This window comes from Miscanthus floridulus, chromosome 8, assembly GCF_019320115.1.
Source record: "Miscanthus floridulus cultivar M001 chromosome 8, ASM1932011v1, whole genome shotgun sequence".
NCBI lineage: Eukaryota > Viridiplantae > Streptophyta > Magnoliopsida > Poales > Poaceae > Miscanthus > Miscanthus floridulus.
The window spans coordinates 21,443,634-21,515,722 of record NC_089587.1 but is presented as its reverse complement, the minus strand read 5'-3'; the positions used below and the strand labels follow the sequence as shown (position 1 = coordinate 21,515,722).

At 44.6% G+C, this 72,089-nt stretch overlaps 2 protein-coding genes across 2 annotated transcripts; one reads left to right on the top strand and one right to left on the bottom strand.

The window, feature by feature from the left end:
• Positions 1-45,120: 45,120 nt before the first annotated feature.
• LOC136471313 (putative multidrug resistance protein) lies at positions 45,121-54,338 on the top strand. The gene is made up of 6 exons (XM_066469041.1): positions 45,121-45,436; positions 45,522-45,576; positions 45,701-46,337; positions 46,436-46,976; positions 51,666-52,553; positions 52,632-54,338. The coding sequence occupies exons 1-6, from the start codon at positions 45,188-45,190 to the stop codon at positions 54,000-54,002; spliced, it is 3,741 nt and encodes a 1,246-aa protein (XP_066325138.1). The 5' UTR covers positions 45,121-45,187; the 3' UTR covers positions 54,003-54,338.
• An 838-nt stretch (positions 54,339-55,176) lies between these two features.
• On the bottom strand, positions 55,177-55,653 carry LOC136468678 (secreted RxLR effector protein 161-like). Its single transcript, XM_066467166.1, has one exon. It carries the CDS (start codon positions 55,651-55,653, stop codon positions 55,177-55,179), a length of 477 nt encoding a protein of 158 aa, XP_066323263.1.
• Positions 55,654-72,089: the final 16,436 nt, after the last annotated feature.

The window sequence follows — 72,089 nt, the reverse complement described above, 5'->3', positions numbered from 1 at the left end:
AGATAGGGAGGAGATGGAACCGGAGAGGATAAGTCTAGCAACCTATCGAGAGTAGATATTTGTGTGGTGGAAGAATACATGGACCATGCGAGGCCAGGTAGCGTCCGTCATCCGGGTGCGGGACGGTCGTCCGCGGTGGAGCATTTCCGTAGCAAATATGGGCTATACCAAATTAATAGGGCCATAAAACCAGTGTTAATTTGCTAGTTACTCCCCCACCCCATACCCAGAAAGAGTCAATTCAATATTTGAACCAAGTCAAATTTTCTTAATAAGTTTGATCAATGTTTATGTCTCCAAATAGATTTACTTATAAAAATATATTCTCTAACTCATCTAATTATACTTATTTAGTATTATAAATGTTACTACTCTCTTTTTTATAGACTTGGTCAAATTTAAAATGGTTTGACTTATCAAAAAGTGAGAAAATTTGCATTTTTTGGGACGGAGTAGATGACAAGTATAGGGGCATTAGCGTGCCATTACTAATTATTGCAGGGTTAGTTCCAGATCAAGCAAATAAATGACATGAAACTTGAAATCAAAACGATATGGAAAAGGAGCTGAAGCTAAAGCTCATGTGCAGTCGTCTCTAGAGGGAAAGTGAATGACTCCCTAGCAGCTAAGTAATTAAGCTACCAGTAGCTTTGGTGCATATCCATTGCCTTTTGCAGCATGCATGCAAAGCCAAGTGTGTGTGAAGAACGAACGGCCAAGAGCGTTGCTAGATTGCAAAGTAAATATGAAATGGGATGGGTATGGTCCGAGGGGAACAATGATCCGACCCTTTTGCTTTTGCCACTTCAAAGGTCTTGATTTACACATAGATAGAGACACAGATATGATCAAAGTAGAGGGGAAGGAAAAGATACGAAAAAGTCGGTTAATTATATCTTCATGTTTGGCTTTTGCCCATCGTCTAGCCAAAAGCGATGATGATCATCATACAACTATATAGAAGGGGTCTTTTGTACAATATCCATGAACCTTGATGCCATATATTCTGCAATTTGTTTCTAGACCCCCTTAAAAAACAAAATGGATTTAAGCTAAATTCCTGGGGAGTGTTGTGTAATAATTGGCTTTAGGCTTTATTATAACCTCCGAGAGATGTTCACGACCTTTCCAAATGTGGTAGAAATAAGGGAGTTCAAATAAAGCTTTGTTTGTTGATAGGAGGTGCATCAATTTGTTGGAATGTTATTGTTTTTGATAAATGCTGACCCAAAACTCTTTTGCAGGTACTATTCTGAGAATTCCAATGTGCGCATTTACAACATGGTAAAGCCAACAAGAAGTGCATCATCCAGACTTGTCGATTGCTCGAGGCGACTGCACTTTCTTTTGGACGGTCAAATAATGCTAGGATTGAGTTTTGGGTTGATTTTTTCTTCTTACTATTTAGATACTGTAATAAATGGTTGATTCTCTTGGTTATAAGAGATGAAGCCAGATTTATTTTCTTTATCTAAAAATATATCTTCATATGCGTCACTTAAATTGCTGAAAGCGCTCAAAAGCTCCCAAGTGTAGTTATTTATTTGCTTGCTTACAAGCAAATGCAATGCATCTTTTTGTTGTTTAACTAAATTAAATCTTGGGCCAAAGCTTACCCCACGCAGGCGCAGGTGTCGTACGTGTTACATCGTCTCTTGATGAGCCGTCTCTCCATTTCATGGCTAGTGTTTTTTTCTTTTTGCTTGGAACCATTGATGCTTGACACAGGTCCTTTGTTCTCCCAAGCCACGTAAGGTAGTCGTCCACATGAATTGTTGAAATTAAATTAACTGGTTAATGGCGATGATCTTATATTTTTTAATGACTGAGACAGAAGAGAGACCGATCTATACGATAACATCGGTTCAGTACGTGCAGGTCTTCAGTGTCTAGTATTTTCTAGGCTATGGTGCTGCAATATATATTTATAAATTCACTATATTATATTACCCAATGACATATATATTTTGTGGATAAGAGATTATTGGTGAACAATTATTACTGTTTGAAAAAGAAGTTTACAGTGGACTTTAAACTATAAAAATTACTATAGCTGCAATAATATGCTACATCGAACTAAATGACCATCCAGACCGGACAGTTTGGAGATGGACCCGCCGACGGCAAGAACTCGGCGTCGGCGAAGTCAGCATACGCCAATCTTCACTCGCATGCATCCAATTCTCCGGCCACTCCGCGAGTCAAGATTTTCCTGTGGCTTGCTTAATTTGGGTAGACGGCACTGGACGGGCGATCGGAGAGCACGCCACGGCCTCGACGCAAGGGAGCTATGTTACCTTTGTGACTAGGCGCCCGAAACCATTGACCACATCATTGCAAGTGCCCATTCACAAGGGAAGTCTGGGGCTGCATCCTTCAGGCTCTTGGGAGACAGATGCCACCGGCGTCGGCCGCGATCATCGCTGCTTGGCGCCGAGCCGCAGACTAAGAATGGCATGGAATGGACAGCAGAAGACCGGCATCGACTCACTGTTCACATTGGTTTCCTAGCATATCTGGAAAGAAAGGAACGCACGCTGCCTTAGGGGGCTCCCTCAATGGTGTCCAAACTGCTGGCGGTGATCAAGGCCGAGGCCGAGCGATAGATTTGGCCGGCGCATGTGGCCTGGGATGTTTGGCAACCGGGTAGTGTCAAGCCCAGCCGCGCGCCGCGCTCGTAGTTTTTCTTCAAGATGTAGCTCCTAGCGAACCTTCACTACAGCAGACGCATGCTTTGCCGAGTGCAAAAAAGGCTTTGCACTTGGCAAAGCTTTTATCGAGTGCTGCACTCGGCAAAGAGCTATCGGCATATCCTTTCACGGCAAATGTTTCTTTGCCGAGTGCTTTTTGTCGGACACTCGGCAAATCCTTTGCCGAGTACCGGAAAAGCACTCAGCAAAGATTTACACTCGACAAAATAAAAATACGAAAAAACCCAAAAATAATAGTAAATTTTTTAAAAAAAAATTCGGGGAGGCCGCCACCAGCCAGCGCCCGCCCGTCTTCATCAAAGTCGGTGCATTTTTTGTGCTAAATTCACGGCTAACGCGGTCGGTGGGATTCGAACTCACGACCTCTAACGCGGCCGGTGGGATTCGAACTCACGACCTCTCCCTCTTGTGTCTAGATTCCGTTATCTATCATCATATATTATACTAAACCGAGAGTAAATTGCTTGTTTGAGGCTCTAAACGAATTCAAATCAAAAAGTGGTCAACTACAAAGTTTCATAACTTTTCGAGATCTACAATTTTTATTTAGTAAGTTTTTCCATCCGAGGTCGTTTGAAAAATTCGAATTTCAAATTTGAGAGATTCAAACGTAGTTTTGCATGATAAGATGATTTCAAATAAAAAGTTGTCAACTACATAGTTTCATAACTTTTGGAGATCTACAATTTTCATTTAGGAAGTTTTTCCATCCCAGGTGTTTTGAAAAATTCAAATTTTAAAATTTTTAAATTCAAACGTCGTTTTTGCATGACAAGATGATTTCAAATCAAAATGTTGCCAACTACAAAATTTCATAACTTCTCAAGATCTACAAAGTTTTTTTGGTCATTTGTTCATCCGACATAGTGGTAGTAATATTGTTCACAAATCTTATATATCTCTCTTCTACTTTCATGAAACTAATACGAGAGATATGAGAGATGTAGATTTTATGAACATCGTTATTGTCGCTTTGTCAAATGAAGAAATGACCAAAATAAACTTTGTACATCTTGAGAAGTTATACAACTTTGTAGTTGAAAAGTTTTTCATTTGAATTCATTTAGGGCCTTAAAAATTGCTTTGAAAAACTGATTTGCCGAGGGAAAAAAAATGCACACGGCAAAATGTGTCTTCGCCGAGTGCCTTTTTCCGGCACTCGGCAAAATACATATTTGCCGAGTGCCGGAAAAAAGGCACTCGGCAAAGACGCATTTTTCCATGTGCCGAAAAATAGCACTCGGCAAAATACATATTTGCCGAGTGCCAGAAAAGGCACTCGGCAAAGACGCATTTTGTCGAGTGTTTTTTTTTTTGCCGAGTGTATTTTATTTGGCACTCGGCAAAGACCGTCTTTGCCGAGTGCCCGATAAAATACACTCGGCAAAGCCTCCGGCACTCGTGCCGGTTTCCGGTAGTGCTTAGCCACAACTGCCGGCCTCTCGTACAAACTTTGAAACTCTATTCTTCTTAATACAATGATACGAATGACTCATGTGTATTCGAGAAAAAAATATAAAGTTTGTTACATCCAAACAACTTGTCTTTCCAAAAAATATTTTAATTTGCAACATCATTGTAGTTTTCTAAAACTTTAAAAGTACTTTGGTCGAAACATAGCCAACTTTAAAATAGGGGGAGACTATATATCAACTTTAAATTATTATATGTAGGTACTCTTCTGCAAAGCATAACATGGATCCCCAATCTATCTAGGTGGGATCTATTCTTTCATCGCCTTTCTCTATCACGTCTTTCACGTAGATTTATCAACGCTCTGTGTGCCTCTCTTTTGGCAAGGTGAATAATTAGCTCCTACTCGTAGCATCTGACCTATCATGGGTTCTTTAACCACATGTGCCCCCCAAAAGTGTAGCCAGCGCCAATTGCTTCCTTCCAAGTTTAATTAGCTGGTGTTGTTAGTCTTCTAGCACTTGATTTTTTACCCTAACCACAAAGACTTTGCGTACGAGATAAAATTCAGCATTGTTAACTTATAATACTTGTCTTGCCTGGATTACCTACCACTATTATCTCTAGGGCAAAGTATAAAGTTGTCATCTTGATTTAGTTTATCCAACACGACAACAAGCTACTAAGTAATCAGCACAGCAAGGCAACCACATTTTCCAGGGCTTATTTCCAAATATTGATCGGGCTTGCTAGTGCCCGGACGTCCGGATGCCCACGCCTGTAGTCCATTTACTGCACCGTTTCGCACGCCCACGCGGGGCTCACGCCGCCCCGAACATCACCAGCATCTAGAAGTGGGGGAGGGGGTGACGGATGCCTAGCCGGCGCTAGGAGGAGGAGAAGGCGAGGCAGCAGAAAAGCGAGGAGGGAGATGCAACACCCGATCTACTTTTAAAACATCCAGATGTAACACTTGGAACATACGTCTGAAGGCAGATGAAACACTTGAAACATGAATCTGAAACGCTTGCAAAAACACCTAAAAACACTTGAAAACCATTGTAAAACATACGCAACATCCAGATAAAACACTTGCAACATATATATGAAACATATGCAACATCCAAATAAACACATTTGCAACATATGTCTAGAAAAACAGATGAAACATTGAGAACATAAGCTTGCAACATACGTGTACAACCATTGCAACATATGCAACAACCTGATCTACTTTTACAACATCTGCGTGAAACACTTATAACATACATCTGAAACACTTGAAACATACACTTGCAGCATGCGTCCCTTCTTCCGTACGACGTAGCGCAGAGGGGGGATGGGCAGGCAGAGGGTAGCGCTGTCGTAGGCCCCTTCTGGAGGCGAGTGGAGGGGGCGGCGAGGACAGTCCGTCGGCTAGCTTTGACCATGCTGCGGGCTACCGCCATCAGCAGGCAGGCGGAGAGGGAGGCGGGGACAGGCCAGCAATGGGCGTAGACTAGCGGGCTCTGGCCGGGCGGGGGCCGAGAGGAAGGAGCTGGCCGTAGGCACAAGCGTCTACCAACGAGTTCTGTCCAGGCGGGGGCGAGAAGAAGGGGCCGACGGGGAGCTCTAGCCGGGTGGGGGACGGGAAAAAGGGGCCAGCGGCAGGTGCTGGCCGGTGGAGGCGCCGCAGGGGATGGCGTGGGGTGGAGGTGCCACGGGGAGTGGGACGAGCGGAGGGCCACATATGGGGAGTTTTTTTTAGTGCACGAATGGATGGGGCGGACACCATGGTGTATCATTTATCGAATTTCGATATATACCTATATCATTTCCACCGGTGGTTGTCTGTTGTGTGTCATCTGTGTAAACCCATTTATTAACGGACACGTCACCTACTATCTAAAAGAATGTATTCAAATTTGAAATAAATATAGAAAAGCACGATCAATGTATAAGTTGAGGACGTAAATTCAGATGGGCAGATTTCACGCCACAAGGAACCTAAACAGCTGAGCTACTTTCAGTTCATGACATTTGAATTATATGCTCTAGTTCCATCCAAACCTTGTTGATAGATATGCATTGAGCTTTGAATACTTAAAGATGACACTAAAGGATTTGTGCATCTCATATAAAAGTAGTTTCATAAATTATTATTTTATCTTTATACATTTTATAAATACATTTAAAAATATGTATGGGCCAAACTTATTTAATAAGATGATCATTTATTCGTAACTGGGACAGGATATTTAAGGAATAAATATGTTGAAATATATTACAGCATTGAAGGCCCCAAAAGACATATTCCCATTAGTCACAGATAAGGATGCTTTTGACGAGTCATTTTTTACACAACATTTATAAAACAAAGCAAAAGTATATCTCCATGAAACTATATTTAAAGATAAATCAATATATGTACCATCTTTAAATATTGAAACTTAATTTATAAAAGAATAATTTGCAAAACAACCCAAAACCAACACGCCACTATATACATAATGTCCTTGTTAATTGCCACATGTGTAACAGAACCGACCAAATCATAAGAACGTAAGTACAAAAACAATCACCGAAGTGATCAAATTCATGTACTTAAGCTCCCATAATCCCGGTAGTCCGGAAATCACGAAGGATTTCAACCAACTCTCGACACACAAACCAAGACCGTAGTGATTCAACACAACACATCATTCGTTACAACATTTCACAAGTAGCATTCGGATTACATCCATCAGAGTTCAAATAAAATATTACAAACCAAGTTCAAGTTCGCGGAAGCATTATAGTTTAGTACATAACTTCATAGTTTCAAATACATTGCCAGATCTACGTCATGTCCCACAAAAGCATCATCAGGTACGAGAACTACGAGAGACCGCGCCCAACGGTCTAGTCTTCATCCCCAGCTGGGAGAAGGCAGTACTTGCAGTAACCAAAGTAGAACTGGTCATCTACAACAGGTGGGAGATAAACCCTGAGTACGAGAAGGTACTCAGCTAAACTTACCCGTCAAAACCAGAAATAAAAGACACCAAGGGTCATGCAAGGCTTATGAGGTGGGCTAGCTGGACACAGTTGCATAAAAGAGCTTATGAATATAGTAACCAATTTAAACTTAGCATCAAGTTATCATCATTTACCTGTCCACTAGATTAGCACCTGTACTAGAGCACTCACTTATTAGGAGCAAACAATATTAACCATAGCAGGTATAATAAGGCTATCATCATCACATCATCATTTCCAAACCATTAGGTTATTTAGTGTATCTACTTTGGAGATAAGCCCGTCAAGTTCTCACTAACTGGGAGAGACGGTGACCCGAATCGAATTGCAACTCAGCTGAGAGGGTATTCCTAACTCTTACCCTGGCATACTTTGCAAGGGTAGCCGTGGGTCACCTTTGGGACAACTCAGGAACCAAATTCGCGGGTTCGATCAGCGCCAGCACTCTTAGGGATTACCCTTCTGCCAGGACGATTAGGACTTTTAAATCACCTGCCCTTGGACTCACGCCTACGGCTCCCTTCCAAGGCGCACTTTATACTTATCGACTCCCAGCCTGAGGTGAGCTACTCGGCTTCACGGTCGTTCTTCGAACACGGCCAACTAAGAGAGAGGCATGCGTTCAACATGAACAGGAAAGGCTTCAAGATTCAGTCCTTAATCGACACAGACGGAGTCACTGCAAACCGGCATGCCTCCGTTCGGTCTTCATTTCAAATTAAGACTGGTTCTTTTCCACGATAGCAAATATAGCCAACCGTGCCATATGTATCTTCCTATATCTCGCAGGTGACAGGAAATCACCTGACTTCTACCATGTTAAAGTAGGGCTAAGCACTACACGAGCCTGAGCTACATAGGATTCAGGGTATCAATATCTGGACAAGGATTGGATAACCAATGCAGCAAGTGTTTGCATCCAACACCTAAACTTAATGCAACAATATATATGTAACAATAATACTTTAACTGCATTTCGGAAATTAGGAGGCTTAATATGCTTCGGGGCTTGCCTTTCACAAAGTTGCACGGACGGTGATCAGGCACTCAACGGCGACCTCATCTGGCACCTCTCCTGAAGTCTGCACCTCCTGAACTTCCGGTGTCGGCTGCTGCTGCTCGCTCGGTTCCTCGAATTCCAGCAGGGTCACACCTTCCGGTACACCTATTTGCATGCCGATGCACAAGATAAATATCATGGATGCATAAGAAATGACATGATGCTCAAGATGAATGAATCACAGTAAATGTTTAACGAAAACATCACTGGACACTCGTTTACCGATTTAGAATAGCTCTATTCAAATCACTTTAAAACATGTATCTAACTTAATTTGAAGAACGAGATCAACTTACCTAACTCGTATAACCTAAGATAAAGATGCTCATCTTCAGTTAAAGGCCTAACACCTAGGAACATTACCACAAACTTAGAAACAGTAAAGGCATACTTAAATTAACATTTAAAGTTTCATATGCACACAAGTAGTCCCTTAATTCAATCACAATAAGAGTTCTACAATTCTAAATGACTTGCATGAGGACATTATGGAAAGCTTATGAAATTCCCTACAAATCCTTTGTAAACATCAAAGCATGATTCTTACGTTAACCAAATCGAATTCCAGTAAACCTAGAATCTGTCCAGAAATGACAGGGTTACTAAATTAAATATTTAGTGATGATGCAAAAGCATAATTGGACCAAACCCAGTTTACCAACTTGTTGTGCCTACCAGAGGAACATTAGAAAGTATAGTGTCAACTTCTAAATAAATTATTTAATATCCTTTTCTAATTTATTTAGTTAATTAGGTGATTAAAGCAATATATAGTAAAATTGTTCAGAAAAATCTACAAAAATTACAGTAGCTATCTCATGCTTCACATAGACTACCATAAAAATTTCAAAGCCATTGGGCAAGCAAAACTTGCTGTACCCAAAATAACAGGTGGCATTTCTATTTCTAGCATAATTAGGAAACCCTAATGAAAAGTGTCAAGCAATAGATTTCACATTTTTCCTAGCATCATTCTAGCATAAGAATAGCACTCCCCAAAGTTTACCCTTACTGGATCTATAGGAAAATTATGAAAATTCACACAAGATCCATCTATGCAAACAAGATAATTTTCTATCTCCTACATACAGTGTCCAAAATATATGAAAATTTAACTACAAGCTATTCATGATATGAGCAGTACACCATAAAAAGTTCATGCCATTTGGAGCTACATAGAAAAAGATATAATTATCCCTATTTCCTCTATGATTAAAAGAGATAAATAGAAACTCCCATTTTCATAACAGAACATGGCATAAATCATATTTTTAATATAAACTAGACATTATCATGAACTTAGCAAAATTAGAACCACATCATTTGAATCTACCAACTAGGAGATACATATTTTTGAATATATACATAAATCTGTGAAAAGAATAAAACAAAAACAAATTTGAAACCCTACTCTACTGCTGGGCCGGCCCGGTCAGACTCAGCGGCCCACACAACACGCGCTGGCGCGGCCCAAACACGACGTGGCCCACGCTAGCTCCCGCTTGAGAACAACGGCTGACGCGTGGGTCCCACGCGACAGAGAGATAGGCAGGGGAGGTGGAACGGACAGCGGCGTAGCTCGTCGCCGGTGGCCTCTCCGGCGAGTCCAGCGGTACTACGATGTTCTCCTTGCCCGAGCGCATTTAGCGGTGCCCTCAATCGAAGCTATTGCTGTGGCTACTGGCAATGGCGACGGCCATGGCGGCGCATGGCCACGGCATGGCCAGCTCCGGCGAGACGATGGCGTCGCGGCCCTAATGGGTGACCCTACGAGCATCAGTGGCATTCACAGGACCTAGCACAAGGGAGAGAAGGGATGGGAATGTTGCGGTGACCGTTGGCCGCGTGGAGCGCCAACTCCTACGAGGTCCCGCCATGGCAGCGGTGGAAGAAATGGCGATTACGCCCTTACCAAGCCTCAAATGACCCGATTGAAAGGTGGAGGTGGTAGAGGGGATCACGGCGAAGTTGTTTATGAACTGGGCAACACGTTTTTGTAGTGGCGAGCGCACAAGGCGATGGCGAAGCGCGGTCAGAAATGGAGGAGCTGCTGTGGCTTGTCGCTGCGCGCGGTGGAGGCGAAGGAGATGCAAATGGAGCTGACGACCCGGTCGGGCAGGCGCTGGCCTTCTTCTGGAGCTCGGTCATGCGACGTGGAGACTTCGGCCGAGCATGCGCACCACGCGGCGAGCAGCTCCTATGCCAGTCGGCCACGGCGAGCTCTGACCGTTTTTCTAAAAATTGCGATTCAGTGTTCACGATGATGACTGACAGCGCGACTTCAACGTCTGAGTATGGCTAAACCGTTGATCCATTGCAAAAATAGTGTACATGAAAATTGTAGGTCTACCATCCATCTACAATTTCTTTTCAAGGACCATCATCTAATTCGCCATGGATCCAAAGTTACATCAAGCCAAAGTGGGCTTGATCCAACTGATAATGCAGTTATGACTTAGAATATTTTTCAGTGTTGAATCCACCATCAAGAATGACTTATGGGCCATGTTTGAGGCTGTTCCACACATTTTCATGAGTTGATCATAAAACAACTTTTGTTCCTTGATAAATTAGCTACAACTTTGGTAAAGAGTGCATAGCCATGCAAAGTCTCTAAGTTGGTCTTTTGAATCAGTCAAACAGTGGCACTCTAAGGGTCAATTCAAGTCAAACCTCCACTTGAGGGCATTTTTGTCATTTTGATCTACATGAACAATGTTCCAACAATTACCCTAAGTGTAGTTAAGGTGTATTAGACCATAATCAACCACTTTACACAAATGCTATACCCATTTCAAATGATCACATGTGATGAAGCAACAAAACAAGCAATTCACCCCAATGTTGCAATTCAATGTTTCACATGTTTCATGACTTTGTTGTTATTTTATACTTGTCATATTACTACCATGTTGCCATGTTTCAAGGCATGAGAAACTCATGTTGCATTCACATGTTGCACTACTACCATTCATAAGCAAGTATGAAACAAACATAATTTGTGAATGTTGCATATGTATGTTTCAGTGACAATGGCATGGTGACATGGATGATGCATATGTTTATGAAATGAAATGCACTTTTGTCGAAGCCAAACACCTAGGGTGTTACAGCCCTCCCCCCTTAGAAAAATCTCGTCCCGAGATTTGGAAAGCGTACCAATCAGTATAGAAAGCCGAATAATTTTCCTTTAAATAATCTTCCCGCTCCCATGTTGCATCCTGATCACTATGATTACTCCAAACTACCTTGTATAACTTAACTACTCGCCTATGAGTCACTCTTTCTTAAGTATCCATAACCTGCACGGGCTTCTCCTCATTAGAAAGATTAGATTTCAAGTTGATTCTCCTCGTAGCTATTCTTTCCTCGGGAATACGAAGACACTTCTTCAACTGGGACACATGGAATATCAGGAATATAGCTCCCATTTCACATGGTAGATCGAGTTTATAGGCTACTCTTCCACTTTTCTCGATAATGCGGTAAGGTCCAACATATCGAGGCTCAAGTTTCCTTTTAATTCCAAAACGTTTTACTCCTTTCATAGGGGATACCTTCAGATAAACATGGTCACCTACTTCAAACTCAATATGTTTTCTTCTCTTATCAGCGTAACTCTTTTGTCTAGCCTGAGCGGCAGTCATATTCTTCTGTATAGTTCGGACTTGCTCTTCGGCTTCTTTTACAAAATCAATACCATAGAATCTTCTTTCTTCGAGTTCTACCCAGTTCAAAGGAGTTCTACACTTGCGGCCATAAAGAGCTTCAAAAGGAGCCATTTTGATACTCTCTTGATAACTGTTGTTATAAGAGAATTCAGCGAGAGGCAACCAGTCCTCCCAAGAGCCTTTGTAAGAGATAAGATAAGCTCTAAGCATGTCTTCAAGAATTTGATTAACACGCTCAGTTTGTCCTGATGTTTGCGGATGATAGGCAGAACTGTGGATTAGATGAGTGCCAAGATTCTGATGTAAGCACTCCCAAAAGCGAGCCGTGAATTGCGATCCTCTATCTAAAACAATAGATTTGGGTACACCATGGAGACGTACCACTTGTTGAAAGTAAATCTCAGCATAATTGTGCGGGTGATAGGTAGACTTGACCGGAATAAAGTGAGCGGATTTAGTTAGACGATCTACGATAACCCAGATGGAATCACAACCCTTGTTGGTAGTGGGTAATCCAACAATGAAATCCATAACAATTTCTTCCCACTTCTAGCCAGGAATACAGAGTGGCTGCAATAATCCAGGCCTCATGTGAATAGCCTTGACTCTACAACAGTTATCGCACCTTGCCACGTAGGCTGCGATTTCTTTCTTCATCTTGGTCCACCAATAATACAGCTTGAGATCTTGATATATTTTACTGCTACCAGGATGGATGGACAATTTAGAAGAATGGGCTTCAGCCATAATCTGATTTCTAAGTTCTTTGTCTTTGGGTACTACAAGCCTATCATTAAACTAGAGAATTCCTTTGTCATCAACCCTAAAGTGCTTGGTCTCCTGATCTTTCATCTTCCGCTTGATATGAAACACACCCACATCAGTCTTCTGGAGTTCGATAATTCGACTTCTAAGAGAGCAATCCACAGTGATATTATGGAGTACTACCGGATGAAGGAGGTGTGCCAGATGAAAGTCTTCACTAACTAAGGAATTGCAATGGACCTTTCTGCTTAGGGCATCAGCAACCACATTTGCCTTACCAGGATGATAGTGCACTTGAAGGTTGTAGTCTTTGATTAATTCTAACCATCGTCGTTGATGCATGTTCAACTCGGGTTGAGTAAAGATGTACTTGAGACTTTTATGGTCAGTATAGATGTTGCACACATTACCCAGTAAGTAATGTCTCCAAATCTTCAGGGCATGAATAACCACGGCTAGCTCTAAGTCATGGGTAGGATAATTGATTTCATGCTTTCGAAGCTGGCGCGAAGCATAAGCAATTACCCCGCCCTCCTGCATAAGAACACACCCCAAACCGGTGCCACATGCATCACAGTAGACATCAAAAGGCTTCTCGATGTCAGGTTGTGCCAATACAGGAGCAGAGGTTAGTAGGGTCCATAAAGTGTGGAAAGCCTCTTCACACTTCGGAGTCCACACAAACTTCTCATCCTTTTGAAGTAGTCGAGTCATGGGCTTGGCGATTTTTGAGAAATCCGGGATAAAGCGACGATACTAGCCAGCCAAACCTAGGAAACTTTAGACTTCTGTGATCGTAGTAGGTGCCTTCCACTCTAGGACTTCTTGCACCTTAGTAGGGTCAACCGAAATTCCATCTCCAGATAACACATGACCTAGAAAAGGTATCTTGTTCAACCAGAATTCGCACTTGCTGAACTTAGCATAAAGCTGGTTGTCATGTAACCGAGTTAAAACAATGCTCAGATATTCAGCATGCTCTTCTTCATTTTGAGAATATACAAGGATATCATCAATGAACACGACGACGAATTTGTCCAGTTCCGGCATGAATACTGAATTCATCAGGTACATAAAGTGTGCCAGAGCATTTGTCAACCCAAAGGACATGACAAGGTATTCGAACAAGCCATATCGAGTAGAGAAAGCTGTCTTAGGTATATCTTTAGGACGATTTTGATCTGATGGTAACCAGACCTCAAATTGATCTTGGAGAATACCTTAGCTTTGGAGAGCTGATCAAACAGAATATCGATGCGAGGAAGAGGTGTTGATGCAAAAGTGGATCTGCAAACACAAAGGGCTAATACCCGAATCGATATCCAAGGCGTGCCAGTCGATTTGACCTGTTAATCGACAAGGATGAAGATATGAGCACTTTCGTCCTGACAATAGCGATACGCCCGGAAGTCACGGCCAAGAGGTACTCACGCGGAACTCGAGGATCGCCGAAGGTCGCACTGAAGCGATGCAGCTCGCCGAATCAATGAGAACTCGTAAAAGGGAAAAATAATGCAAATTGACGAAGTCGCCGAAAAGTAAGTAGATGCAAATAAGAGTAAAAATTGGTTTTGATATTGATTGATCTTTATTACATTGCCCCTCACTCCATATTTATACCCTGATCTAAAGAGACACAACCAAACACAACTAGGACACCAAGCCCATATCTAAGGAAACACGTGACTCTTACACGAATCATACTCTAACAAATATAGAAAAGGAAAACAACTCCTATCTATTTCCCTGTCCGCCTCAATTACGATGGAAATCCCACCGTCCTCCTTCCCATCGGCATACTCCCTGTTTCATCGGCAGTAGTCTTTAAGTCTTCCTTCATCGGCATACTCCTTGTTTCATCGGTAGTAGTCTTCAAGCCTCCCTTCATCGGCATCGACAATAACACCTCCAACCTCATCGGCAACGCCCGAGTCTAAATCAACCTTTCCATCGACCATCACCAGCTATCGGCAACCATCTTTACAAGCTGGCTTTCATCGGCTATCAAAGTATACAGTAACTTTCCCCTTGCCGATTAGTCCACTCCGATCATTTTGACACGTGCAAAAAACGGTGTCAACACATGCCCCCCAATTTCGGAGTATAAAACCATTAATGCTCCGAAATTTACTCCAGATAACGCTTGCCTTTGCCCAATTACCGTAACTCATTCTCCAAATCAAAACTTGATCTCTTATCAAATCTAATCAAATCTAATCCTGATTCACGCACTTCAGTAAATATCGCACAATCGCCAACCACTCTTGCCTTGATTATGGTTAAGATACCGAAACAACAACCCATCGGCATGATAATGCTGTCATTTTTAGAATCAAAATATCATGTACTGATATCTCTTCCAAGTCATGATTACTTGCCATCAACCCATCTGTACAATCCCCTGATTATCGTGTGAACAGTTACCATATCCACCTGAACCACTTCGATCTACATGTGCGTGGTATAGAGATAAGTCCAAAATACCCCTACTCCAAGCGACTTATAAATAGATTCCTCCAGAACCCTCGCCTTCTACCCTCAGACTCCAATCTTTGACATTTTCTCTTTCCGGCGGCGACTCCGACGAACACCTGCGCGACCTCAACCAACAAGAACTCTTCTCCGGCGTTAACTTCAAGTCTCCGGCTCGTACCTCCATCTTCCTCAAGACAATGGCCATCAACTTCGATGTCCCCGCAGTTCGCTCCACTTCCATTACCTTTTACTTTGATTTTTTGCAAATTCATTCAGTTGGTGATTTTTCCTTTCTTCTGTTCTCCGGATTCTGTAACCTTAGGAACTGCGCAACAAATTAGTTATCCCAACCGATCAGCCGCATGTCCAATGCCTTGGACCAATGGGCAACCCAGATCCAACCGATCTGATCAATGCAGAGGTTAACAGAATCCCCTTTAGAGCCCAAAATTTCTCTCTGAATTTGTGGAAAGACACATTCCGATCTTGGCCCAAAACCACCAAAGGGTGGAAAGATTGGTACTTGAGGGTTAATAGATCGATGCAAGTATACTGGGCAGAACGGAAGTTAGACCAATGCATTAGGCTATCTATTGCCGATATGCAGAAGAATGAATCAATGATGATTGCAGCTGCTTATTTCTGGTCAGACACAACCAATACTTTTATGTTTGGACATGGCCCAGCTACTCCCACCCTTGCCGATATCCACATGCTCACTGGCTTGGACATCTCAACTGCCGATGAAGGCTCCATCTATGGTAGAAAGTCTGAATATAGGGTGAATACCCGCAACATCGGCGGTTGGACGGGCTACATTCAAGAATACCAGAAGACCGAGACACTTAACCAGAGGGAACATGCCACATTCCTGAATATGTGGTTAGAAAAATTTATCTTCTGTGGTCGATCAGTAGGACCAACCAACGCCTTCCTCCCTACAGCTGAACTTTTGGCTAATGGCGTAAGGTTTCCTCTTGGCCGATACCTTCTGAGCTCCACTTATCATCTTCTTCATCAAGTGTCTCAGAAACTTTTGCTTGGCGAACCCATCGGCAACCTGGGAGGCCCGTGGTGGTTTATCAACATGTGGCTGAATGCCCATATGCACAAACGTTTGCAATGGGACTTTTTTGCTCAACAATTCCCATGAGAAATTGCTGAAGACTATGTGCTTGGGGACGATGAATCGGCAACACGCTCACCCCTCAATTTTGGTGAAGCCATAATTGTCCTTCCTGGAACAGAAGCCAATGAAGACCAAATCGGCAGATTCTTTCAAAGCTTCTATAATGGTCTTTCTCATGATCATAGGGCCTGGGTGCCTTATATTGACGAAGAAAACAGATTCCCCCTTCTTTTCAACTTTGCCGATGACACTCTGAATCAAGATAATGAGCTCATGATGGCTATCATCACTCCCAGGGCAATTCTAGTAAACACATTCGGCAGCGGGAAAAACGCCAACATTACATATGAATTTTACAACCCATCGGCAGTATCCCGCCAATTAGCTTTTGGGCAACTGCCAATCAAACTTTGCTTTGATGATGTGATCAAACCCAGGGAAACAATCACCTGCGGAACAGATTGGAACAAGGTAGTACAACTCTCCCCTGATGCCGATACTACAGATGTTGATATATCCACCTAGACGCCAATATCTTTCATCACTAAGTCATATAAGCAATGGTGGCGAGAGTGGAAGGAACAACTGTTCGCAACTTCTGCTCACACATATCGGCACATGATCGACCCTGAATATGCCATCCCTGATGACGCAGTAAGTTTCTTTTAACTCCCTTCTGCTTTTCCCTTCATATATCAGTAACTGATTCTCTTATAACAGGTTAACAATCCAGCACCATCAGTGAGCAAAAGTGGGAAACCCTTCAATCTTCGGCCTGTTTCCCCAACATCACCGATCGGCTACAACGCTCCCACCTTAGCCGCTTTGACTCACCAGAAGATCCGTACCAAGACCATCACTTCCAAGTCCAAATTGGCTACATCCAGGGCCACTCCATCGGCTGCTGCTACAACCTTGGTCAAGGCATTCAAGGTAACAACCTTGTTTATTTTTACTTATGCCGATCACAAACTGTATTAACCTTAATCATCAGGGGGTAAGAGCTGCTACTGGATCGTCATCGGCAATTCCGCCGATATCAAGCACCACTTCTTTCGATGAACCTTCAGAGGTAGCTTCTTGACTTTACATTTTATCTGTTAAATATCATATCTTACACTTGTTTTGCAGCAACAATTGGGTACATCGGCAAATGTACCAGATGTCCAAGCTTCACAACCAACAAGTGTCGATGCCCCCTAGCCAATCGTTGCCGATGCCCAAGCAAAGCGCAAAGCTTTAACAGATACTGAAGCACAGCCAAAACGACAAAGGTCTATGCCGATCCCTGCATCTGCCCCAATGTCATCAGTCATCATACCTCAAGAGCCAACCACCGATGAAGTCACAGAGGATATCCCATCGGCAAGCTCAGCCGATCCCCCACACGACATACTCCAGGTTGCTTCCTCTAGTCAAGCACAGGAAATTGCCTTGAAACAGGTAAACCGATCAACCTAGCTGATTTACAATACTCATACTTATCCTTAGTTGATTTCCTTTTCTTTTCCTCAGGAACAAGACTCCCCAAACAGCCTATTCTCCTTTGCCATTGACGTCTCTGACGATGATGGAGAAGAAACAAGTTCTTCCCTTGCACTAGGAACAATATCGGCAGAAACTAAGTCCAAGTTGGAAGCTTTCCTAAACTTGCTACAGCAGAATACCGCCTAACTGGTAGATGACTCGGACCCCGCAAAGGCAATTTTCAAAACAATCCGTGGCCAGGTCCCTGCCGATGTTGAAGAAGTACTCTTCCCAGCAGCCCATTTAGAAAGCCGCCAACTACAATATCAACGGGCTGCTCAACGTATTGCCGATAGAGCAGTTCAGGCTCAACTCAAAGAAGAGATGCTACAACAGAAACAAATTGCCGATGAGAAGCACAAGGGCATCGGTAATTTGCAGACTTCGGGTGCTGAACTTAAGCAAAAAATCTCGGATTTATCGGCAAGGAAGATGGCTCTATTGACTGAATTGAAAGAAGTCGATGCAACCTTAACTCATGCTCAATAAGAAGAAAGCCAGCTACCCAATGCCATCAAAGCCCTTCAGCAAGAAAGAGATATCCAGGCCCGCAAAGCTTTGGCCATGAAGAAAAAACTCAAGCCTGTGGAGGGTGTTGCCGATGACGATATCAAAGAAATGGAGGAAGCCGACCAGATTCGCCTGCGTGTGATATTAGCTATCCAATCCTTGTTGAACTTGTAATCTTGTTTATTGTATCGGCACTTTATGAGACATTGACATCCTTGCATATTTCTAGCCGATAGGACTGTTATCGGCACTTATACTTTTATGCATCCATCCAAATACTAGGGTAATATTTCTTTAAATATTTTCCATTTAATGCTCTGGGAAACACAACCCCTTCGAGAGTTTCTAGAATATATGCGTTACCAGGAACAAACTGATTTATCCGATATGGACCTTCCCAATTAGGAGACCACTTTCCAAACTTTGAACTTTTAGTCCCAATCGATAAAATCAATTTCCAGACCAGATCTCCATCGGTAAACTCCTTTACCTTCACCTTCTTGTCATACCATCTGGCTACTCTTTTCTTATTTTCTTCGATGCTAACTAAAGCCCTTAACCGATGACCCGCCACATCTTCCAACTCATCCTTCATAAGAGTATCATAATCATCGGCTGTCAGCTGATTTTGAGAACGTATTCGCCTAGAGCCAACTTTAATTTCCCAAGGCAATACTGCATCGTGTCCATATACTAACTGATAAGGCGTTACTTTGGTTGCACCATGACATGACATCCGATATGACCACAAGGCTTCATTTAATACTATATGCCACCTCCTAGGATTTTCTTCAATTTTGCGCTTAATGAGTTTGATGATCCCTTTGTTAGAAGCCTCAGCTTGACCATTAGCTTGAGCATAATATGGAGAAGAATTTAAAATTTTAATTCCCATACCTACAGCAAACTCATCAAATTCCCCTGATGTAAACATAGTGCCCTGATCGGTAGTGATAGTCTGAGGAATACCAAATCGGTAAACAATATGCTCTTTCATAAAATCAATCATATTAACCGATGTCACCTTTTTTAAAGGAATTGCCTCAACCCATTTTGTGAAATAATCGGTAGCAACCAGAATAAATTTATGTCCTTTGCTCGATGGCGGATAAATCTAACCAATGAGATCGATAGCCCATCCCCGGAACGGCCAAGGTTTGATTATAGGGTTCATAGCCGATGCAGGCGCTCTTTGAATATTACCAAACTTTTGATATCCCTGACATCCTTTAAAATATTTAAAACAATCTTCAAGAATAATCGGCCAATAGTATCCATTCCTTCTGATCATCCACTTCATCTTGAAAGCCGATTGATGCGCTCCACACACTCCTTCATGAATTTCACCCATCAAAGTTTTCGATTCATCACCGCTAACACATCTGAGTAAAACTCCATCTATAGTTCGATAATATAATTCATCATCGAGGAGCACATACTTAGTAGCTTGGAACCTTATACGTCTTTCAACCTTTTTATATGGATCGCTTAAATAACTGACAATCTCCTTCCTCCAGTCATCGGTATTGACTGCCGATGTTAGCACTTCCTGAATAGGCTGATACCCTAAAGCATGCTGAGCTAGTCGATTAGCTTCCTCATTATGCAATCGAGAGATATGTTCAAGACGAAAATCTCTAAATCCCTTCAACAATTGCAAACATCTTTCATAAAACGAAATCAAAGCTTCACTTCGGCATTCATAAATTCCAGCCAATTGATTTATAACTAGCATAGAATCACCAAAGATTTCAACAGCATCAGCATGTATCTCCTTCAGTAATTCTAACCCTTTTATCAAGGCTTGGTATTCAGCCTGATTGTTTGTCGACGTAGCAACAATCGGCAATGAAAACTCATACTTCCTTCCTTGAGGTGAAATTAACACAATGCCAATACCTGCTCCTTCACCACATGTGGACCCATCAAAGAAAAGTGTCCAGGGAGCAACCTCTAGAGAGTTCACCATATCACAATGCTGAGTGACAAAATCAGCCATCACTTGCCCTTTAACTGCCTTAGTTGATTCGTAACGTAGTTCAAATTCTGACAATGCTAAAATCCACTTGCCGATTCTACCACTTAATATCGGCATCGACAGCATATACTTGACTACATCGTCTTTACATATGACCGTACATTCAGCAGATAACAAATAATGCCTTAATTTGACACAAGAAAAGTATAAACACAGACATAATTTTTCGATGGCCGAATACCTTGTCTCAGCATCCACTAATCTTCTGCTCAAATAATAAATAACACGTTCTTTCCCTTCAAATTCTTGAATAAGAGCTGAACCGATAACTGCATCATCAGTTGACAAATATAACCTGAAAGGTTTCCCGTGTTGAGGTGGAACTAGCACTGGAGGATTTGTTAAATATTTCTTAATTTCATCGAGGGCTAACTGCTGCTCAGCTCCCCATACAAATTCCTGATCGGCTTTCAATTTAAGTAATGGACTGAAAGCCTTGATCTTACCCGACAGATTAGATATGAATCTTCTAATGAAATTAATCTTATCGATCAATGATTGCAATTCAGTCTTATTGGCAGGAGCAACTACCTTGTTAATTGCATCAATAGACTTCCTACTGATTTCGATGCCCCGCTGATGCACCATAAAACCCAAGAATTGACCTGCCGATACACCAAATGCACATTTATTAGGATTCATCTTCAATCCATGCCTCCTTGTGCACTCCAGTATCTTTCGTAGATCGGCTAGATGTTTTGTGATATCTCCAGACTTAATTACCACATCATCAATGTAGATCTCCACTAATGTGCCGATGTATTCATGAAAAATAAAGTTCATAGCTCTTTGATAAGTAGCAATGGCATTTTTCAAGCCAAACGTCATGACTACCCATTCAAACAACCCTACATGACCTGGACATCTGAAAGCAGTCTTGGGAATATCTTTTTCAGCCATGAATATTTGATTGTAGCCTGCATTACCATTCATAAAGCTGATAATTTGATGTCCGGCTGCAGCATCAATCAATAAATCAGCAATCGGCATTGGATAAACATCCATCGGTGTGACTTTGTTGAGATTCCTGAAATCAATACAAACACGAAGTTTTCCATTTTTCTTATAAACAGGAACCACATTAGAGATCCACTCTGCATATCGACACTGCTGAATATACTTTGCCTCAATTAATTTAGTAATTTCGGCCTTAATATCAGGAAGTATATTAGGGTTGCATCGGCGCGCTGGCTGCTGATTTGGCCGAAATCCAGATTTGATAGGTAACCGATGTTCAACTACCGATCGGTCTAATCTAGGCATCTCAGTATAATCCCAAGCAAAACAATCTTTATGCTCTTTTAACACATTAATTATTTGCTGCTTACACTTGGAATCTAACTTAGCACTAATAAAAGTAGGTCTTGGCCTATCGCCATCACCGATATCTACTTCCACTAAATCATCTGCCGATGTGAACCCTTGACCTAATTTTCCATCATCGGCAAACCTATCCATTAAAACTCTTCTTCAGAACCGACTGCTTGGATCGGTGGAATTTCATAATCAGCAACTTTAAGGAACTCTTTTTCCCAAGCTTCTCCTGATATGCTTTTAGTTCGCTCATAAATATCTGATTCTGCCGATGCGATGATATAAGAAGAATCACCAGGGACAACCTCAATCTTATCCCCAATCCACTGTACGAGGCATTGATGCATTGTAGAAGGAACACAACAATTAGCATGAATCCAATCCCTCCCTAGAAGCAGATTATATGCACCCTTGCCGTTAATAACGAAGAACGTCGTCGGCAAGGTTTTGCTGCCGATGGTCAATTCAACGCATACTGCCCCTTTAGCTGGTGACACATTGCCTTCAAAATCTTTTAGCATCATATCGGTTTTGGTCAAGTCTTGATTTCCCTTACCAAGTCTCCGATACATCACATAAGGCATAATATTAATCGCAGCCCCTCCATCAATAAGAACCTTAGACACAGGCTGCCCATCAACTCTGCCCTTCACAAACAACGCCTTAAGATGCTGTCTCTCATCATCGGTAGGTTTCTCAAAAACAGCCGTCATTGGATCTAATGTCAACTGCGCTACTTGATCAGAGAGAACAACTTCTTCCTCATTATCAGACAATGCCAAAAACTCCATCGGCAACATGAATACCATATTAACATCTGCCGATGGACCGTTATCTTTGTGTTTTACCTGCCACTGCTGATGACCGGACCTCTCATTGGAGGAATTTTCCTCTTGGTATAAATCCTCCTGACGCTCACGTTGCATCCTCCTTCTCTGCGTCTTTGTCAAACCCTCCGGGCACCATCGAGGAAACTTGGTTTTCCACACCGGTTGATAACAGGTTCTAATTGATTCTACACGGCGTATATTAGGGTCCCTGTAGAATATTTCCTCATCGGGAACTCTTGCGTTTGCCATTTCCTCAAGCTCTTCTTGATTCCTTGGAAAATATCCAGCGCGTTTACCAAGCCTTTCATGTACACTTAGTCTGCCCCCCAGCCGATCATGCACCGATGCTCTACCTCTGATCGGCTCATTGATAGATAAACTCTGATTACCAGGTTGAAACCTCCTTTCTGACCAATTGACCCCATAATAACCATTGCACTCAGGGCAATTTTCAACAGTTGGCAATTTAATACCTTCTTCCCAGCAATGGATAAAAAACGGGCACCTCCAATGATCTTTATGCTGATGCCATTCTTCCCGACATCTTTCTTCTTGCTGTTGTCGATATCGATCATTATGTTGATGCCAACCCCCTGCTGCCTTCGATGAGTAATCACAATGCCAGGTCGAGGAGGTTTTTTGGAACTACTACTTTCTCCCAGCAAACCCTTACTTTTTGCATCATCGGTAGTTATCCGATGTTGGGGATCCACTGATGCATTTTTCTCAGCAGCTTCTGACGTCAATACCTTGGTCTTCCCTTTGGCCTCTAACGTATTTGCTGCAAAAGGGTGTTGATCAATTTTCATCGGCCTCTAGGCATTGGAAGTACCAAACTTAATTCTCCCAGATTCAATAGCCGATTGTAGCTGTTGCCTGAACACCTTGCACTCATTTGTACTGTGTGAAGTTGCATTGTGCCATTTGCAGTACAAAATCTTCTTCAATTCTTCTGCCGATGGGATCACATGATTAGGTGACAGCTTAATTTGGCCCTCTTGAAGCAGAAGATCAAATATCTTATCGGCCTTGGTGATATCAAAGGTAAACTTTTCTGGCTCTTTCTGATCAAAGGGACAAGATATTGGCCTTTTGTTCTTAACCCACTCAGCTAAGCCGATAACTGGTTCTTCATCAGAATCAGAATCTCCTACTTCTTCAACAAATGATACTTTTTTATTCCAATTCTTTTTAGGTTCAAAAACCCTAGTATCTTGATCAGAGATCCTTTGCACAAGATGACTGAGACTTTCAAACTCCTGAGAAGCATATCTGTCTTTAAGATATGGTAATAACCCTTGGAAAGCTAGATCGGCAAGCTGCCGATCATCCAGCACCAGACTGTAGCACTTATTTTTTTACATCTCGTAGCCTTTGCACAAAGCTCTCTACCGATTCATCATTGCGCTGTCTCAATTTTACTAAATCGGTAAGCTTCTTTTCATGGATTCCAGCAAAGAAATACTTATGAAATTATTTTTCTAGATCAGCCTAGGTAATAATAGAATTTGGTGGTAATGAAATGAACCACGTAAATGCTGATCCAGACAAAGATGATGAAAATAATCGAACTCTTAATTCATCTCTGCCAGCTGCCTCTCCACATTGAATAATGAAGCGATTGACGTGTTCCATTGTTGATGTGTCATCTTGCCCGGAGAATTTAGTAAAATCTGGTACCTTGTACCGATTTGGGAGAGGAATTAAATCATATGCAGGAGGATATGGAGTCCGATAAGAATAAGTATTGACTTTGGGCTTTATCCCAAACTAATCCTTCATAATTTCTGCTATCCTATCGGCCCAAAAAGCATCAGCCTCCTGATGATGAACTGGCTGAATTTCTACAGGAAGTGCCTGCTGATATCCCTCCACGTATCTTTGTGACCCACGATCTCCAGCAATCGGCATATTCGCTGTTACTTGTGGTCCATTAACCTGTTGGAAAGGATTCATCGGCTGTGCTGCCGATGCTTGATTTTGGACACCAGCTTGCATATAACCTTGTTGAATCCCTGCAATCTGTTGATTTTGCTGAACTGTATGTTGAGCAGGTAACTGTCCTGATCAACCATTACTAGAACTCATCGGTATGAAACTTGCCGATGGCTGGTAATTTGCTGACATTGTTGGATAATTATAACCAGCTTGAGGCATGAATTGAACCCCAGTTTGACTCATAACAGGGGCTTTCTGCTGTATCGGCAGTAAGCTTGCCGATGGATTTGAACTAGGCGTTTGAACCAAAGGCATCTGGAAACCCCCTAGAGTTGGTTGCACAGTAGTTGCTGTGGCATATTGAGGCACTTGGGCCATCGGCGAAACAACCGATGGTATAGGAGCTTTTCCTACTGCATCAAACACTTGAGGTAATCTAGGATTGAAAGTAGATGACTCTAGAGGCATACCATATCCCCACCAATTAGTAGGAATCTAGCTATTCCGAGACACAGGGCCTGACATAGCTGATGCCGATAGATCTGTACTAAGCTAAATTCGTCCTCCTGATCGTATCGGTGTAGATTGAATATTAGGTAAACCTGCCGATACTGGAGAAGAAGTAACTTCGGTACCCACAACGGCCGAGGGAGCCGATGGAGTATTAACAGATACCGGCTCTGGTTGGTGATAGGTAGGCCCAACATAATGTGATGTCGTTTGTCCTTCTTTGAGAGTTCGAACCACAGCATTATGAACAGTATTGGACAACACATTGGAATGATTAATTAAAGCATGATTTACTGCAGAATTAACCATCTCTTGAAGTTTACCAGGATTGGAGTCAAAGGTAACCTGCCGAGGTAACGGCAAATCTTGCTTCTGGATGACTTGTCCACTCTTGTTTAGGCTAAACGATTTCAGACAAAGCTGCCTGTATTCTTCTACAGCCTTTTCCATAGCCTGCCTCTGCTCTTCCTTAAGATCTTCTTCTGATACCGTGATAATGTTCCCCGCATCGATCTCGGAATTGAACATACTGATCGGATTAATTGGTCCCACCGGGTGTGCCAAAAGATGTGTTGATGCAAAAGTGGATCTGCAAACACAAAGGGCTAATACCCGAATCGATATCCAAGGCGTGCCAGTCGATTTGACCTGTTAATCGACAAGGATGAAGATACGAGCACTTTGGTCCTGACAACAGCGATACGCCCGGAAGTCACGGCCAAGAGGTACTCACGCGGAACTCGAGGATCGCCGAAGGTCGCACTAAAGTGATGCAGCTCGCCGAATCAATGAGAACTCGTAAAAGGGAAAAATAATGCAAATTGATGAAGTCGCCGAAAAGTAAGTAGATGCAAATAAGAGTAAAAATTGGTTTTGATATTGATTGATCTTTATTACATTGCCCCTCACTCCATATTTATACCCTGATCTAAAGAGACACAACCAAACACAACTAGGACACCAAGCCCATATCTAAGGAAACACGTGACTCTTACACGAATCATACTCTAACAAATATAGAAAAGGAAAACAACTCCTATCTATTTCCCTGTCCACCTCAATTACGATGGAAATCCCACCGTCCTCCTTCCCATCGGCATACTCCCTGTTTCATCAGCAGTAGTCTTCAAGTCTTCCTTCATCGGCATACTCCTTGTTTCATCGGTAGTAGTCTTCAAGCATCCCTTCATCGGCATCGACAATAACACCTCCAACCTCATCGGCAACGCCCGAGTCTAAATCAACCTTTCCATCGACCATCACCAGCTATCGGCAACCATCTTTACAAGCTGGCTTTCATCGGCTATCAAAGTATACAGTAACTTTCCCCTTGCCGATTAGTCCACTCTGATCATTTTGACACGTGCAAAAAACGGTGTCAACAAGAGGGTATTTGTTCTTGATGGTAACAGCATTAAGGAGGCGATAATCCACGCACATGCGTAGAGACTCGTACTTCTTCTTCACAAATATAGCCGGACAACCCCAAGGAGAAGAACTAGGCCGAATCAAACCTTTCTTTAATAGCTCATTCAACTGACTCTTCAGCTCAACCAACTCATTGGGCGGCATTCTATAGGGCCTTCGAGAAATAGGAGCCGTACCCAGAATGAGTTCTATCTTGAATTCTACATCACGGTCCGGAGGCAATCCAGGCAAGTCATCAGGGAAGACATCTGGAAACTCATAGACAACCGGTATCTCCTCAATGGCTTTGGCTAGGGTAGCATTGGCTGTATTATGGATAGCGATATCATGAGGTAACTGCACTAGAAAACCCTTCTTATCTACAGGATCCCTCAACATTACCACATGGGTTGATGTATCGATCAACACTCCATTCCCGCTCATCCACTTCATTCCTAGGATTACATCAATTCCTACCCTCGGTAGAACTACAAGATCCGTAAGGAACTCTCGATCCCCAATCTCAATCTTTTCATCTTTAACTACTTGGTTAGTCAGAATATTATTTCCAGCAGCACTAATACAATAACCACCCTTGACAATTGTAATCACATTCATCTTATGCATAGATGCAAAAGTAGAACTCACAAAGGAATGCGAAGCACCTAAATCAAAGAGCACAACTGTAGGGTGATCATTAACAAGGAACTTATCAGCGGTGACCACTTCACCAGCAGGAATTTCCTCCACAGTAGTGTAGTGAACACGCCCCTGATGGACGTTTCCCTGAGCATTCTGCTTGGAAGGATAGGGACACTTATTTGCCTAATGACCAGGCTAGTTATAGTTCCAGCATGGCTTGTTTGCTGATGAGACATTAGAGCTGCCCTGCCCAGAGGTATTCTTTGGTAAGGAAATTGTGTACCCCTTGCGGAAACCAGTTTTAACTTGATTTTTCTTCTGAGGTGGGCGGTACCGGACATTAGCATTGGGTGGATGATACTGGGTCTTGGATACCACTAGTGCTTTAGACTGAGAAGCACCTGCCTCAAAGTTTCTTTACGGGTCTTGGAAGCAGCATATATCTTATCATTATTCTCCTGAGTCAGGGTGTCACTGATAAACTCATTGAAGGTGACGCACTTGCAGTTGCCCATAGACTTCATCAGTTTAGGGGAAAGGCCCCTCTTGAAACTAGCTATTCTTTTAGCGTCAGTATCAATGAACTCGGGAGCATACCTTGCTAGGTTGTTGAATGCCTAGAGGTATTTATTAAGACTCTTGTTGCCTTGGGTTAGCTTCATAAACTCGGTATGCTTAATGGCCATGAGACCAGGAGGGATAAAATGTCCCTGGAAAGCTATCTGGAACTGGTCCCAAACTATCTTGACGTTTGTAGGGAAGGTGGTCCTCTGATGGGTCCACTAGATGCCTGCAGGGCCTTGGAGCTAGTGTCCTGCATACGAGGCCTTCATACCTTCTATCAATCGGAGCAATCCAAACCTTTGCTCTATCGTGCTCAACCATTCATCAACTTGTAATGGCTCTTCTGCCACTCTAAAGATAGGAGGCTTTGTGTCCATGAAGTCCTTAAAGCTGCTGTACTAGTTTGGCTCGGGTCCCTAGCGGACATGTCGATCCTCGTGGTTAGCCATTTGACGCATAGCCTTAGCTAGCATGCACTGACTTTCGACAACTGTCTGCATTAGCTCAGCTGGGGTGGGCGATGGAGGAGGTGGTTGTTCCTCATCTCCCATGCTATGACCGCGATAAAGGTTATAAGCCATCTGCAAAATATATAGCCAATGAGCACTGACGATGTGGAAATTTTTGTAGATGAATTGTATAATTATGCCAAACTGAGTCCATTGGAGAGAATGCATTTATATAATCAACAGAGGCACAATCATTCAGCACAATCACACAACTCATCAAGCACATCAATTGACACATAAATGCGATGAACTTAACCAACAACGAGATCTATAGACCACAAAGACGGAATTCATCAAAAGCTCACATACGTGGAGCATAACACGTTCGATAGGTTACATCCAAGCCATAGAGGTGCCAAACTTACATCAAGGGTAACATAGGGTTCGATATTACATCCCAACGATTAACTCATTACAAAGCTACTCGTTCATGCATGAGGATCAACAAAAGACTAGCTCTAGCGTATTAGCTAAGTAGGAAGCTAAACTACGCATCGTCCTCAGAGTCAGTGTCGAAAATCTCTCCTCCATCTTCATCACTAGCAGGCTCTAACTCCTCATCTTCCTCCTCATCAGGTGGAACGTCCTCAGGTCCATTAATCTCAATGTTATCATCACCTTCAGCCATGATGACACTAGAGCCCATCTCATCCTCATCATCAGGGGGCAGGAGAGGGTGAAGCTGATTGTGTAACAGGTGAACCTCCTCATGGAGATGGTCATTGTACTCTTTGGTAGCTGCCAACTGCTGCTCTAGTTCTACCTGTCGCGCTCTCAACACATTCTCCTCGTACCAGGCTTCATTCCATTGGTTCAGCACATGAATCAACATGCGCTCATAGTTGCGGTGAGCAACTGTCAACCTCTGCACCTCCAGGGTCTCTTGATCCCGTTCCTGTGTGACTTGCTCCAAACGATGCTGAGCTGCACTCCTCTCAGCAGTCACCTAGGCTAGCTCTGCCCTTAGCCTTTCCGCCTCAGTAGGATCCGGACGGGGCTCACGAGGAGCTAACCGGTGATGAGGCGCCCTGCCTCCGATGGACTTGTGAGCAGTGCGTTTCGTGCGTGCCATCTGTAGCAAAAAGTTGCAACGTAAGGGGAGAATCATTTAAGGGATACTAAATTTAATTAGTCGAGACCATCAATTTTAAAGGAGGGAGTAATGCAAAAATGCTATGTATGCTTGAACATGATGCATGCACGATCCGTATGTCCTCACAAACCTAGAAAAATTTAAAGGCTAGCGAATATATGGTGGCATACATACGTTCTCTCGTATACGGTAGCTAGTCGATCTACAACGATACGTTGTTAGTGTACCTGCAGAAAATTTCATTTCAGTCCAATACTTTCCCAAAATGCATGTAAAGTAAGCAGTAAACTAAATACTTTCGTACATACATCCCTCGATGCATATACTCTAGTATCACAGCTACTCGTCAGAGATACCCACATTTAAGTACTCTCATAGATACATGATCGAACATGTAAGTATGCGAGCAACCACAACTACTCTCCCCTAGACCGACGGTTGGACGGTCATGCTCTCACAACTCCCACTTACCAGAGCGTAGAGGTATTTTGATCCATACATTACCACCCAAGCAGATGGCATCCATACAATAGCACGCCGTATGGTCAACGAAACAGAAACAAGCAGGAACCCCCAAGTTAGTACTTTAATAAGCCACCTAAGAGTTCTTATTTGGGCATAAGGGATATGACCACTGGCAATACTTAGTATTTAATTTAGAATTTTTCACAATTACTTTTGTTTTAAATACACAAATGACATGTTTAGTGTCGAATCTTGCTCTGATACCAGCTATAACAGAACCGACCAAATCATAAGAACGTAAGTACAAAAACAATCACCGAAGTGATCAAATTCCTATACTTAAGCTCCCATAATCCCGGTAGTCCAAAAATCACAAAGGATTTCAACCAACTCTCGACACACAAACCAAGACCGTAGTGATTCAACACAACACATTATTCGTTATAACATTTCACAAGTAGCATTCAGATTACATCCATCAGAGTTCAAATAAAATATTACAAACCAAGTTCAAGTTCACGGAAGCAATATAGTTTAGTACATAACTTCATAGTTTCAAATACATTGCCAGATCTACGTCATGTCCCACAAAAGCATCATCAGGTACGAGAACTATGAGAGACCGCGCCCAACGGTCTAGTCTTCATCACCAGCTGGGAGAAGGCAGTACTTGCAGCAACCAAAGTAGAACTGGTCATCTGCAACAGGTGGGAGATAAACCCTGAGTACGAGAAGGTACTCAGCTAGACTTACCCGTCAAAACCAGAAATAAAAGACACCAAGGGTCATGCAAGGCTTATGAGGTGGGCTAGCTGGACACAGTTGCATAAAAGAGCTTATGAATATAGTAACCAATTTAAACTTAGCATCAAGTTATCATCATTTACCTGTCCACTAGATTAGCACCTGTACTAGAGCACTCACTTATTAGGAGCAAACAATATTAACCATAGCATTCTGGAAAGCTTATGAAATTCCCTACAAATCCTTTGTAAACATCAAAGCATGATCCTTACGTTAACCAAATCGAATTCTAGTAAACCTAGAATCTGTCTAGAAATGACAGGGTTACTAAATTAAATATTTAGTGATGATGCAAAAACATAATTGGACCAAACCCAGTTTACCAACTTGTTGTGCCTACCAGAGGAACATTAGAAAGTATAGTGCCAACTTCTAAATAAATTATTTAATATCCTTTTCTAATTTATTTAGTTAATTAGGTGATTAAAGCAATATATAGTAAAACTATTCAGAAAAATCTACAAAAATTACAGTAGCTATCTCATGCTTCACATAGACTACCATAAAAATTTCAAAGCCATTGGGCAAGCAGAACTTGTTGTACCCAAAATAACAGGTGGCATGTCTATTTCTAGCATAATTAGGAAACCCTAATGAAAAGTGTCAAGCAATAGATTTCACATTTTTCCTAGCATCATTCTAGCATAAGAATAGCACTCCCCAAAGTTTACCCTTACTGGATCTATAGGAAAATTATGAAAATTCACACAAGATCCATCTATGCAAACAAGATAATTTTCTATCTCCTACATACAGTGTCCAAAATATATGAAAATTTAACTACAAGCTATTCATGATATGAGCAGTACACCATAAAAATTTCATGCCATTTGGAGCTACATAGAAAAAGATATAATTATCCCTATTTCCTCCATGATTAAAAGAGATAAATAGAAACTCCCATTTTCATAACAGAACATGGCATAAATCATATTTTTAATATAAACTAGACATTATCATGAACTCAGCAAAATTGGAACCACATCATTTGAATCTACCAACTAGGAGATACATATTTTTGAATATATACACAAATCTGTGAAAAGAATAAAACAAAAACAAATTTGAAACCCTACTCTACTGCTGGGCTGACCCGGTCAGACTCGGCGGCCCACACAACATGCGTAGGCGTGGCCCAAACGCGATGCGGCCCACGCTAGCTCCCGCCTGAGAACGACGGCTGACGCGCGGGTCCCACGCGACAGAGAGATAGGCAGGGGAGGTGGAACGGATGGCGGCGTAGCTCGTCGTCGGTGGCCTCTCCGGCGAGTCCAGCGGTACTATGATGTTCTCCTCGCCCGAGCGCATCTAGCGGTGCCCTCAATCGAAGCTATTGCTATGGCTACTGGCAATGGCGATGGCCATGGCGGCGCACGACCATGGCATGGCCGGCTCCGGTGAGACGACGGCGTCATGGCCCTAATGGGTGACCCTACGAGCATCAGTGGCATTCACAAGACCTAGCGCAAGGGAGAGAAGGGATGGGAAGGTTGCGGTGACCGTTGGTCGCGTGGAGCGCCAACTCCGGTGAGGTCCCGCCATGGCGGCGGTGGAAGAAATGGCGATTACGCCCTTACCAAGCTTCAAATGACCCGATTGAAAGGTGGAGGTGGTAGAGGGGATCACGGCGAAGCTGTTGATGAACTGGGCAACATGTTTTTGCAGTGGCGAGCGCACAAGGCGATGGCGAAGCGCGGTCAGAAATGGAGGAGCTGCTGCGACTTGTCGCTGCGTGCGGTGGAGGTGAAGGAGATGCAAATGGAGCTGACGACCCAGTCGGGCAGGCGCTGGCCTTCTTCTGGAGCTCGGTCGCGCGACGTGGAGACTTCGGCCGAGCATGCGCGCTACGCGGCGAGCAGCTCCTACGCCGGTCGGCCACGGCGAGCTCTGACCGTTTTTCTGAAAATTGCGATTCAGTGTTCACGATGATGACTGACAGCGCGACTTCAACGTCTGAGTACGGCTAAACCATTGATCCATTGCAAAAATAGTGTACATGAAAATTGTAGGTCTACCATCCATCTATAATTTCTTTTCAAGGACCATCATCTAATTCGCCATGGATCCGAAGTTACATCAAGCCAAAGTGGGCTTGATCCAACTGATAATGCAGTTATGACTTAGAATATTTTTTAGTGTTGAATCCACCATCAAGAATGACTTGTGGGCCATGTTTGAGGCTGTTCCACACATTTTCATGAGTTGATCATAAAACAACTTTTGTTCCTTGATAAATTAGCTACAACTTTGGTAAAGAGTGCACAGCCATGCAAAGTCTCTAAGTTGGTCTTTTGAATCAGTCAAACAGTGGCACTCTAAGGGTCAATTCAAGTCAAACCTCCACTTGAGGGCATTTTTGTCATTTTGATCTACATGAACAATGTTCCAACAATTACCCTAAGTGTAGTTAAGGTGTATTAGACCATAATCAACCACTTTACATAAATGCTACACCCATTTCAAATGATCACATGTGATGAAGCAACAAAACAAGCAATTCACCCAAATGTTGCAATTCAATGTTTCACATGTTTCATGACTTTGTTGTTATTTTATACTTGTCATATTACTACCATGTTGCCATATTTCAAGGCATGAGAAACTCATGTTGCATTCACATGTTGCACTACTACCATTCATAAGCAAGTATGAAACAAACAGAATTTGCGAATGTTGCATATGTATGTTTCAGTGACAATGGCATGGTGACATGGATGATGCATATGTTTATGAAATGAAATGCACTTTTGTCGAAGCCAAACACCTAGGGTGTTACAACATGGTATTTTTTGAAAGGGTAAGATTCATATATATGCTAGAGAGCATCAGAAAGACACAATCCAAGAAGGCGTGAAAAATGACGCAAGCCCAGAATGAACACATAAACAATATACGCATAGTAGAGGACCCAAGCATACATGTCACGGTGTACGATCTTGGAGACAACGCCACCATCGTTGGTGGAAAGTGAGGGAGTACACTAGTGTCAATATCAGGGCACGGGTATAAAGGTTCAATCTTGCCTCCTATCATGACCGGTCATGACTTGTCCAAAATCATCTTCATCATGAGCATAATATGCATTTGAATTCCAAGTTTGAAAACCAAATTATCAAGAAACTGAATAATTCTGGGCACTGCATGTCCCAGCGGACCGTCCGTCCTCACCACGGAATGTTTTCGTTGGAGCATTTACACAGATAGATCATAGTCAGACCAAATCGTGCTCTAACGATCATCCGATGAATCGGTGGATCGTCCACCAGAACATCCCATGCACATAAATGAGGTGTCACTTGTGAAGCTCCTTTAGCCCCACAAGCCAGGCCACCTACCCACTTCATAGAGAAGCAACACCAGAGCACCTACCCACTCACTCTCACACTCTCTCTCCGTCTCTCTTGTTCATCCCTCTCACTCTCTCTACCCTCTCATGACCTTGGAGCAAGAAGAAGCAAGGGGAAGGGGAAGGAGAAAGATTGGAGGACATTACCAGCAGCAAGAAGACATGGAGCTTGGCTAGGAGCTGTTCACCACAAGAGGTTGGGGATAGAGAGGGAAGAGCCCTCTCTCCTTAACCATTTTGGAGCTAGGAGGAGATGGAACTATCAAGAACGAGCCCGAGGAGCCAAGGGTTGGATCCAGCTTCTCCATCACCTTGAGAAGCTCAGCAACCACCCCTAGCGACTCTTGGTGAGCTTGATTTCGAGCTCAAACCTCATTTTCATGGATCACATTGCTATTCACCTAGAAAAGACCACCAATGACCTAGACGTTGAATGCACACAATGTAGGTTCATTTGATTAGCTAGATATGCTCGATAGTATCCTAGAAACATACCCTAGCAAGGAATTTGACATGCAAAGACCATAGGTGAAGATCACAATTTCGAGATGTTCATTTCTGCACTGCACATGTTTTCACGGATTGTCCGTCGTCACGCAGAAACGTTCCACTGGAACAAATGCATAGCCAAACTTATTTTATAACATGGTCATTTATCCGTAATTGGGCCAGGAGAGATTTAAGGAATCGATATGTTGAAATATATTACAACATTGAAGGCCCCAAAAAGACATATTCCCATTGGTCACAGATAATGATGCTTTTGACGAGCCATTTTTGTTACACAACATTTATAAAACAAAGCAAAAGTATATCTCCATGAAATTATATTTAAAGATAAATCAATATATGTACCATCTTTAAATATTGAAACTTAATTTACAAAAGAATAATTTGCAAAATATCCCAAAACCAACACGTCACTGTATGTAATGTCCTTTTTAACTGCCACATGCATGGTGTTTATTTTGGAAGGGTAAGATTCATATGGATGCTAGAGAGCATTAGAATGACCCAACCAAGAAGGTGTGAAAGACACATACTATGTACGCATCATAGAGGAACCATAGTTATTAGGACCGGACCGGAGATCGAGCCGGTCATCCTCTCGGTTAGTGGTTTAATTGGTTCAATTGGTCAGACCGCTGGTTCAATCCGGTTTAAATAAATATATAGATGTATTCCTAAATCACCAAAGGTGGCTTGACTCAGTGGTAGAAACACTAACTCCTAACACGCAGGTTTGGGGTTTGAACCCTGTATCCATCACTCCCAACCTTCTTCTCCCTATTTTCTCCATCGGGAATCCAGTCGGTGGAGCTACTCTTGGACGAATTTTGTTTCGTGACCGTGCCTTATAGCACGTATTTCATTAAGAGGGGGTCTCTTGGACGAATTTTTAATGTTCTTGGGCAGCCTATTGACAATTTGGGTCCTGGTGACACGAAGATTCCTAGTCCTCTGCTCTACCAACTGAACCCTTTCTTGTGCATCGTCTTAGTAAAGTATTTGCATCTATGTTGATTAAAAGGATTAAAAAATCAATAAAGCATTCCATTCAAAATTAGGAAATGGGGGATAATTTTTATTTTTTAATCCTTTTTATTCAATATTTGAATAATAATTGCTCTAAAATTTTTGTGTGGATCTGACCCTTTTGGTCGCGCCATAAGCATTGGCGTGGCAACATCTGCCATGTTAGACAGGTTTCCGACATGAAAAACGTTGTCACGCAGTACTGTTCTGTCGCGCCACCAGGAGTGGCGTGACAAGACCGAATCTTTGAAAAATCATAACTCTTTGATACGTCGGATGAAGATAAAATTTATATGAAAATTATAGCCCTCGATGAGATCTACAACTTTATAGTTTTGAGTTTTTTCATTTAAGGAAGTTAATATGCTCTAAATAATAATATAAAATTTCAGGAGCATAATAACAGCGTATAATGCTTGTCGCATTAGAAAAATAATATATATTTTGTATGTTGTCAAATGAAGATACATTTTACATAAAAGTTGTACCTCTCAATGAGGTATACAACTTTGTAGGTTTCGGTTTTACATTTGAGACCGTTAAGATGCACGGAAAAATAATATAAAAATTTCAGCAGCATAATAATCGCGTACTAGTGTTTGCCGCATTAGAAAAATAATATTGTTTTTGTATGGTGTCAAATGAAGATACATTTTATGTCAAAGTTGTAGCCTTTAGTGAGATCTATAAGTTTATAGTTTTGAGTTTTCATATTCGAGGTCGTTAACGTACTCTGAAAACTAATATAAAGTCTTAGCAGCATATTAATAGTGTATCGAAGCTTATCTTTTTAGAAATATCATATATTTCTTATTTCATGTCACATAAAAATACTTTTAAATGAAAGTTGTAGATCTAATTGAGAGCTCCAACTTTGATATGAAAAGTACATTCATTTGACACGATACAAAAATGATATTATTTTTCTAATGCGACAAGCGCCAGGCTTTGATGTAAGTGCTAGTACGCGATTATTAAGCTACTGAAATTCTATTCTATTTTTTTTTAGCACTTAACGACTCCAAATATGAAAGCTCAAAACTATAAAGTTGTAGATCTTATTGAAAGCTACAACTTTGATGTAAAAGGTATTTTTATTGGACACCATACAGAAAGGATATTATTTGCCTAATGCGACCAGCACTACTACGCGGTTATCATGCTTCTGAAACTTTATATTATTTTTTTGAGCATCTTAACGTCCTCAAATGAAAAACCTCTAGATCTCCCAAACTACGGGAGCAGGCACTAATAACGACTCCAAATCAACGTCTGATACTCTGATGATCTGATCTGGTACGGTGCCCGCCTGGAGATATGATCCCTGCGTTTACTAGGCGTCAGCGTCACAGGCGCGATCACGTTCACACGCGTAGTAGGCCCAGCAGCAGCTGTGTAGCGCGCCCGTGCCTCGGGCGCGGCGTGGTAAGTGTGGTAATTAACCGACAGGAGAGAGACTCGGCCACACCACGCACACGCGCGCCCTCTCCTTCGAGTCCCGTGTGTTGCTCACGGGAAACCGGCTGCAGCTGGCGACCTGATCGACCGACCTGACCTGCAGGCGTGGACGACGTACGACCGTGCATGCTTTGCGTGCCGGACCCGGACCCATCCACCGCGCGCGCCACCGGCTCTAATTAATCAACTCCTTAATTAAACATGCTTTATCATCACGGCTAAACTAATTAATGATGTGCATGCATGGCCATGACCATGACCTTGGTATAGCTACTCCTAGGTCCTGCAGTTTTTATGACTTGATCAGCGCAGCTGCCGCGTGTACACGTGGCTCAGCTGATCATGATCTGAAGATTCTCTTTCTGCACGCCCCATGGGAGGAGAGAGGAGAGCCGTACCACAGCCATGCAACACAGTCGTCACTAGTGACGTCTCGGCCGCCAGCCGAGCTCATACTTCCATTCCCAATCCCAAGTCAACCATCACTTGCTATGTTATAGTACGTATATTAATTGTCAGGATTGTCACGGGTAGTAATCATCATAAGAGAAATTGTTCAAGATGCGAGGGAGGTCTCATCCAAACCAACGGCCACGTTAGAGGGTTTTCACTCATTTTCAGTTGCATGATGATAAGGGTTTATTGTCTTTGTCCTCATCTCCCGTTTAGCCTCATCGTTTCATAGATTATTATACTACAATAATCGGTATTTCTCCTACGTACTAATTTGTTTTGAAAACTAAAATTACTTCTGACAATAATATCCGACGGCACGTTATGGACAAAGGAACCCATTTCAGAACATCACAGGGGCCTTCAAGACCAACTTCATTATCGTTCATTCTACGATATAAGAATTTTGTTGAGCCATAATTTTATTTTATTTTGTTTTGTTTTGTTTTATTTTACTAAAGGATTTACCAAACTCTGTCGGCAGATCTTGGCAACACAAGGCTAGATCCGCCCTATCTTGGCGAACAAGTATACATGTTGGTGGCCTCTTGGCTGGCAACACACAATAATCTTACATAAACACGTCCATTTTTGCCGCTAGAGAGACAGAGAATACCATTTCAAGGATTGAAATTTTAAATCAAGTGGCAATTTTAGAAGTCATCGACTAATACTAGTTTTGATATTCCTTCTTAATTAAAGAAATTGTCCTCCCCTTCACCGCAAGACAACTTTCCCAACCTCTTTTTACAAGCGGCCAATGATTTTAACACTGGGCAACTAGTTTGTTGGGGACTTGATAAAAAAAACATTGAAAAAGTTCCAAATTATACTAGAAAAAATATCATCCGCCTAAGAAGAAAATTCTTTGATGGTTGTTCAATTTGTCGTATAGAGTGTTTCAAATTTAGCGTGTGGTTGGCCATGACACATCATGCAAACTTTCAATTATTCTATCCTAGTATATAAAAATGCGCAGTCCTCTTGCACATTTGAGAAAAAAATTAAAAACACAAAAAATCGTTTTGGCCGCTCACAAAAAAAAAATGTTGGAAAAGATCATGTTTCTTGTAGCCCTAATAACGACGCAATCCTTGAGTCACTTGATCTCTAGCGACCGAAATGCTGAACTTTATCTTATTTATTGATGGTGTGGCTATGTATAGCGGGCCCCTTGGTCAGTGACGCTAGGAAGACCGCAGCGACTATGGTGTGGCTATGTATGGCGGGCCCCTTAGTCAGTGACGCTAGGAAGACCACAGTGACTATACCGGTTGGACCATGTAAACAACAGCGAGTATATCACGCATACATGCATGCAGTTAACGTAATAATGGGCCTCGTTCCAGTTCCAACCTCCACTTCGTTTGGGTAAATTGCGTATGTACTTACGGTTTTTTTTTAATGGCGAGCACGTATGTACTTACGTTATCCCAGCCAAGTGTCGTCGTGTCCTTAGCTTGTTGGAGATAGCTAGGAGCATCATATCGTGCGCTCTCTCTTCCTTGGGGGCAACGCATTTGACCATTTTGCATTGAGTCATATGCAACAATTCAAATCCTTTTTCCCCACATGTTTAAAGTCAGTTCATTTTCTAAGACGACGACCTCACGTGCATATATCCTTACCTGCGAGCTCACGTTTCTACCCTACTAATGCACCATCTTTTTTTTCTACGTCCACACAAGAAAACGACCCCCCGCTGAGATGTCCCCTCTAAGTCCACTCCAAAAAAATGTATCCAGGAAAACAACACATTTCAAACGAACCGTCCAGATGCACTCTAAGCCTTCTCTCTCCTTACTCATTACACAATCGAGGGCCTGGATTGAGTGTATCAAATCTCCTCATTCTCCCCCACACCCACGTCATGCAACCCCCCCCCCCCCCCCCCCCCGAGTATTACGAACGCCACGCCGCCAAAAATCACGGAACTTCCCGGACACCAGCAGTAGGGGAAGGAAGGCATCTGCCACTCCACGGTGCGCGTCGCTCATCGCCGCGGTGGCGACCCACGGTGCGCGTCGCTCAGTGGCCTCCTCTGCGTGCTGTCCGGAGGCACCGGCAGCCGCCATCTCCTCTCCAACACCGACGTCTTGATCCCTCTGACATTTTCTGCAGTGCATTCGGTCGCCAGGGGGTGGATCTCACAGAGATGAACGACAGGCCCCCTCGCCGGTGGGCGGATCTCGCGAAGCAGTAAACGGGCGGCTTGCCTAGGAGGTGGAGGTTGTGGAGCGGACGCGGTGGCCGTCCAACTGGGTGGCGGCGCGCGTTGAGCGGCAACCAGCCCTGCCCAGGGCTTCTTCCTCTCTCACTATTTGTCCTCCCCTGAGGTCTGCAGGTTAGCCCGCCAACGCCGCTCCTCTGATTTCCAATCGTTCACAGATTGATGAGGAACTTCATGGCTTCCTGCGACATTAGTGGAAGCTTTGGCATCCAAGACCATAAGTTTCCATGGTATTATCTTGATTTTGCAAGTAATAATCTTTTGATTTACGGTTGTACCAGATCAGGCGACGGTGACCTTTCTCACTACTCAGATCGGAGCGTTGATCTTAGAGGGAGGACCTGGTTCCTGGTGAGCACAACACTATGCAGATGCTTGCTTCAGTAGGTATTCTATTTCTTTTAGCTTGTTTGATTGATTCGTTGGGTTCATGATTAATTGGTCCTATTCTACCTGTCTGGTCTGCCCTTTCTGGTTGGATCACAAAAAATGACATTGTTATGTAGGTGTCCTTAAGCTTTTCTCTTCATGAACTGTATTTCCACTGCTATGGCGCTATAGTTATTCCCAAAATTTACAATACCCTTCCTCACAAGTGTAAACTTACTCTTAATAATCAGGAAGCTTACAGTTTCTTAAAAGAAAAACATGATCTAATACCTGTATATTAAACCATACCAGGGTTGTTATGATCCATTGTCATATCCTTTATATAATCCTGGAGGACAGACTGGTTGGAACAAATTTATGCCCTATACTGACGCACCTATCATCCCTGCTACTACTCCACGTGGCACAATGGCGGACACACCAACTTCTGTGCAAACATTAGAACATGACCCCATAGGTTTAGACAAATCCTTATATTAATTGAAATTTATATCTAACTAACTCATGTGCTACAGAGTTTCCCTAATAATTTTTCTTGCTACATAGATGATGCTGAAAATGTCGCTGACATACAACAAGGTGAAAACTTGGGTAGCCTGATGGAGGAAAATCAATCTGAAAAATATGTCACAGAATAATGTAATCTTATTATAGACACATATTCTCTTTTTTTATATACTTTTGAAAATGTGATTTTATAAATAATAAAAAAATTATTTGATTTAAAATTATGTGTAATGTGTTACCGTGTAAAACCAAAAAGGCGTGAGTGCCAAAGGTCAACATGTTCTATTTAAAGCTCGAAGGAATGAAAAGAAAAATCACTTATTTTCAATTACTACTCCCAAGCAAGAAGCATCTCTATTGTCTTTGTTTGCAGATATACTCCGACGATCTGTAGAATTTGGTGTGGTCACCGGTGGTTGTGTGTGGTATGATGCCCCATCAGATCCTGTGAAGCTTCTGATGCAGGACACAAGAGCACTCATGAATTTTCTTTTTCCCCCTTGGAGACTTGGTTTACAGACTAAATCACTGAATTGGAGATTGCAGCATGACTACTGCAATTATATTGAACTATGGAAAAAACATTTGTTGTTTTCATGTGCGTCTCTAAGATAAATCCGTTGCGTTAGCACGGGCATTATACTAGAGAATAAACTTTGTTCCAGACGGCAAACAACGAGATACAAGAATCTAATGACGAAGGAGGTGGGTTGCTTTTTAATGACACAAACATGACTGCATAAGAGTTAGTTTTTAACATACCACGTGCTGCCCATGCAATAGATCCCCGGGAAGACATGGAACATTAGAGCGATGACGACGAAGCTAGGCAATTCCACAGGGAAGGTATCGCCTCACGTCGACCCATGTGCATGTCACGGAGTTCCAAAAAAGGGGTTTGTCGCACGAGCGTATCCTGTTAATTATGAAATCAGCAAGTAGGGGGGGGTGCGTTAAGGAGCGGTTCTTCGTGGTCGGGGACCTGGTCCTGAAGCGGAAGACAAATCAGGCTGGTGTCCACAAACTCGCAACCCCATGGGAAGGACCCTTCATGATCAAGGAGGTCACACACCCTACGTCTTACAGGTTAGCTTGCCTAGACGGCACAGACGTACCCAATTCATGGCACATCGACGGGCTTAGGCGTTTCTATGCTTAGCTACTAAGATATGTACCACTCTTGTACTTTTAATTTATTTCAATAAAGCTATTATGATTTCTCCGACCACTCTAATGTGTCACTTCGAAGTCTATTGTGATTCTAACTCTACCAGTTAAAACCGACCACCATTCTCGGGTTTTTAGAGTAGGCCGACCTCGGCTGGACATGTCCGAGGGCTTTTGCCTCCCCCATGCGATGGAGCTAGGTACATGCCCTCCGACCACTGAACTGATCGAGCAGCCACGTCGACCACGTCCCGAGCGGCTCCGCCGAGCTCCGACCACGTCGACCACGTCTCGAGCGGCTCCGCCGAGCTCCGACCACATCGACTACGGACCGCGTCGACCACGTCCCGAGCGGCTCCGCCAAGCTCCGACCACCTCGACCACCAGACCACGTCGCAATGATGATTGCCACGAAGAACAGCGCTATGACAACCGCGACCACCATCACAACAGGCCGAAAAGCACGAGGACCGGACAACTTTATCGCCATCGACTAGATTTCTATCCAAAGATAAGTACACTTCTAATATTTATATTTAATATAATTTTCATTACGACGTTTCTCCACAACGTCCTTGTCATGATTATTCTTCAAATAACGTTTGTCTATGTATACAATCTTAAATATAACATACAGCTATACTTAATGCAAATCCTCGACCAGTCATGTTGACGCTCGATGTCTCTAGAAATGGCCATGTCTCCAGCTCCTCCCTACACGTACGTCTTCTGCATTAACTAATATCCATGACAAATTAGGCTACAATATAATAATTGGGTAAAGGTTAAAATACAAAATAACAAATTGGATGTTTTTATGATCATTCTTTAGATAAAACCGTTGCGTTAGCACGGGCATTATACTATGATTCTTAATGGTCTGCCTTGGTAATGATGTAGCCATTTTTAGAGGTGGTTTTTCTAAGAGTGCCATCTGTGAAAATCATTAACAAAGGTAGCACTCTCAAGAGGCTCGTCTTCAGAAATACCCCCTCTATCACTAAATAAATATATTTCTAGAGTTGTCTTAAGTTAAACTTTTTAAACTTTGTCGGAGTTTCTTAAAAAAATGTTAAGACTTATGGTATTAAATTAGTATCATTAGATTTATTATAGAATATATTTTCATGAGGTGCTCGTTTTATGACATAGATGTTGTTTTTTCTATAAAGTTAGTCAAACTTAAAAAAAATGACTGTCATGAATTCTAGAAATTGATTTATCTGGGACGAAGGGAGTAGTTATCTTAAAAAAATTATAATCTTTTCATGAAGTCAGATGACGACAAATTTGGTACTAATATTGTGTAGCTCGACACGATGTATGAGTTTGTAATTGGCAAGTTCTTTATTTGAAACTATTTAGAGGCCCAAAATTTTATTTTAAGTTCTTAAATTGTGAAATTTAAAATTTAGTTTTTTTCAAACAACCTCGGACGTTAACATGGTCTATACTAAATATCAATTTCACAATGTAATCTACAAATCCAAAGTTGATAAATTTATGATCTAAAGTTGTTTAGAGTCACAAATATATGTTTTAAGTTATCAACTTTGAAATTCAAATTTTAGAATTTACAAACAACTTTGGATGTTGACATGGTCAATACTAAAATTGTAGTGGTTAATTTTGGATTTGAGATCGTATAAAATGTCACATATTCATTTTAAGTTATTGGATTTTGAGATTTGAATTTTTAAACAATCTCGGATGGAAACACCTGTTCAGCTTACCCCATATTCAACTTGTTCGGCTTGTTTTTTCAGCCGGAACAGTGTTTTTCTCTCACAGCAATTCAGCCAGAACAGTGTTTTCAGCCAATTTCAGCCAAGATTCAGCAAGCCGAACGGGGCCAAAACCTGAAACTTTGTAGTTGAACTATATTTTCATTCGTGATCGTTCAGAAACCAAAATATTTAACATAAGATTATTAAATGATAATACAAAAGGATAAAATCCTATACTCACTAGTGTGTAGTAATGTGGTAAGAAGTTACGCGAGAAGAGGTCATGAGTTTGAACCATAGGAAGCACACGTGCATGTGTTTCGAAAGGAAAAAAAAAACATGATTTAGGACGCTCAACCGCAGTGCCTATTTAGGGTTTAGAAAAATGTTTTGCTATTTTTTGGCAGTTTTTTAAATCATTTATAGAGATAAGTGGGCGCGGGTGGCTAGTCGACGGCCTCTTTAAATAATACTCCCTCTGTCTGCAAATAAATCAATTCCAAGAATCCGTGCAAGTTAAACAATCTTAAGTTTGACTAATTTTATATGAAAGAGTAACAACATCTATGACATAAAATGAGCACATTATGAAAATATATTTTATGATATATCTAATGATACTAATTTTATGTCATAAATGTTGACGGACTTTTCTAGAAATTTGGTTAAAGTTTAAAAAGTTTGACTTAAGACGACTTTAGAAAAATCTATTTATTCAAGGACGGAGGGAGTACATTAACATAGATCATTTAGCACTGCTTGTCTCTGGAAATCGAAAACATTTACTCCCTCGCTCCCAAAATAGATGACACTTTTGACTTGTAGATATCATATTTGACCATTTATTTTATTCAGTTGTTTTTACAAATAATAAAATCAATAAGTCATTATTAAAGTATCTCTAATGATAAAATAAATCAAACAAAATAAATAATATTTATACAAAAAATTTGAATTTATACAAACAATCAAACAAAATGTCTAAAAGTAAAAAACGTCAAGTATTTTAGTACAGAGAGAAAATATTTTGTGTAGTACGACTAATTAATTTTTAATTGAAAATGCTTTTTTTTTTCTTTCAGCATATAGCAGATGCTGGGAATGGCGTTTCCAAGCATACTGATGCGCGTACAGAGAGAATGACACGAGACAAGCAAGGACACAAGTACATCTTGTTGACTAGTGATGGCGCATGCGCCTAAGGCCGCGTTTAGTTGGCCACCGGATTCGGCGTCGGCTGAATTTGTGCCACTGTAGCTACACTGTAGTATTTTGTTTTTATTTAGTAATAATTGTTCAATCGTTGACTAATTAGGCTCAAAACGTTCGTCTCGCAAAGTACAACCAAACTGTGCAATTAGTTTTTGATTTCGTCAACATTTAGTACTCCATGTGAGAATCTTCTTTTTGCATAGTGCCAAATTCTGGAACCTGGGGCAACTAAACATGGCCTAACTGAGACGTACCCCTATATAAGAGCCCTCAGGGGTGTTTAGTTACCCAAAATCTAAACTTTGGCACTATGTAAAAAGAAGATTCCCCGTCACATCAAACTTTATGATACATGTATGGAGTACTAAATGTTGATGAAATAAAAAACTAATTGTACAGTTTGGTTGTACTTTGCGAGACGAACGTTTTGAACCTAATTAGTCAACGATCGGACAATTATTACCAATACAAACAGAATGCTACAAGTGCTGGCACAGTCATTTTGCCGCGGCCGAATCCGTCAACTAAACGAGGGCTCAGTTTCTCTCTTCTCCTCCAGAGGTTCAGTCAGAGAGCCTACCGCCTAAACGGCCTGAAAACGAGGCCAAAGGCTAGCTAGCTAAGGTAGCTTGGCCACAAGAGCCGTGAGCCAAAGTCAATTCTCTTATATACTCTATTATTATTGCCCCCATCACGATTCACAAAATCCGCAACAGGGGCAAGGTTACAAGCGAGACACGGCGCGGCGAGTGCGGCGGGGTGGCAGCGACGACGACCTCGCCGGCGGACATGGGTAAGGACGACGGGCCGCCGCAGGCGGCGGCCAAGGCCAAGAATTCGGCGCCGGTGATGCGGTCGTTCGCGTCGGTGTTCATGCATGCGGACGCCGCGGACGTGGTGCTCATGGTGCTCGGCCTGGTGGGCGCCATGGGCGACGGCATGTCCACGCCCGTCATGCTCTTGATCACCAGCCGCATCTTCAACGACCTCGGCAACGGGCCGGACCTCCTCGATGAGTTCAGCTCCAAGGTCAACGAGGTAGATGTCTCTCTCGCCTCCCGGTTGATTCTGGCCAGTGTCATAGCAAAAGCTGACGTCGTTTCCTCTCCTTCTCGGCTACCAGAACGCGCGGAACCTCGTCTTCTTGGCGCTCGGCAGAATGGTCATGGCGTTCCTAGGTGAGCCGGCGCTGCACATGCATGGATGGGTGCCAATGCCGCCGCTGGCGGTTTGCTTGCTTGCGCGCGCACCGTACGTGCTAGCTGATAATCGTTGTGCCGTCGTTGGCATATATGCACGCAGAGGGGTACTGCTGGGCGCGCACGGCGGAGCGGCAGGCGTCGCGGATGCGGGAGCGGTACCTGCGGGCGGTGCTCCGGCAGGACGTGGAGTACTTCGACCTCAAGGTGGGGTCCACGTCGGAGGTGATCACCAGCGTCTCCAACGACAGCCTCGTGGTGCAGGACGTGCTGAGCGAGAAGGTGCCCAACTTCGTGATGAACTGCTCCATGTTCCTGGGCAGCTACGCCGTCGGGTTCGCGCTGCTGTGGCACCTCACGCTGGTGGCGCTGCCGTCCGTGCTGCTGCTCATCATCCCCGGGTTCATGTACGGCCGCATCCTCATCGGCCTCGCGCGCCGGATCAGGGAGCAGTACACCCGCCCCGGCGCCATCACCGAGCAGGCCGTCTCGTCCGTGCGCACCGTCTACTCGTTCGTAGCCGAGCGCACCACCATGGCGCAGTTCTCCGCCGCGCTCGAGGAGTCGGCGAGGCTCGGGATCAAGCAGGGACTCGCCAAGGGCGTCGCCATCGGCAGCAACGGCATCACCTTCACCATCTGGGCGTTCAACGTCTGGTACGGCAGCCGCCTCGTCATGTACCACGGATACCAGGGCGGCACCGTCTTCGCCGTCTCCGCTGCCATTGTCGTCGGTGGCCTGTACGTAACCGTGATTTTATCATCGGTCTGCTCTGCTGCATGTTACTCCTAGTCCTAGATGATGATGTGATGACGGCGCCATTAACGAAACCATGCAGAGCTCTGGGGTCCGGGCTGTCGAACGTCAAGTACTTCTCCGAGGCGAGCTCGGCGGCGGAGAGGGTCCAGGAGGTGATCCAGCGGGTGCCCAAGATCGACTCGGAGAGCAGCGCCGGCGACGAGCTGGCCAACGTCGCCGGGGAGGTGGAATTCAAGAACGTGGAGTTCTGCTACCCGTCGCGGCCGGAGACCCCGATCTTTGTGAGCTTCAACCTGCGCGTGCCGGCGGGGCGCACGGTGGCGCTGGTGGGCGGCAGCGGGTCCGGGAAGTCGACGGTGATCGCGCTGCTGGAGCGGTTCTACGACCCGGCGGCCGGGGAGGTGACCCTGGACGGCGTGGACATCCCGCGGCTGCGGCTCAAGTGGCTGCGCGCGCAGATGGGGCTCGTCAGCCAGGAGCCGGCGCTGTTCGCGACGTCGATCCGGGAGAACATCCTGTTCGGCAAGGAGGACGCCACGGAGGAGGAGGTCGTCGCAGCGTCGAAGGCAGCCAACGCCCACAACTTCATCTCCCAGTTGCCGCAGGGCTACGGCACGCAGGCAAGCTATTTACCACACCACTTTTGCAACTGGCGTATGCATGCAGTCGTTTGGTTCGCTACGCTTTTCTTACCCTTGCAAGTCACTGTCAAGTTTTTTCTTCCCCAAAAGAGATGATGCTTGCTTTTTCGTGCACACTAGTAGTACTATAAGAATGCCTAAATGTCGCATGGAATTTATGCTCTAATTTTTCCATATTTTTTTGTTGTTTTTCACGGAGTACTGACGTGTTTAGGTCCACCACATATAGAACGGACTACGGAGTATTCGAAATTTTAGTGAAAAGAGTAATCATGATATTCTTTTCTCCTTTTTTTTAATGAAAAAATTCTGGATCAATTTGTGAAAGTGGGGGTAAAGCTGACATGGGAGACAACTCAAAAGCCAGAAAAAGCAAATCAATTACTCAACAACATTCGAACAATAGAAAGTGCAGTCGAAGGCTAAAGTGCTTCAAGAACTAAACTGAAACAAACATGCCCCAACAAACAAATTTTCACTATATAATTCAGCATGCATGGTTAGGTGACCAGTACATGTGGCTTTGGGATCCCAACTCGTCACTAACTCCATTATTTTAGTCTTTGGTCAATTGTGCATCTTTTACATGCTGATCCAAAGGAACTCCTAATTATTCAAAGAAATAGAAAATTTGAAACAAAGGTAGGCTAGGAGTAGAGGTTTGCTTTGGAAGCAAGAGCTTTTTGTTTCTAGTGTAGTACTGCTCCCCATTATCTGGAAGCAACACAACCTAGGCCTTGTTTAGTTCGCGAAATTTGGATTTTGGGACTACTGTAGCACCTTCGTTTTTATTTGGCAAATAGTGTCCAAATATTGACTAATTAGGCTTAAAACGTTCGTCTCGCAATTTCCCACCAAACTGTGCAATTAGTTTTTCTTTTCGTCTACATTTAATGCTCCATGCACGGGCCGCAAACATTCGATGTGACAGGTACTGTAGCAACTTTTTGGATTTTGGGGTGGAACTAAACCAGGCCCTAGTCCACTACTCCATCAGTTTATTCTAGTGCTGGCTATGCTATAGCTGGCTAGCTGCTGGCTTGCTAGCTAGGCGCCGCATCGCTGGCTTAGTGCCTGTTTAGTTGCACTTTATTTTGCAAAATTTTTCAAGATTCCTCGTCACATCGAATCTTTGGACGCATGCATAAAGCATTAAATATAAATAAAAAATAAAACTAATTACACAGTTTAGACAAAATTCACGAGACGAATCTTTTAAGCCTAATTAGACTATGATTGGACACTAATTGCCAAATAACAACGAAAGTGCTACAGTATCATTTTTCAAAAAAAATCGCCAACTAAACAAGGCCTTAGAACATGGGTCATTGGGTCCTGCCTGCTGTGCCTTCAAAGAAATCTGAGTGCTCTCTGCACCGAGCTCCCAGGAAATCTCTGCCCACTGGAAATTGTTGAACTATCACAGTGAAAATAATCAGTTGAACAAAGTGAATCTCTTGGTGGAGCTGGAAATGGGTTAGACCGTACATGGTTGTAACAATAGCTATTTAAGCACCAAGATCAAATTAAGTTTATTCATATTCTGGTCTATCTGGATGAATAGGAAGAGCTCGATAGGTGGAGCACTCACCTATGTCAATGTAGGTAGACGTCGGACAGTCCAAGTATCTCCAGCTTGGCAGCTTTTTAGTAAGAGTAAAATTACAGTACTAGGACTGTTGAAATAGAAGAGGGCTTAGTTACGCAAAAGTGAGTGGATAAACAGCACTATAGTCATACAGTGAAGAAACCAAAGTACCAAACCACCCACTCAGGAAATGGAAGCAATAGTAAGCCCAAAAATCGACACCATATAGGTGCCCCATTGCGTCACTACATCATCTACATTGAATATATAACATAACAGAAAGAAAAAGAAGTAAAGATAGAAATACAGGTGACCACGGAAATACCTGAAACCTAGCAAATTGCCTTTATTGGGCAGTCATAGTCCTCATTGCGGTTTCAGCATATTTCCTCAAGAGTGCCGGTTGCTTTGGCCAGAAGATCTCTCATTGCCGGTTGAGCATACATCCACATCTCTACTAGAAATTCCATCCTTTCCACTAGAGAATAGTAGCTGAACCCTGTTCTCCTAGCTGCCGTGCCAGTATTTCTAAGGCTGCTATGTACACCACTTCAATTACAATCCTTCTTCAAATGTTGAGGGATCAGAGCACACGCTTTCCAAGGTTGCTTATGGTAGGACCTAGGAATCATAGAGGATTGAATGGTGACCCCAAATTGGGAAAGGGAGAATGGTTAGCCCACCACTCCGGGTGTGTGACTCCGTGGTTGGTGGACGCAGAAGACAAATAGCCAGAACCTTTTTGCAAATCTAGTAACCAGGAAAAGGGTTGCCAGCCAACAGTTTTGGGTGTGCCAACTTTCCCAGCGAACAGGATTTCACTGAGGTCCTGTCACGCAATAATAATTTTGACAGCAATATACGTGAGGCAGAGATTGACAGAAGAAAGTGCCCGTGCTAGTATGTCTGTAGTGGCACAAAGTGCTTCCACCATGAGGCTTTAATATGTTAAAAAAAAGTTAAAATGATTCAGGAAAGGAGCTTTTTTTTCCAGATCGTTGCCATACTAATTACAAAAGGGGGAAAAGAGAACTTTTCGGGCTGCCTAGCTATCCTAACGTGGGACTTCATGAAGATGCCATCCCCAGCTAATAATGGAAGATGCCTCTAATGATATCAGACTCAGTGGCAAGCATGTAAACCTGAAATGTTTCTTTCGTGGCCAGACCCCCACCACAAGCAAATTCTACTGTGCGCAAACCGGATGTGGGGCACTGAATATTAGCGCACATTAGACTTTGATGTGGGCAAAACTCTAACAAGATGACCTGATAGGTACCCAAAATATCCTCCCAGTATTATTGTGAGTTTGACAACAATAAAGGACCACTTTGCCACTGAACTTTCATTTCCATTGTTCATAAGCATGCACTCATGAAAAGACCACAGGAAAGTGTCCTAGATAGCGAGAAACAGCTTATTTTAACAGTACAACTACAGTTAAGCTGTGCCAACAATCAGTACTGTAAACCATGACAATTCTCAATGCACATGGTTAATTTCCTATAAATAATGCACAAGTAGCATCCATGTATCTTGAATTAGATAGTGGCCAGTATGACTTAAACTGTAACATTTTGAGGGTAACTAATACTAATGGCATTTCATATTAGCATCCATAGGAATAGGAGAGTAATAACTTATTTCACTAGCGGTTGACTTCGGTCCGCAGTTTGGCATTTGTTTGCTTAAGGGGAATAGATACATGCCATGAAAACATAGAATGGTCAACTCAAATAATATAGAAGGTTAACTACACGTTTGGAAGACAGATAAATGGGATTTTCAACCTGAAAATACAAAGTTATGTCCTTGTAATTGTGATATTAATGTTACTTACCAGATAACTAAACAACCATTTCAATTATCAATATGGATAGATATCAAAGGAAAATCTTGAAAAGTTGAACTTGCCTTCAATTCACCTTATCACACCAGTTTGCTTCAAAAATGACTATTATCTGCACTCGGTTACAATTATGTTGGCCTTGAACAACTTGTATGAGACTATGAATCAACGGACTGAGTGACCTTAGTGAAAATAACAGAAACAATAGGGTGAGTTAGCTCCAAGAATAAAATAATGTATCTGCAAATGGCTCAAACATCTGATGTGGATAAACATTGCCTTGTATTTTTTCGAGAACAATATTTTCCATAGTAATCTTGCTACCAGACTTCATAACAAACCGGTTCAAATGAAAGAGAGTTATTGCATGTCACTGCTGCAGAACGACAACAGAAACACTTTAGAAATACTGTAGTATAATATGAGCACCAAAGTATACTGAGAAATCACTGGCAACAGTTTCGATCCGATAGGCCTATTCCCATCAGTGGCGAACTCTGTTTGCCACTGAGAGAGCTTCAATCAGTTACAAAATCAAGCTTGTTGGGGGTAACATAATATGACATTACACGAAAGAGAGAGATTTTAGTCTGAGAGGACAAAACGTTGATAGGAATGTAGCAGTGTAGTGGCCTCAATAACATCACCAACTATATGTATATACACAAGAATTATCAACATGTTCACAAAGAAAAACAAGGAAATCTAGCAGGTCTACCAGTATGCCCCATCTCATCACTAAAGTTGGGCAATCTGACCATCCTCTAGAAACAAAGCCTTTGCCTTCCAATGATAGATTCTTTTCTAAGTTTTCTAGACAACTTATTGAAGGTAATTTTTTTAAGAGAAGAACAGGATAACCCTTTTAAACAGTAGATTATTAAGCTAGAGCATTCAAAAGAAGCTAGCTGTAGAATTCAAAAGGAAGTCCTACTCCCACAGCATCACTAGAAGCTAGAAGGATGCCATCAAGCAGCATGTCATCGGATAGACTGTACATACATGTTGATTTTCATAGTTAATCTTCAACAAATTCTGAAATGGAAAAAGGAGGGTCGTACAAACAACAGTTGATACAATGAATTTAAGTTTAAGACTCTACCAAAGCAAACTTTGATTGTGATTTTGTCAATAGAATTGACAGATAAGGAGAGCATAAATATGTTGATATTGTGTAAATCAACAAACATGGGACTAATGCTTCCTTATGTGAAATATACGTTGTAAACAGGTGGGTGAGCGTGGTGTCCAAATGTCTGGAGGACAGAAGCAGAGGATTGCTATTGCCAGAGCTATCCTTAAGTCACCCAAGATCCTCCTCCTTGATGAAGCCACAAGTGCATTGGACACAGAGTCAGAGCGTGTTGTGCAAGAGGCACTTGACCTGGCTTCTGTGGGCAGGACAACCATTGTCATTGCACATCGGCTCTCCACAATCCGGAATGCTGACATGATTGCTGTGATGCAATATGGTGAGGTCAAGGAGCTGGGATCCCATGATGACCTCATTGCCAATGAGAATGGCCTGTACACATCTCTTGTCCGCCTTCAGCAGACCAGTGATTCAAGGGAGGCCAATCAGGTTGGTGGAACTGGAAGTACATCTGCTGCGGGGCAATCTAGCAGCCACAGCATGAGCAGGAGGTTCTCTGCAGCTAGCAGGTCAAGCTCAGGACGGTCAATGGGTGACGCAGAAAATGATAATATTACCGAGAAGCCAAAGCTTCCCGTCCCATCATTCAGAAGGTTACTGATGCTTAATGCACCAGAGTGGAAGCAGGCTCTGATGGGAAGTTTCAGTGCAATTGTGTTTGGAGGCATACAGCCTGTATATTCATATGCCATGGGCAGCATGATCTCAATCTACTTCTTGGCAGACCATAATGAGATCAAGGACAAAACAAGGACCTACGCACTCATCTTTGTTGCTCTTGCAGTGCTCTCATTCTTGATCAATATTGGGCAACATTACAACTTCGGTGCCATGGGGGAATACCTCACCAAGAGAGTGAGAGAACAGATGCTTGCAAAAATCCTTACTTTTGAGATTGGGTGGTTTGACCGTGATGAGAACTCCAGTGGTGCCATATGCTCACAACTTGCCAAGGATGCCAACATCGTAAGTATACGAACCAAAGAAAAGCTTATGCTTATTATAAAAAATAATACCTGACAATTCATATACTTCTTTTGGCAGGTGAGGTCTCTTGTGGGTGATCGAATGGCTCTAGTGATCCAGACAGTTTCTGCAGTTCTCATAGCCTGCACTATGGGTCTGGTGATCGCTTGGCGTTTGGCCCTTGTCATGATAGCAGTGCAACCCCTTATCATTGTTTGCTTTTATGCTCGCCGTGTCTTACTGAAGAGCATGTCCCAGAAATCAATACAGGCTCAATCTGAAAGTAGCAGGCTAGCAGCTGAGGCTGTCTCCAATCTCCGCACCATCACTGCTTTCTCATCCCAGGAGCGCATCCTACGCCTCTTTCACCAAGCACAAGATGGGCCACGCAAGGAAAGCATCCGACAGTCATGGTTTGCAGGACTGGGCCTTGGCACCTCCATGAGCCTCATGACATGCACATGGGCCCTTGATTTCTGGTATGGTGGCAAGCTCGTGGCTGAGCATCACATAACTTCAAAGGCACTATTCCAGACCTTCATGATACTAGTAAGCACAGGGAGTGTGATTGCAGATGCAGGTAGCATGACAACAGACCTTGCTAAGGGTGCTGATGCAGTAGCTTCAGTGTTTGCTGTTCTTGACAGGGAAACCGAAATTGACCCTGACAACCCTGAGGGATACAAACCAGAGAGGCTAAAAGGTGAGGTTGACATCAGAGGAGTTGACTTTGCATACCCGTCAAGGCCAGATGTGATTATCTTCAAAGGTTTCTCCTTGAGCATCCAACCAGGCAAGTCAACAGCCCTTGTTGGGCAAAGTGGTTCTGGCAAGTCGACTATCATTGGGCTCATAGAGAGGTTCTATGACCCACTTAGGGGGGTAGTGAAGATCGATGGTAAAGACATCAAAACATACAATCTCAGAGCCCTGCGGCGACACATTGGATTAGTCAGCCAGGAACCAACACTATTTGCAGGTACAATAAGAGAAAATATTGTGTATGGTACAGAAACAGCAACTGAAGCAGAAATTGAGAATGCTGCAAGGTCTGCGAATGCACATGACTTCATTAGCAACCTCAAGGATGGATATGACACATGGTGTGGTGAGAGGGGTGTACAGCTTTCAGGAGGCCAAAAACAACGCATTGCAATTGCCCGTGCCATCCTGAAGAACCCTGCTATCCTGCTACTGGATGAATCTACAAGTGCACTGGACAGCCAGTCAGAGAAGGTGGTACAAGAGGCATTGGACCGAGTGATGGTTGGCAGGACAAGTATTGTGGTGGCGCACAGGCTCAGCACAATCCAGAACTGTGACCAGATCACTGTGCTTGAGAAAGGAATTGTTGTGGAGAAGGGCACACATGCATCCCTTATGGCTAAGGGTCCCTCTGGAACATACTTCGGATTGGTCAGTTTGCAACAAGGAGGCGACCAGCACTGAGATTGTTGCATGAGAACACAGCAGTACTTACAAATTTGCTGCCCCATTCACATGATGTATTACTTGGATCAACCTGCAAGAGATATCTAGCCTATCCCAACTTGTTTGGGACTATAAGCTTTGTTTTTGTTGTTGATTAAAACCCAAGATGGTCCTGCAGGCGATTGAAATTTCTGTGACAGCGGGGTGTTTTTCTTCCCATTGTTCTATTAGCGCACATAAGTGTGCCGAGGATATGTATTGTAGTTGTACAACAGCCAGGAAATCTCAGATAAGATGTACATTAGGTATTATTTCATCTTATTCTCTATTGATTTGTGTATTTGAAATTATGGAAAATTGGTTGTGTAGCATTGAAAGATCGCGATCTCCGTAAAATACCATCAAAAGTTTGTGCTCCCGTAAAATACCACCGAATGGTTAGACCATAAACTGAAAGTAGCATTCTGTTAAAATGAAGGAACGAAGCTGTTATTGTTGGCCCACAGGATCACCGGCTCAGGTGAGTGAACCACTCATCGGTCTTGCCGAGGACCCACTAGCCGTGCCGACCACGAACAAGCGTTGTCCGTCCCCACATACTATGGCTGGAGCTAGAAGAAGAAGAGAGAACAGAGCAAGCACACACAATACAGAACACCAGCGTTGGCCGAAGCCCAGTCTGTGAGATGGCAAATCTGAACTATCTTTACTGAGTTGCCGTGGTAGTCTATTTATACAACTATATCCATCTAGTCCCAGTACAGCTGCCCTGCTGCAACAGTGACTAGATAACATACAGGGCTAACTTTGTGCCGGCCACTGCATGTGCCTACAGTGCTGCAGGTGAGCCGTGCGCCGCCTGCACCTGCAGTGCTACAGTATTACAGCAGGAGGCCTTTCGGCGCCGCCTTCCCTTGCTGTGTTCACACAAAGTAGCAGTAGATTATCTAACAATCTTCCCATAATCCTACTGCTAACCTTTGTACCCCTCCATGCCGATCATCTCCTTCAGCTCCGTGAGTCGAATACGTCCGAGCAGCTTGGTGAGGACGTCCGCGAGTTGCCGACCAGTTTCAACGAACTCGATGACGATCTGCCCTTCATCGACACAGTCCCTGAGGAAGTGGAACTTTACGTCGATGTGTTTACTCCGGTCGTGCAGAACCGGATTTTTCACGAGGGCGATGACGGGCTAGTTGTCCACCATCAGTGCTAGTGGATGAGCTTCCATGCCGGTCAGCTCGCCCAGCAGCCAGCGTAGCCACACAACTTGGCATGCCGCTGTGGCCGCCGCTACGTACTCTGCCTCGCACGTAGATAGCGCCACCACCTTCTGTTTCAGCGACAACCATGAAATTGGGGCCGACCCGAGGAATACGAGCACCCCAGAGGTGCTCCGTCGTCCGTCGATGTCCCCTGCCATGTCTGTATCGCTGAACACAGTGAGCTGCAGCCTACTCTCGCCGGTCTTGGGAAAAATGATCCCTTGATCCATCGTTCTCTTGACGTAGCGCAGTAGCCGCTTCACCGCAGTCCAGTCATCCTCTCTGGGATCTTCCATGAAGCGACTGACGTAGCCCACGACAAACGCAATGTCCGGTCTTGTGTGGACTAGGTAGCGCAGACCGCCGACAATGCTCCGGTAGAGTGTCGCATCCACCTTCGCCATGGTACTGGCCTTCGTCAGCTTCAGCCGCTCCTCCATTGGAGTCACGCATGGCTTGCACTCAGCCATGCCGCTCCTCTCTAACAGCTTGGAGGCATACGCGCTCTGACCGAGCGTGAGTTCCTCCTTTCCCTGTCTCACCTCGATGCCGCGGTAGTAGGAGAGTGCGCCGAGATCGGTCATTCGAAAACGAGACGCCATCTCGCGCTTGAAGCTATTGATATCCTCCGTGCGCGCGTCGGTGACGATTAAGTCATCCACATACACACCGACGATGAGCTCCTCCTTCCCCCATCACTGTGTGTAGAGCGCGTGCTCAGTTGTGCACCGTTGAAACCCAAGCTCGCCCAGCGTGGCGTCAAGTTTGGAGTTCCATGCCCGAGGGCCCTGCCACAGCCCGTAGAGCGCCTTGCGCAGTCGGAGCACCCTATGCTCCTTTCCCTTGACGGCGAAACCTGGAGGTTGCCTGATGAAGACCGTTTCTGCTAGCTCACCGTTGAGGAAGGCCGATTTAATGTCCAAGTGATGGACGCGCCAGTCCTTTGTTGCTGCCAAAGCAAGTAGCAAATAGACCGACTCCATACGTGCTACTAGCGTAAAGACCTCCTCGAAGTCTATGCCCTCGCGCTGAACAAAGCCTCAGGCAATGAGACGTGCCTTGTGTTTAACAATGGCACCGAGCTCATCCCGCTTGACCTTGTACACCCACTTCAGGCTGATCGGACGACATCCTAGAGGTGGATCGACGAGCTATCAAGTCTTGTTTTCTTTGATCGCCTTCATCTCCTCCAGCATCACCCGTCGCCAGTTTTTATCATGCTCGGCTAGGGCGAACGTGGGTGGTTCCTCTGCACTGACGAGTAGCAGCTATGCGTCATTGAGCAGCCTGCCCGCTAGACCTGAGGGACCTGTGCCGCCAATGATGTCGTCCAGCCTGTGGAACCACACCTCCTCACCTTCGTGGAAGGCATCCATGAACTCTGTGATGTTACTTGGAGGTGAGGCAAACTCGATCGGCGTCGATGGAGTTCCCTATTGAAAGGTCCTAATGGCTAGAGGGGGGTTGAATAGCCTAATAAAAATTTCTACAACAACACTTAACAAAATGGTTAGACAATTATGAGGCGAAGCAAGTGTTGCGCTAGCCTACTCAAAATGCAAGCCACCTATCACAATTCTAGTTTAGATAGTATCTATTCACACAATAGCTATAACACTACCCTATGTTAATGTGCTCTCAAAAGCTAACTAAAGAGCCACACCAACCAAGCAAGCAAGCTCTCACAACTAGCTACACTAAAGAGCTTGTCAACTAGTTTGTGGTAAAGTAAAGAGAGTGATCAAGAAGGTTATACCGCCGTGTAGATGAAGAAACCAATCAATCACAAGGATGAATAACAATGAAGACCAATCACCTCGGAATCAATGATGAACACAATAATTTTTTTACCGAGGTTCACTTGCTTGCCGGCAAGCTACTCCTCGTTGTGGTGATTCACTCACTTGGAGGTTCACATGCTAATTGACTTCACATGCCAAACCCTCAATAGGGTGCCGCACAACCAACACAAGATGAGGATCACACAAGCCATGAGCAATCCACTAGAGTACCTTTTGGCTCTCCACCGAGGAAAGGTCAAGAACCCCTCACGATCACCATGATCGGAGCCGGAGACAATCACCACCCTCCGCTCAACGATCCTTGCTGCTCCAAGCCATCTAGGTGGCGGCAACCACCAAGAGTAACAAGCGAAATTCACAGCGAAACACGAACACCAAGTGCCTCTAGATGCAAACACTCAAGCAATGCACTTGGATTCTCTCCTAATCTCACAAAGATGATGAATTAATGATGGAGATGAGTCGGAGGGCTTTGGCTAAGCTCACAAGGTTGCTATGTCAATGAAAATGGCCAAAGGTGTGAGCTTCAACCGGCCATGGGGCTTAAATAGAAGCCCCCACAAAATAGAGCCATTATACCCCTTCACTAGGTATAATGCGGGGTGACCGGACGCTCTGGTCCAACTGACCGGATGCAGCACCGGACGCACTGGTCGTGAATACCGGACTCATCCGGTCGGCATACCAAACATGTTCGGTAGCTCCCAGATTGCCACGTGTCCCGTTCAAACCAACATAGCCATTGCTGCATACTTTCATGCGATCGAACGCTCAGACCGGACGTAGAACTATAAATGACCGGATGCTGAGCCACTGAGTCCGGTCGAGTCTAGTAAGCCACCAGGCCGACCGGACGCGTCTGTTAGAAAATGACCGGACACTGAGCCTCAGCGTCCAGTGAAGTACAGTAAGCATCCTTGCTCGACCGGACGCGTCCGGTGATACCGGACTAGACGCTACCAGTGTCCGATTGATTGCTCTGCCGAACACAGCGTTTTCTGATTCACACCGGACGCGTCCGGTCGTGGAGTTCGTCGCCAAATACCGAATGTGTTCGGTCACCATACCGGACGCGTCCGGTCACTCTGTAACCAGCGCGACTAACTCCTTTTCAACTCTATCTACCTCACCCTTGCTCAAATATGCCAACCACCAAGTGTATCACCTTGTGCATATGTGTTAGCATATTTTCACAAATATTTTCAAGGGTGTTAGCACTCCGCTAGATCCTAAATGCATATGCAATGAGTTAGAGCATCTAGTGGCACTTTGATAACTGCATTTCGATACGAGATTTGCCCATCTTAATAGTATGGCTATCAAACCTAAATATGATCACACTCTCTAAGTGTCTTGATCACCAAAACAAAATAGCTCCTATGGTTTATACCTTTGCCTTGAGCTTTTTGTTTTTCTCTTTCTTCTTTCCAAGTCCAAGCACTTGATCATCATCATGTTATGATCTTCATTTGCTTCACCACTTGGAATGTGCTGCCTATCTCATGATCACTTGATAAACTAGGTTAGCACTTAGGGTTTCATCAATTCACCAAAACCAAACTAGAGCTTTCAATCTCTCCCTTTTTGGTAATTGATGACAACCCTTTTACAAAGATATGAATTGAAATTCAATTGAATCCCTGTTGCTTGCCCAAGCATATTTACCATGTGTAAAAAGATATGGACAAGTTTCATGAACTCCAAATGGTAGCAATTGCTCCCCCTACATATGTGCTAAGAGTTTGGATTGTAGCTTGCACATATGCTTAGATAGGAAATATAGGAGACAATGCCTACCACATGATGCTAAGGTATAAAAGATAGACCTTTGAATTGTGATACCAATCGGAATGCACCGTTATACCTTCCTTAGCACCATGATTAGCTCAATATCACTTGGAAACATTTGGAAATGAAATCACTAGATATATTATGCATGCTAGTTTTCATTTCATCATTCAAACCGACAACTAGCATACACCATACAAGCATAGATATTGAATTTTAAAACTTGTGCCATGCAAGCAAACATATGAAATGCACATTCAAATGCACCATACAAGTTCATGAGCTTGCTCCCCCCTTGTGTGCTCAAAATTTTAGTTGATCCCTTTCCTTTGTCATATCTCTCCCCCTATATCATTTATGTTTCTCTCCCTTTATGATATTTCTCCCCCTTTTTCACTATCTTTACTACTATCTTTGTTTCTCTCCCCCTTTATCATCAATGACCATAAAGGTTCAAAAATAGATAGTATTACTTGTAGGGTCGAGATTATCAATGTCAATCAATAGGATGAGGATCAAAGTTCCAAATTTGGTTCAAACTAGAATATATGCCAAAGATATTTAACTTGGTTTGATCCAAGGACAAGCTTCTTCACACCTCCAAATAAGGATTATCTTGTACCATGTTGAGTTAAACACTTAGAGCTCATTTTCTAGATTAAGCACTAGGTTTACAAGCCCACAAACATGTCATATGCTATCACTAGATCAAGTCAAGCATAGAAGCAATAGTGATACCATATAAACATCAAATTCATTTGATTTTCATGAATGAGCCTAAAAAATAGAACCACTTGAAAGATCCTAATAAAATTGAAAATGTGACTGGATGCACTAATCATGTCCTTAGCAAAGATATATGTCATGCCAATCAACTTTTACCTTGGATTGCTCGAAGGAGAGGCATGTCATATAAGTGGGGGGTGCATCAACACATATTTGAGAAATCCAATATGTTCAACTCATTCCTTAGCTTGCAAAACCTTTTCTCATCCAATGGCTTGGTGAATATGTCGGCAAGTTGATCTTCGGTGCCCACACTCTCAATACAAATGTCCCCTTTTTATTGGTGATCTCTTATGAAATGATGGCGGAAATCAATGTGCTTTGTTCTTGTATGTTGAACTGAATTGTTGGTCAACTTGATTGCACTCTCATTGTCACATAGCACTGGCACTCTCTTGAACTTGATTCCAAAATCACTCAAAGTGGCCTTCATCCAAAGTATTTGTGCACAACAACTACCGGCGGATATGTATTCAGCTTCGGCAGTTGATAATGCAACACTATTTTGCTTCTTTGATGACCATGAGACAAGTGATCTTCCCAACAATTGACATGTGCCCGAGGTGCTCTTCCTTTCAACCTTGCATCCCGCATAGTCCAAGTTAGAGTAACCAACTAGCTCAAACTTTGCTCCTTTGGGATACCACAAACCAACATTTGGTGTATGCTTCAAGTACCTCAATATCCTCTTTGTAGCCTTCAAATGACTTTCTCTTGGTGAGGCTTGAAATCTTGCACACATGCATACACTAAACATGACATCCAGCCTTGATGCGGTCACATAGAGTAAGCTTCCAATCATAGACCGATACAACTTTTGATCCACCATATTTTCACTTGCATCACTATCCAAGTTGTCATTTGTTCCCATTGGTGTGCTAATGACTTTGCTATCACACATGCCAAATTTCTTGATCATGTCCTTAATATATTTGCCTTGACTTACAAAGGTACCATTCTTCAATTGCTTGATTTGAAGACCAAGGAAGTAACTCAACTCTCCAAGCATGGACATCTCAAACTCATTAGCCATCATCTTTCCAAACTCATCACAAAAATCTTGATTTGTTGATCCAAATATGATGTCATCAACATAGATTTGCAACACAAACAATTCTTTTCCAATCTTCTTGATGAAAAAAGAGGTGTCAACCTTACCCATTGTGAACCCTTTAGAGAGTAGAAAATCCCTCAATCTCTCATACTGTCGGTGTTTTGGACCGGGGGGTCCTCAACCGACTAGTGAAAGTGTACCACGTGTTCCTAATCTCAGATGGTGATGCAAAGAGACACAAGGTTTATACTGGTTCAGGCAATAGGTGCCCTACATCCAGTCTAAGAAAGCAATCTTGTATTCCTTGCACCGAGGTGCTTGTAGTAGAGGCTTACAAGCTGAGCGAGAGAGGGAGCTAGTCCTAGGTCTCTGTGTAGAGCGGCGTGGGTTGCTTGAGATGTTGATCTCTTGCAGTGAAGGAGTGTGTGTGTTATAGAGTGTTGTGCGTCGCTTGCACGGGGTGTCCCCCCTCCTAGAAGCGGCCCGGGCCACTCCCTTTTATAGTCGAAGGGAGGCACATGGGCGGTATAGGTATTTGCTACGTGGTGTTTTGTGAGCAGAGGCGGTATGCCCGAGCCCTGTAGCTTGTCACTGTGGTGGCGTGGTCGGTGGAGCGGTCTTGTCCTCCGTGCACTGGAGCGACGCGCCGGTCACACCTGATCCTGTGCGACATGAGAGCTCTTGTGGTGGCAGGCGTGCCTTCTTCTATTGGAGGTGTGCTAGTTACTGTATGTTTGACCAGCACGGAGTGCCGAGGCCGGGTTGATGCGATGGCGCGGGTACGCTGACTCCGAGGCTACATGAGCTTGGCCCTCTGCAAGACGTGGGAGCTCCTATGACTTGACGCAGGGTATGGTGCGTACTGCAGGTGACATGCTGGTCCCAGAGCGCTGACAACGTAGAGAGCCGAGGCCCAGTCGATGCAGAGGCTGGACCATCATGGGGGGCTCGGTGGGTGCGAGTCCTGAGGCTATAGGAGCTTGGAAGCGGATAGCCGAGACTCAGAGGGAGCAGTTGGTCTTGTACGTCGATTCCGAGGCTACAGGGACCTGGACTTGACTTTCCACACCGCGCTATCCTTGGAGCAGGGGTTAGGCAGCACAGCGCAGCACAGATGTTAGCCACGGGTACAGTGTCGAGCACAGCGACCGGTAACCCCTACTCTACCCTGTCTCGGACGGCATGGCGTCGATGTGACTCCCATCTCGTCGTCCACTCCGCTATATCGTGCCGTCGTTCGGCCGATGTCGCGGGAGTGGTTGGACGCGTTAGTTGGATGTGACGTCCTGTTAGAGGAGTCGGTCAAGGTGGCGGTGATGGGGTTGATGCCAAGCCAGCCTCGAGCGAGTCGGTAACTGGGTGCTCGTTTGAGGCTTCGTGGCGTGGGGCCTCAGGCGAGTCAGAGAATCGATACCTCATCCGAGGCCTTGCTCGCGGGGCCTCGGGTGAGTCAGAGAATCGGTACCTCGTCCGAGGCCTTTCGCGTGGGGCCTCAGGCGAGTCGAAGAATCGGTACCTCGTCCGAGGCCTTGCGCGCGGGGCCTCGGGTGAGTCAGAGAATCGATACCTCGTCCGAGGCCTCGTGGTTTCATTCTGGGCCGAGCCCGCTTCGGGTGAGCCTAGATATTGTTTGAGGTGGGCCGGGCGGTCCAACCGGGCCTCGGATAAGGTGGAGGTTTACCAATGGTTGTCTCTTGGCTTTGATATTTACGAGGTCTAAGCGATTTTTTTCAGTTCTTGCTTAGGGTACCCCTTTTATGGTATCTGATAGTAGCCCCCAAGCCTCGGGGGGAGTGCGAGCACTCTCCCTGAGGTTTTGATGAGACTTGGCTCGCAGCAGCTCCCGTCGGGATTGTGTTTTGTGCTCGAGGCTCCAGTAGGTGCGCGCGAGCGCACCCACTGGGTGTAGCCCCCGAGGCCCTAGAGGAGTGGATTTACTCCTCCAGGGGCTTTTTCCCTATTGAGGGGGGGGGGGGTTGTCGCGTTTGCCAAGCCCTCAAGTGCGAGTTCGGGTCGCTGGGCCTCGGCTTGGTTGTAGGAAGAGCACCCGAGCCTCTGCTCGGAGCAAGAGGGCAATCAGGAGTTTCCCTGTCTTTTTTGTGTGGCCCTCACGCATCCTTTTCGTTCGAAAGGAGGGGTGGAGTATGCCAAGCTACCCTCGGTGGGCGCGAGCAGTGACACCTCTGGTGAGCTATTATCAGGTAAGTCCAAGTGGAGGCCCGTGCCCCGTTCGATAGGGGTCAGCTAGCGGTCCAGAGACACACTCCAAAAGTACCAGAGGGCTTCTCTAGTGGGTCCTAGGGCCATTCGATAGGCCTTGGGGGCTCGGTGCCTCCCTACGGTGGGATCCCATTCAGAGACCTCTCTGCCAGTCTCGGACATGACTTAGGGCATCCCAAGCAATTGCTTGCTTGGGCCTCGGCCATGTATGGGCTCGCCCTTAGTCATCCCTGACTCTATTTGTCCTGGGGCGGCTGTTGAGACCCTTGAGGGCCCAGCCTTTGAGCCCTTGGACCATAACGGGCTCGGTGCCTAGTTCCTTAGTCATTTTATCGCGTTTGCTGAGCCCCCGAGTGCGAGTTTGGGTCACTAGGCCTCGGCTTGGTTGCAGGAAGAGCCCTCAAGCCTCTGCTCGGAGCAAGAGGGCGATTAGGAGTTTCCCTATCTTTTTTGTGTGGCCCTCGTGCATCCTTTTCGTTCGGAAGGAGGGGTGGAGTGTGCCTGGCTACCCTCGGAGGGCACGAGCAGTGACACCTCTGGTGAGCTGTTACCGGGTAAGTCCAAGTAGAGGCCCGTGCCCCATTCAATAGGGGTCAGCTAGCGGTCTAGAGACGCGCTCCTAAAGTACCAGAGGGCTTCTCTAGTGAGTCCCAGGGCCTTTCGATTAGCCCTGGGGGCTCGGCGCCTCCCTATGGTGGAATCCCATTTAGAGACCTCCCTGCTGGTCTTGGACACGACTTAGGGCATCCCAAGCAATTGCTTGCTTGGGCCTCAGCCATGTACGGGCTCACCCATAGTCATCCCTAACTCTATTTGTCCTGGGGTGGCTGTCGAGACCCTCGGGGTCCTAGCCTTCGAACCCCTGGACCGTAACGGGCTCGGTGCCTAGTTCCTTAGTCTAAAAGGAATTGGGTGGGGGATATTCCCTTCCCATCGGTTGACGACGGTAGGTGTGCCTTTGGAGGCGGTTCCTCGAGGAGACAGAATGGTGCCTGCTGTTGCTGTGGATGGGACGTTACTATACGTGCGTGGTTAGCGAGAAAAAGTAGGGCGCGTGGGCGGTTTGGCCGGATCCACATTAACTGTGCCAGATCTGGGAAATAACCTTCCCAGTTTCATCGCCCACCCATTTGCCTTCTTTCCTCCCTCATAAATACCTTTTCTGCCTGCACTCACGCTTTCTACCCTCGAGCGGTTGCCAAGAACAATGGAAGAGAGCGCCGGGGAGAAGAAGGGAGAAGGGGGAGGAGAGGAGAGAGAGAGAGAGAAAGCGAGAGCACGCGTTACCGCTGTAGTCGCATTCTCCACCACACCCATGGCCAGCGACGCTGTTGTCCTCCAGGCGGATCCTTAGGGTCCGTCCGACGTGTCCGCAGCGACACTGTAGTCGCTCGTCAATGATTGTCTCCTTCGCCTGGTCACCGACCCCAACAGACCAGAGTGGATTGCTCTGGGGGGCGCTGCATACGGGCATCAAGCGCGCCCTGGCCGTCGTCTCCTCGCACTACGCCGGCATGGACCTCAAGGCCATCAGCGACAGTTATGTCATGGCTGAGGATGATGAGAAGGCCGAGGAGGAGGTCATGAAGCTGGTGGAGGCGGCAAGGCCCCTGGCACGGCACTAGCCAGGTTGTTCGAAGAGGAGGTGGTTGCCGATCGCCGACGCTGGCGACCCTGAGTTTTGACTTGGGCCAAAGGGGCCATGTAAATAGATTAGGACTGACATCATTGTACCATGACGCTTGTGGCCATCGAGGCCTTTTAAAGTACTTGTGTCTACATGCTTTTTAATCATTTTTATTGTATTTCCGAGCCTCTACCCTCTATCTCGTCTTTGAACATATCTCTTGCAAAAAACTTCCTCGGAGCCTAAGCTGCCCTTCGGGTAAAAGGTGGTGAGGGAGTTGCCGTAGCCCAGAGGCGTAGGCCGTCTCGTGGCTCGGTCGGCCTTTTGGCCCTGAGATAGACTTTCGGTCCTTAGGTTTTTTACAATCGATTTGTCAGAGTACGCGAGAGAGTTTGGCATAGAAATTTTTTCAAAAAACAACTAAAAAATGGTGTCTGGGACTTAGAGGGGTCCCCCCTTCTAGCCCCCGAGAGAGGCTCGGTTCTGCAGAGGCAGAGCCGAGTCTTGTTTGAGCCCCACGGTGGGCACCTCTACAGAGGTAGAGCCGAGTCTCCCTTATAGCGTTATCGTAACGCCGATCACCCATCGATGGGCTCGGGGGGTTTCTCGAAAAATTAGAACAACCAAAGAACGCTTCTTTATTGTATTTCAAGAAACAATGTATATAATACTTGGGAATTTAAGGGTAGAATCGACGTAGCTGTTCTATGTTGGGGATTGCCATGAACTTGGCGTCGTTGTCGGGGAAGATGGCCCTAACAGCCTCTTCGTCCGAGGTGAAGTTGGTGGCGATGTCAAGGAGCATGGCTGCCGTGGTCGGTATGTTCCGACCTAACTCTCGAACTAGGTCTCGGCAGGAGGTGCCGGAGAGGAATGCCTGGAGAATTTCCGAGTCGCCGACGCTGGGCAACTTAGTGCATTGCTTGGAGAAGCATCGAATGAAGTCTTGGAGAGACTCGTCTGGCCTCTGACGACAACTCTTGAGGTCCTAGGAGTTCTCGGGGTGCACGTATGTGCCCTGGAAATTCCCAACGAAGACCTTTACCAAGTCGCGCCAGTTGTTGATCTGCAAGGGAGGGAGGTGTTCGAGCTAGGCTCGCACTGAGTCTGACAGGAACAAGGGGAGGTTGCGGATGATGAGCAGGTCATCGTCCGCGATGCCTAGCTAACAAGCCAGGCGGTAATTGGCTAGCCACAGCTCAAGGTTGGTGTCGCCACTGTACTTTGAGAGGTTGGCCGTTTGTCGAAACCAGGCCAGGAAGTGGGCGCTGTGGATGGCCTTGCTGAAGACTCGAGGGCCAGGTGGCCTAGGAGAAGGACTATGGTCCTCCCCACTGTCGTAGCGACCGCCTTGGTGCAGGTGGTAGCCTCGGGTGGGCCCATCGTTGTCGCGGCGTCGTCGCCTGCTGACCACATCGTGGTCGCTTTGCGCCTCATGTCGGTCGCTGAGGCGGTCGTGCACTGAGGGGGCCTTGTTGGCTTTTGGTGCCCGAGCAGGCTCGGGATGAACCGAGGCCTCTCTATCCTACCAAGGCAGTGTCATGGGTAGTTTCGAGGTGCCCCACGTCATCGAGAGGCAGAACTTTTGGCATGCTGTACCACGGCGGTCTCGACAAGGTTTCAGAGCTCGCCGTAGACCCGTCGTGCCTCCAAGGTAGAGGACTCGAGCATTGCCCGGAGTAGTATCACTGCTGCCATGACGTTCTGGCTAGCGTGATTGAAGATAGGGGGTTGTCAACCCCCTTCATCATTGTTGATGCGGTGGTTGACGTCGCGAGCCCTCTGCCGGGCTGCTCCACCATCACCACGACCCCGCTGCTCTTGTTCGAGAGTGTCTCGGAGCTGCTGTAGAAGGAGTCAGTCTTGTTCGACCATGGCCTGAAGCTCACGGAGCTGCTCCAGGTCTAGGCGTCGAAGTTCCTCGGGGGTGGGGTTCTCGTTCCTTGCTGCGGGGGGGATCGACACGTGGAGGTGTGGCGTCACCTGCCCCCACGTGGGGCGGGGAGTGATTGCCTACCCCTTCATCCTCATCGCTCATGCTCAGCACCCCAAGCTCGATGTTGAAGCACTCACGTGTAGGATCGTAAGTGTCTTCATCATCGGAGTCAGAGTAGCCGAAGCAGTAGTCGCTCACGGCCATGAAGCGGCGTATGGCTTTAGGGTCGCGAAGCCCAGAGAAGTCCGCTCTGGCCCACGCCTCGTCCTCCTCTGAGGAGTTAGCATGGGTGTGGGTCGGGGTTGTGGCGATGAGGTCGAGGGCAAAACATTGGTGGCGTCCTAGGGGCTCTGCGTGAGCGGAAGCATAGGTGGTGGCGGCATTGCCCAACCCGAAGGGGTACGGGGATGGTGGCGTTGCCAGGCTCCGCTCTGCTGAAGTTGACTTCTTAGGAGGTGGTGGGGTAGAGCTTGATGACAGGGCGTTGCTGCGTGCCACCGGCGTCTTTCCCTTGCCCAGGCTTAAGCTAGATAGGTCCCTAGTCAGGGACTCTATACCAACAGCTAGGTATGGGATACTGGTGGAGTGCAGTGCATCGCCCTAAGCTCACGCGGTGTTAGGGTGGTCCTGCCCGCGTAGTGCCTGGCGAGCACGATGAGAGCGGTAGCTCGGGCGCTGCCTACGCCTGAGCTGCTGGTGCATGATGTCATCATCGGTCAATGGGGCTCTGGGTGGGAGGAGTACCATATCGTACTCATATCGTAGAGACATGAACTCTAGGCTCCCGAACTAGATCACCGTGCTGAGATGCAGTGGCCGCACGGGGTCTGCCATCTAGAACTTATTGGGATGATTAAGCTGACATGTAGTATCTCCCCTACCTGGCACGCCAACTATCGGTGTTTTGGACCGGGGGGTCCTCAATCGACTAGTGAAAGTGTACCACGTGTTCCTAATCCTAGATGGTGATGCAAAGAGACACAAGGTTTATACTGGTTCAGGCAATAGGTGCCCTACGTCCTGTCTGAGAAAGCCTTGTATTCCTTGCACCGAGGTGTTTGTAGTAGGGGCTTACAAACTAAGCGAGAGAGGGAGCTAGTCCTAGGTCTCTACGTAGAGCGGCATGGGTTGCTTGAGATGTTGATCTCTTGCAGTGAAGGAGTGTGTGTGTTACAGAGTGTTGTGCGTCGCTTGCACGGGGTGTCCCCCTCCTAGAAGCGACCTGAGCCACTCCCTTTTATAGTCAAAGGGAGGCACAGGGGCGGTATAGGTATTTGCTACGTGTTGTTTTGTGAGCAAAGGTGGTATGCCCGAGCCCTGTAGCTCATCACTGTGGCGGCGTGGTCAGTGGAGCGGTCTTGTCCTCCGTGCACTGGAGCAACATGTTGGTCACGCCTGATCCTGTGCGATGTGGGAGCTCCTATGGTGGCAGGCGCACCTTCTTCTGTTGGAGGCGTGCTGGTTACTGTATGTTTGACTAGCGTGGAGTGCCAAGGCCAGGTTGATGCGATGGCACGGGTACGCTGACTCCGAGGCTATAGGAGCTTGGCCCTCTACACGACGTGGGAGCTCCTGTGGCTTGACGTAGGGTATGGCGCGTACTGCAGGCGACGTGCTAGTCCTAGAGCGCTGACAACATAGAGAGCCGAGGCCCAGTCGATGCAGAGGTTGGACCGTCGTTGGGGGGCTCGGCAGGCATGAGTCCCGAGGCTATAGGAGCCTAGAAGCGGATAGCCGAGGCTCGGAGGGAGTAGTTGGTCTTGTACGTTGATTCCGAGGCTACAGGGACCTAGACTTGAATTTCCATGCCGCACTGTCCTTGGAGCAGGGGTTAGGCAGCACAGTGCAGCATGGATGTCAGCCATGGGCATAGTGCCGAGCACAGTGGCTGGTAACCCCTGCCCCGTCCTATCCCGGATGGCATGGCGTCGATGTGACTCCCGTCTCGTCGGCCACTCCGCTATATTGTGCCGTCGTTCAACCGATGTCGCGAGAGTGGTTGGACATGTTAGTTGGATGTGACATCCTGTTAGAGGAGTCGGTCAAGGCGGCGTTGACGGGGTTGATGCCGAGCAGGCCTCGAGCGAGTCGGTAACTGGGTGCTCGTCCGAGGCCTCATGGCGCGGGGCCTCGGGCGAGTCGGAGAATCGATACCTCGTCCGAGGCCTTGCGCGCTGGGCCTCAGGAGAGTCAGAGAATCGGTACCTCGTCCGAGGCCTTGCGCACAGGGCCTCGGGCGAGTCGGAGAATCGGTACCTCGTCCGAGGCCTTACGCATGGGGCCTCGAGTGAGTCGAAGAATCGGTACCTCATCCGAGGCTCATGGTTTCATTCTAGGCCGAGCCCACTTCAGGTGAGCCCAGATATTGTTCGAGGTGGGCTAGGCGGTCTAGCTGGGCCTCAGATAAGGTGGAGGTTTGCCGGTGGTTGTCTCTTGGCTTCGATATTTATGTGGTCTAAGCGATTTTTTCGGTTCTTGCTTAGGGTACCCCTTTTTATGGTATCCGACACATACCATGCTCTAGGTGCTTGCTTCAAGCCATACAAAGCTTTCTTCTACTTGTATACATGGTTGGGCTTCTTATCATCTTCAAAACCGGGAGGTTGCTCAACATATACTTCTTCATTGATGTAGCCATTGAGAAATGCACTCTTAACATCCATTTGATAGAGCTTGATGTTGTGGGCACAAGCATAGGCTAGCAAGATTCTAATTGCTTCCAATCTAGCAACCGGGGCATATGTTTCTCCAAAGTCAAGACCTTTAACTTGTGTATAGCCTTGTGCTACTAATCTTGCTTTGTTCCTTACTACTATCCCATCTTGATCTTGCTTGTTTCTAAAGACCCATTTGGTTCCAATCACATTGTGTCTCTTTGGTCTCTCTACTAATTCCCATACTTGATTTCTTGTGAAGTTATTCAATTCTTCATGCATAGCATTCACCCAATCAACATCCTTCAAAGCTTCATCTATCTTCTTTGGTTCAATGGATGACACAAATGAGAAATACTCACAAAATTATGCCAATCTTGATCTTGTTTGTACACCTCTTGAAATATCACCAAAGATAGTGTCCAATGGATGATCCCTTGCAATATTTGTTGGTTGTAGTATTGGAACTTGATTGCTTGCAGTTGCTTGATCATTGGGTTGAGATGATGTACTAGCCACTTGATCTTGTTCATTATCATGAGAACCACTTGTACTAACTTGATTTGTATCATCTTGCACATTTGAGTTAGAGAGCACTTGCACTTGATCATCTTCATCATCATTCACTTGCCTAGGCCTTAATTCACCAATATCCATGTTCTTCATGGCATTTGAAAGTTGAATGCCTCTAACATCTTCCAAGTTCTCATTCTCTTCTTGTGAACCCTTGGTTTCATCAAATTCAACATCATGAACTTCCTCAAGAGTACCACTATCTAAATTCCAAACCCTATATGCTTTGCTTGTAGTGGAATAACCAAGTAGGAATCCTTCATCACATTTCTTGTCAAACTTGCCCAATCTTGTGCCTTTCTTCAAGATATAACATTTGCAACCAAAGACCCAAAAATATGCAATGTTGGGCTTTCTACCATTCAAGAGCTCATATGGTGTCTTTTCTTTCAATCGGTGACAATAGAGGCGGTTGCTATAATAGCAAGCCGTGTTGATAGCTTCGGCCCAAAAATATTGACTCACATTGTACTCACTAAGCATAGACCTTGCTATATCAATAAGTGTTCTATTCTTCCTCTCAACAAGGCCATTTGATTGTGAAGTGTATTTGACTAAGAATTGATGTCTAATTCCAAATTCATCACATAACTCATCAATTCTAGTATTCTTGAACTCACTACCATTGTCACTTCTAACTCTCTTGATTGTTGTTTGAAACTTATTGTGAATGCCCTTGACAAATGATTTGAATGTTGCAAATACATCACTTTTGTCCACTAGAAAGAATACCCAAGTGTATCTACTGTAATCATCCACTACCACAAAGCCATATTTGTTACCACCAATGCTAGTGTATTGTGTTGGCCCAAACAAATCTATGTGCAATAACTCAAATGCTTTACTAGTGCTCATCATGCTTTTCTTAGGATGGGTGTTTCCAACTTGTTTGCCGGCTTGACAAGAGCTACAAAGCTTATCATTTTCAAACACAACATCTTTCAAGCCTTTAACTAAGTCATGCTTAACCAATCTATTCAATTGTTTCATTCCAACATGACCAAGCCTTCTATGCCATAACCAACCCATGCTTGACTTAGTGAACAAGCATGTAAATAATCTAGCTTCACTAGCATTGAAATCAACCAAGTATAGATTCTCATATCTAAAGCCTTTGAAGATCAAGTTAGAGCCATCTACACTTATGATCTCTACATCATCTACCCCAAATATGCATTTGAATCCAAGATTACATAATTGAGCCACGGATAGCAAATTGAAGTTTAAGCTCTCTACTAGCAACACATTGGATATGCTCATGTCATTGGATATTGCAATCTTACCAAATCCTTTGACCTTGCCTTTGCCATTGTCACCAAATGTGATACTATCATAACCATCATTGCCATTGGTGTTGATTGAGTTAAACATTCTTGCATCACCGGTCATGTATTGAGTGCACCCACTATCAAGAACCCAATGCCTTCCTCCGGCTTTGTAATTAACCTACAAAAGAAGATCAATTCTTTTTAGGTACCTAAACTTGCTTGGGTCCTTAAAGGTTAGTCACTAAGCTCTTTGGTACCCAAATGGCTTTCTTTTTTGAGCCCATCCATGGTTTACCAATGAACTTAGCCTTTACACCATTTGTACCCTTAGTAAGCGTATAGCATGAATCAAGCTTAAGGGAGGATACATTAGCATTTTTGCTCTTATTGGTGCATTCATGCTCTTTATGACCAACTTGCTTGCAACTAGTGCAAAACCGACCATTGTTCTTCACAAAACTAGTCTTGTGAGGAGCAAAGGCCGCCTTGCCTTTCTTGGGGGTATAGCCCAATCCCTCTTTATAGAGAGAAGCTCTTTGGCTACCCAAGCACATAAGCAAGCGGTTCTCGCCACCATAAGCCTTAGCTAAGGTGTGAGTGAGCTTAGTGACCTCCTTCTTGAGGTTCTCATTCTCAACCACTAGTGAGGCATCACAAGTGAGACCATCACTACTAGATGAGGTAGAAGTGGAAGTGCTACAAGAAGGGTTAGTAGGAGCAACAATGATAGGCATAGATAGTGATTCATCAATTATATCACAAGTTAAACCTACATCACAAGTTTCAACATGCTTCTTTTTATCTTGTTCATTAAGCAAAGTGGAATGAGCCTTTTCAAGCTTTTTGTGAGCCTTACCAAGCTTCTCGTGGGCTTCCTCTAGCTTCTCATGAGTTGCTTTGAGCTCATCAAGGGCTTGCTTAAGGGCTTTTACCTCCTTATTCAAGCTCTTGCATTTCCTTCTCTTAATGTCAAAGTGTTCTTTAGCATCTTCTAGCATGTCAAATAATTCATCCTTAGTAGGTTCATCATTATCACTATCACTATCATTTTCATTTTCATGTTCATTATCATCATCATATTCTTCATCACTTTCATTATCACAAGATTGTACCTTAGTGGTCTTAGCCATGA

Excerpts from the sequence above, each read along its gene's own strand:
- LOC136471313 (XM_066469041.1), top strand. The coding sequence starts at position 45,188 with ATGGGTAAGGACGACGGGCCGCCGCAGGCGGCGGCCAAGGCCAAGAAT. Across the intron at positions 46,977-51,665 it reads CGCAGGGCTACGGCACGCAG|GTGGGTGAGCGTGGTGTCCA; the intron begins GCAAGCTATTTA and ends CGTTGTAAACAG. Across the intron at positions 52,554-52,631 it reads TTGCCAAGGATGCCAACATC|GTGAGGTCTCTTGTGGGTGA; the intron begins GTAAGTATACGA and ends TTCTTTTGGCAG.
- LOC136468678 (XM_066467166.1), bottom strand. The coding sequence starts at position 55,653 with ATGGCGAAGGTGGATGCGACACTCTACCGGAGCATTGTCGGCGGTCTG.